The 69,242-nt window shown below is 54.9% G+C and overlaps 2 protein-coding genes across 2 annotated transcripts; one reads left to right on the top strand and one right to left on the bottom strand.

The window, feature by feature from the left end:
• Positions 1-29,828: 29,828 nt before the first annotated feature.
• Positions 29,829-43,010, bottom strand: ADAMTS15 (ADAM metallopeptidase with thrombospondin type 1 motif 15). The gene is made up of 8 exons (XM_084301483.1): positions 42,004-43,010; positions 37,178-37,310; positions 36,236-36,403; positions 35,558-35,841; positions 35,039-35,216; positions 34,229-34,410; positions 33,078-33,253; positions 29,829-32,655 (listed from the first exon to the last, which is right to left on the bottom strand). Exons 1-8 carry the CDS (start codon positions 42,898-42,900, stop codon positions 31,875-31,877), a joined length of 2,799 nt encoding a protein of 932 aa, XP_084157609.1. The 5' UTR covers positions 42,901-43,010; the 3' UTR covers positions 29,829-31,874.
• An 8,837-nt stretch (positions 43,011-51,847) lies between these two features.
• ADAMTS8 (ADAM metallopeptidase with thrombospondin type 1 motif 8) lies at positions 51,848-68,969 on the top strand. The gene is made up of 9 exons (XM_084301527.1): positions 51,848-52,527; positions 60,025-60,264; positions 60,449-60,581; positions 61,017-61,184; positions 61,363-61,661; positions 62,143-62,326; positions 62,528-62,700; positions 62,811-62,986; positions 64,928-68,969. Exons 1-9 carry the CDS (start codon positions 51,880-51,882, stop codon positions 65,658-65,660), a joined length of 2,754 nt encoding a protein of 917 aa, XP_084157653.1. The 5' UTR covers positions 51,848-51,879; the 3' UTR covers positions 65,661-68,969.
• Positions 68,970-69,242: the final 273 nt, after the last annotated feature.

The raw sequence follows: 69,242 nt of genomic DNA, 5'->3' as shown, positions 1-69,242 counted from the left end.
GCTGCCTTCACTGGTATGAAGTGGGATGTGGAGGAACCCTCCAAAAACAACATCTCTTCAGTCCCAGCATCTCCCAGAAAAGCCTTTTGGTGCCCCCGTGCCGGGCGGTGATGGCAGAGCTCTTATCTGGCTCCTGCTCCCTTGCAATGAGGGTGGGCGAGGGAGGGAACCAGCTCGGGGCTCGCTCCCCCCATGGTGGAAGCATCTTGCTTGGTGCCCCTCTGCTCCTCCACAGGGATTTTGTCCCGTCGGAAAATGTTTGCTGCCTGCCCAGCTGGGGCCTGGAGACCAGCCAGGGTCCCTCTGTGCCTCTGTGGGAAGGCCAGACATGGAGACGTGGTGAAGATGCACTCGTGCTCTCTTCATGGGAATGCGTCTCACTTTCCTTTTCCATTTTCTTTTGTCATTTGTGGGATATTTTGAACCAAAAGGGTGTTGGCTTTGCTTGTCTACAGTTCAGAAAGGACTGTGGCTGTGAGCCGACGGCATTTTTTTTATTGCAAAAGCCACCGGTGCCAGGGGCATGAACACCCTCCCTTTGTTGGCTTTTGCAGGGTAGGATCACTTTGTCTGGCAAACACCAGGACCCCTCAGAGGTGGGCTGTGCACCTCTGAAATAAATCACGTTGGCAGAGGTGCTGGCAGCATCCTCAGTGTCTGAGGGGGATTTGCAGGGCTGAGGGGCTGGTCAGTGGGCCCTATCCTGCCTTGCTACAGCCTTCACTTCATGCTTGAACTCCCAGGGTGAATCCCTCAAAGAGGGGAGAGCTTCATCATGTATCTGCTGATGGATAGATGGGTATTTACCTTGGCTTTCCCCACCTCGTGCCTGCGGATAGCTATCTGAGTGATGAATTCATCCACGCAGAAACCCTTGAATTGTGGGGGCAAAGGGGACGCATCTATTACAGCAGCTTGGCGCAGGGGAGAATGAATAACAGAGAGGAGCCGGGTGGTGGTTGCACATCAAAGCCCACTTCCTAGCCTATCTCCTAGATTTCATCTGGCCATGGCAAAACTGCAGGCGCAAGCCAGCGGTCTTGCGCATTCATGGTTTGTGTCTGTCTGTGGGGGGAGAAAGGAATTTCTTAATTCCCCTTCTTCTGGATGTGCTGCTTTCCTCGTTGCCTACCCTGCCAGGGATGCATTTTTCCAGGGTGGAGAGCCCCGCTGCAATCCCTGAACGTGCTCCAACCACACTGCTGCCGGGAAAGGCATTGGGACACGTGGGCATCACCGCCAGGGCTGCCGCAGGGCTTGGATTGCCTGCAGCACCCAGGAGGGAGCAGCCCTGGTGCCAGGGGATGATTTACATCTTCCCCCATTTGTGGGGTGAACCAGGCTTCGTTCTCTGCATGGCAAGGGAACTTGGACCCTCCTCTCTGAAGGTGTGACCTGTGCACCCCTGGTAGGAACAGGGACCCCGAGAGAGGTGGGAAAGGTGGCAGGGGTGAGCCACAGCGCCGTGTTTGCACTGAAAGGGAAAGGTTTCCTTGCAATGCACACCAGGTTAACAAAGCCCAGGCTGTTCTCACACCAAACCTGCCTGGCAATTAGCACAATTTGCACTAATGAACCCTCTGGCAGAACCCAAGTCAGGTTCTGAGGCTCCCCCTGCTCCAGAGCACAAGGTTCAGCTTGGTGTGAAAGCAGGGCCAGTGCTGCTGGCAGGGGATGGGGACAGCTGGCACAGCCCGAGCCGTCCATCCGGCTGCACAGCACCAGTCAGCAAATCCAGCTCGACCTGCTGGAGGCCGTCTAGGTAGGAAAACAGCTGGAAAAGGGGTCGCATTCCTTCTTCCCCACATCCTCAAAGCTTTCAACGTGTTCTCCATGAAAGGGGGACCTTTTGCCAGCATTGTGCAACGCTGGCTCATGTTTTCCTTGAACTTTAGTCATCCTTTAATCTATGCCATGGTAGCCTCCAGGGAAAAGTGTTGCTGGTTCCCGCAAGCCGCTATCAAAACCTTTCAGCCCCATCCCAGGCCATTGTTCTGCATCCTGTCACCCACCTTGTCCCCAGGGCGACGGCACCAGGCGGTGGCCCTGCGTCTGGGGCATCGCTCATGTCCTCTCCCTGTGGGCTCCCGGCTGCCAGCAAAGCTATCTGGCAGATGGGCTGTGAAATGAGCATTGTCCCGATCACTTATAGCCACATAAAAAAAAAAAAAAAAAAAAAAAAAAAAAAAAAAAAAGCCATGCTGAGCTTTCACATATTTGTTTGTTTGCTTATTTTGGCAAGAGGAAAAAGGGCAAATTCACATTTGGGTAAATGTATCCTGCGTCCTTCATCTCTCATTGTGGCTACAATTGGAAAAGTTGCTCCCCACTTCCTTCCCTTATCAGCTAACGAGGTGGGTAATGTGGAAAAGGCAGCTGGACGGCAAAAGGCACAGTCCGCATGTTCAGCATTACTGCTGTTATTAATAGCCTAGCTCTTGGGTAATGTTTCTGGGCAACGCTGGGTCCAGGAACTGCGTTTTTTGGGATTACATATTTGCTTGTCGGGCTCATGCCAGCCCCATGGAGCTTGGGGCAGGGGCACAGGGTCTGCTCCCGGGGGGCTCTCGGTGCCAGCAGCTCGCTGCCTGTCTGGTGCTTTGTAGGTGGTGCCCAGCTCAGGCAGAATAAGATAGGAACAAGGGAGAGGTGGTTTTCCAAGAGGATGGGGGTGTCATGGGGACCAGGGCTCAATTCAGCACCCAGGCATCAGGAGCTGAACCGTGGCTGCAGGCGGGGTGGGAGCTTTGGGGAACTAGGAGCGGGGTGGGAGCTTTGGGGAGTTGGGAGTTGGCTGGGGATTTTGCACCTCTCTGGAGGGCTGGGAGCAGGAGGAGAAAGCAGAGGGGGTTCACACGGGCAAGGGGAGTGAGCATGTATCCAATGGCAGCCTGCCTGACACCCCTCTTTCCAGGAAAGCCATCTCTCACCCCAGCCTTCCCAGGGCCCTTTTCGCTGGAAATGACTGCGCGTGATGCTCTCAGCTGGCTGTTTCCTGGAAGAGCCTTCGCCGTCCCACCCTGTGCTGCCCGTCCCCACCCCACAGCTCCTTCCAGCAGCTCCCCAGCCCTGCCAGCTCGTCCAAGACCTCAGGAAAATCTGTTCCACGCGAGGCCATTGCTTGGAGCCCAGCATCCATCCCAGCTGGAGCGGGACGGGGTTTTAGCAGCAGAGGATGTGAGAGCAGGCACTGGGGCTGGTTGGTTTTTTGTTTGTTTTTTGTCCTGTAGTTCTCTTCACTTAGATCCAGATTTAATAACCCCATAGCATCAAGCTGTCTACACACACCCATGGGTGGCAATTGCTTGGAAGGAGACAAGGAGGTGCCACATTAGGGACCTTCATTTAGCCTCTGGGTGCAGTTCTGGGTTCAGATACAGGATCCCTGAGCTGAGAGCAGCCTCAGGGGAGTAAGGCATTTTCTGTTGTGTCTCCAAAGCTTGGTCTGGTAACAGCTGGCACACAAAAGCCTTAAAATGCTTTAAGGGCTCTGCAGATGAGGCAAGACTGTCTAAATTAGGTGAAACCATCTAAATTAGACAAAGCTGTCTAAATCAGACAGGCACCCTTCCCAAACTTGCTCTTGTTTGGAGTAACCCTGATTCATATCACTGGTCTTGAATCCTATAGGAACTCTTGAAGAAACTGGAAGAGACATGTCATCCAGTAAGTCTGTGAGTACTCGGTTTTGGTGGATTTACTTACCCAAATTCTTCATGTACGTGTTACACATTAAACCAGGATGCCCTCAGACTTGACTAGAGAAGTGGGAAATTCCCTGCCAGCCTGGAGGAACCAAACACAAATGAGTGGGAACCACCAGACCCCTACGAACCCCCTCGGGTGTGAATTAACATGTGCATCCCCTCCCTCCCTGTCCCAGGAGCAACCACACTGCCTCCCTTGTCTGCAGCTCCCAGCTGAGGCTGGGGGCACGGCCACCCTCACCGATCGGTCCTGGTGCCACCACCTCGCCCGAGGCCGGGTGCTCGTTGTGGTCGGGACAATGAGCACGGGCATGAATGGAAAATGATCTGCTTTGTGGGGCTGACAGCAGAGCTCTGTTCCCCAGCAAGTTGTCCTTGGGCTCCTGGGCAAGGGGAGTGCTCCCAGCCCGGGCAGTCCTCGCTTTGATCCTCCTGCTGGCTGCACTGTGTTTTCTTACTGCTCCTCAGTAATGCAGTGCATTAAAAAAAAAAAAAAATAGTAGAGGAGAGGGAAAATAGTCCTTTGCAGCCTTATTTACTGGTTGAAGCTCTCTTATAAAAGCCCAACAAGGAAACAGGGGAAAGCTCTCTGGTATCACCAGGCTGCTGGCTGAGGCTCGCACAAGTCCTGTTCACCTGAAACTATCTCAGCCACTTCTTATGGAGGAGAGAGCACAAATTCACCATGAATCTTTAGGACACGGTGGGTTTCATCATTTTCACACGCTACCTTTTGCATGTTGTTGAGAAGAAGGAGATTATTTGGGGAATACAAACATATGTGGGAGTCCAAGAAGGGATTTTTCCTGGCTGATGTGATCCCAAGCTGACTGCACACCCTCTGCTCCTTGCCCAGCCTGCAGACCCCTTATCCCAGCCTGCCTCTGCACATCGCATCCCGCAGGGCACAGAGCGGGGAATAACCGTGGGAGAGGAGCTGTAAAGAAAATAATCTGGCCTGTTTCTCTGCAGAAGTGCCAGGAGGAAGGGGCTGGGATGGAGATCTCAGCCTCTCCCACCCGGCCCCTCCACATCCATGTAGCTCGCTGGCCGCGAGTGCCGATCCCCTTTATGGGGTGCTCTGAAATCTGCTAAAAGCAGCAGTGTGAGCCAGGTGCTTTCATTAGCTCCTGTCCTCTTCTTCCTCAGCAGTCCAGCTGGGCAGAGCAAGGGGCAGGGAGCTTTGGGGAAAGTGGAGGAAAAATAGGATTTTTGTATGACAAAACATGTGAATCACCGGGGCCCTTTTCTCAGCTTTTCTACTTCTTTTTTTCTTTTTTTTTTCTTTTTTTTTTTTTTGAATGCAGTTTTGAGGAATGTCCAAACATAGAAAACTTTAGCCCAAAAGGAATTTTATCCAAAAAATTTATGAGCAACTTAAAAAGAGAAGGCAGTGAGAAGAAACTGAAAGCCAGATGTAACTATAACTTTAGATGGCTTTTAGTTCAGTTTCAGATTTTGTAGGGGCTCTAACCGGGAACCTTTCTGCAATATCTGTAATAGGGCATTGAGGCAACCGTGAACTTTTGATCACTTGGTTCCTGGTCTTCTGCCCATCTCCAGAAGGGAGTATCTGACCACTTTGTTAAACTTTTGCCATTAGATGCTGGTATGAGGAAGAGGGCCGCAGGAACTGGCAGCAATGCTGCGAAATCCTGGGTGCAGGGGCAGTGAAATACCCAAAACCATGCAGACAGCAGCTCCTCCCGAGGGCATGTCCCAATGTCTGGCTCCAGCAGAGCCAGTTCAGGGTGAACATACCCGCACATGGCATACCCACACATGGCATGAGCCCATCAGGAAGCACAAGCAAACCTTCACCTTGCTAAGAGGGGAACAACAAGACAGCTGCAGCTCAGGGAGGAATGGTGCAGTGCTCGCAGCGGGGACAAGGAGCTTTTGAGAAAAGCACCCAGAGGTGACTGGAGTGGGCTCTGTCAGCACAAGCAAGCTGTCAGCTGCTCCTCTGGGGAGGACATCCTTGGCTAAATGTCTCTGGTTATTACCATGAGGGATTTGCCCACTCTCTGTATATTAAAAATGGGATTCCCAGCATCGTGTGCCATTTCCCCAGAAACCAGCTGCTCTGGTGCACCAGAAGGGGTAAGCAGTCTGCAGCAAAACCTTTCCTGAGATGTGAGCTCAGTGCTCACTGTCCTGCTGGGCTGGCAGTGGAGCTGCAACCAGGACAGGGGTGAGGAATTAGCCTGAGAGGTGCTCAAGGTGTGAGATCTCCCACTTGCAAATAAGGGCTCAGATCTTAAATCAGTGCCATTTCTGTCCCTGCGGCTGCTGGAAAAACAAGTAACAGCACATGTAAGTAACAGCACATATATACTCCTCTATAAGGAGTCCTGTACAACTTCCCTGGGAAATGATAAGTGATAATTAGGACAGAATAAGACATTAACACCTATTTGATTTAACATCTTCTGCTTTACTTTCCAAAGGACACCCAGGGACACCCTGGCAGTGTCACTGTCCAAAGCTGGGGGTGTCCCCACACGGGCTGGGGGAGAGCAGCCTCCTTCTCTCCCCCCTGCCCTGTACCCCAAGCAGCATCGGGGCCTGGTGCTCTCCAGTGTGTTTAGCTTCGCTCTGTGTTTTGCCAGAGACTGTTATTAAGAAATAAGGCTCTGCCTTTTTATCATTCCTCTGAGCGTCTGTCTGATGTCATTCTGTCTGGCAACCAAGCGATCAAAAGAAGCTCCCCTGGGAGAAATTTCTCAAACAAACAGCCAGCAAGAAAAAAAATAATACCCCATTAAATATAATAAAATGCAAGAAACCACGGCGTCTCCCTGATAAATGAAAAGGCGGTGTAACCCGGACTCCAAACACACCAACTCCCCTTGTCGAGAGCCAGGTCCCTCAGAGCAGGGATGCAGCGTGCCCTGCGCCCATTACCTGGGTGATTATTCCTAATTAAAGCTTTGTCACAGTCTGAGATCACAAGGCTCAGGTCCAGGCTCACCCAGCACATCCATTTGGGCCAGCAGATCCCGGTGCCATCGCTCCCACCTGCACAGAGCCCTCATGTTTCACACCAGCAGTGCAGATCAAGCAGTTTCAGATCTTCGTGTTTTTCAGCAGATTGGTGGGGTTTTGCCCTTGTTTGAGGAATCTGTGTGCCTGCAAAGCAAATCCTGGCTCTGCTCCTATATATTCATTATGTCCTGGAGGTTGCAGGGGTGACAAACACCCTGTTGCCAACACCTCCGAGCCCCTGGGATGTGTGTAGGCTTCTAGTTTTGGCAGCTCTGCTTTCTCTTCCTCCCTTCTCCCTCTCCACATTGATTTTTGCAGTGCTGGCAGAGCCCTGGGAGACACTCACAGAAATGGGCAAGGCTGAAGGAAGGCAATGCAATCTGCAAAGCTTCTTTCCCCGCTCCCAGGTGGGGGAAGGAGCGCCCTAAATGCCAAAATATTTCACAGCCACGTTTTCAAAGTGAAAAGGACAAAACAGCGACTTGAATCGGGATGTGGAAAACAAAGATAGGAGGAAATTATTATTTTTTTTAATGTCAGAACAGAGTGTCTGAAGAGGAGCTGTCGTGGAACAGAGCGTGTGCACCGATGAAAAGCCGCCCATTTGAGCTGGATCCCAGCTGAATTGTCTTGGACCCGTCGCTCACACATCTGTAGCTGCGATCCTCCTTTCCAAGCTGCTTCTCCTCGGAGCACTTTGCAGAGGTCATTCCTCTTTGCAAGCTTCGTTCCCTCTTGCCTTGCAAATTTCCCTGCCATTTTCTTCTCTCCTGCTGGGAGGTTTTTGGGGCCGGTGCTCACACTCAATACCTTCAGCAGAGTCTCTTCTCCTTTTCCCTGTGCTCTTTGCTCGGCTTTGCTGGGAAACATCCCCCAGACAGCTCTGCCCAGCAGCAGCCATACAAGCAAGGCCCATTTTTCCCCAGCTGTTTTCCTTGCAGGGACCGAAGCAGCAGCGGGGCTGCCTCTTGCTGACAGCCCAAGCCCACAGCAAGCATCCCACAGCTCCAAAATGAGGCGTTGGTGGTTTCTCCACCACTTCGCAGGGTCACCGCTGCATGGCTCAAATGAAATCCAAAGAACCTTTGTCCCAGCAGGCATTCACCAAATACAGCCAGATTGTACCCAAACCAACCCCTGCGGGATCACAACCCCAGTCCAGGGCTGTCACTCTGGGGCTGGGGTCTCTACCTCTCGCAGGGTCTTGCGGCACAAGGGGTTGCAGCAGTCACAGTGTGTGCACACATGCACCATTTCCATTTCTTTCCCAGGGTGGGAAAATTTTGGGAAACTCCTGGGAGATTTCTCTTCCTGCTGCCTGAGGCCAGCTTCCTTCCTCGCAGATTGTGGGGTCCCAGGCACCAAAACCAGCAGTTTCCCAGCCAGAACAGCCTGCCCTCCTCATCCTTCTGCCATTTCACAGGGGCTGAGCTGCCCCTCGCTGCATCACACCAAGGCAGCACCGCGTGTCCCTGCCACCAGCTCTTCCCTTTGCAGTGCGGGGCACGCTTCTGTTGCACTCTGACCACTTGTATCTGCCTCAGTTTCCCCCTGAATAGGGATTTTTTTCTGTCTTATTCTGTGAGATCCTACACAAATCTCCATGTCCAGCCCTCGCAGATGTGCCGCTCACCCCAAGTCCCACAGTCTAACCCTTGTGGGTCTACAGACGTTGTAGGGTCGCAGGTCCCTGCCTCTTCCTCTCCCCACTCTGGATGTGGGATTTTCGGCTCCTGTCTTGAAGGGCTGGTATGGTATCTCTCACGCTTGGCTCAGGGAGCTGAAAGGTTTTTCAATCATCTGCTAATGATAGGAAAGCAAACTTTCATTCCCTCTCTCCCCCAGTCTTGGCAGGGAAGGTGGAATGCGGAGCGTGAGAGGAGCAGCCACCTTTCAGGCCAGCAGCTGCTTTGGAGGATGGGGCAGATAAATGTGCAGGATTTCCAATCAGCCCTACACATCCCGGCCAGAAGACTTCACCGGAGCACAGTGTGGGGGAATAGCTGACTGATAACGCTGCCTTCATCTCTGGAGATCCCTGAGAGCTCACCTGGAGACACCCAGCTCTGCCCGCACCGATGGAGGGGACGGCGGCGGACCCCAAACCAAGCACAAGGACACCGCTGGGCAGCATGCGATGGAGAAGTTAGAGAGAAAACCAGGTCAGCTTGCTTTGGAAAGAGCTGGAAGGCAGAGGGATCTCCCCGTGGCAGGAACCAGCCCTGCTTTGAAGCACTTGCAGGCCAGGCAGCACCGAGGTGTGTTTTTCCCCCTCTTTGCGAAGGGGGTGTGGGGATGCAGTAGGGCTGTGGCCCCAGCTCACACAGGGAGGATACGGCAGGCTCAGGAATTAAATTTTCCAGGCACAGGGCAGAAGCTCAGCCTTGCTGCCCTCCTATCAACCCATCACTGCTACCTGCCTGTCCCTGCTGGGCTGGCTGCCCCCTCCCAGAGGTGGCAAATGGACGTGGGGGCAGCTGAGGGGACACCCCAGGGTCTGCGGGGTGGTGAGGCGTGAGACGAGGAGGAAAATGCATCGGTGGAAAGGAGATGCCGGATGAGGATTCACAGCTGTCAGCTCGCTGTGGGCAGACTGGAGAGGAGCCACGTCCCTGGACAGGCTGTGATCCCCATGGGGCCACCTCCGGAGGACTCCCAGCCACCAGCCGTGCCACCGGGGGACCTGCCGCAGCGAGGTGTGACAGCCTGGGGGGCAGACACCCCCACACAGAGAGGAGGTCATGTGGGATATTTGGATTCTTTCTTCTCCTCTTCCCTCTAGCTACCACCTCCCCAATTCCCACCCTTCCACCCCATCTTCATGTGTAGTGAGAAAGGAAAGAGCCCCGGGGGGGACACGCCGGGCCCAATTCCCATCTGGGCACCCTGCAGCACAGCCCCAGGCTGGCCAGGCACGTTCTGATCCCTCAGGCTCCAAAATCAAAGCTGTCTCCCTTCCTCCCAGTTGCCAAGGGATAGAAATCCCATCAGGACCCAAAGTGGATCATTCCACCGGGAGATTTACACCAGGAGAAGGAGCAGAATCAGTTATTTGATGATTGTTGTGCTTTTTTTTTTTTTTTTTTTTAATAAGTCCTCAATATCTCCCTTCCCTCCTTCACTGCACAGCACAAATCCTCTTTCCAACACATGCATGAGAGCAGAGCTGAACCGTCCGCGCAGAAAACAGGTGATAAATCACGGGGAGATTGATTCAAACCATTCCAGGGAATGGGAAACACATGGACGGGCTTTCTAATTAACTGTTTGATATGGCTGCAGTGAGTTTGGGTGTAGTTTCCAATGTTTTGCGTTTGGCTTGTCTCAGACCTCTCCATGGTAACTGCAGGTTACCGGAAAGTGAGAAAATTCTGCGTTCAAGAGAGCTGAAGTGACTTGGTACAGTTCAACTCCACCACAATAAAAAAAAAGAAAAAAAAAAAAAAAGTAAATACAGTGTTTCCTCCGAAGGAACATTTCTCTTTCTCTTTCCAGCTGGGAAAACAAAACAAAATCAAAGGTCCTTCTGTGTTGCCTGTGAGCCTTCCTCACCAACCAGCATGCTCATCCTCCCCTCACACCCCTCAACCAGCTTGCCCACCCATACACAAGCACCCACCAAGGTACCCAAACATCCTCTTTTTTCTTGTCAGTCAACTTACCCACCAAAAAAATACTACAGAGTATTAGCCTGGGGATGTGCTGAGACCTCTTTCCACACAAACTGCACAACACTTCGGGCTGTGTGTGTGTCTCAAGCAGAACACACCTGCAGGTTTCTTATTCATGGGGTGGCATCATGCCCCAAGGTGTCACCATCTGTGACATTGTGATGTTACCCCAGCAGGGCAGCAGGCTGCAGGGCGTGCATTTCATTGAGCCCAGATTCATGCTGCTGAGTTAATCAAGCCTTTTAATTCATCATTAAATCACAGCAAGCCTGGGAATCAGGAGTGATGCAAGGCCCTGTGAAGGAACCCAAATGCTCCAGATTGCTTCCAAGAGGAGCAAGTGCAGCCTTCCAGCCTGCACAGAAGCACCAAAGCTGCCTGCTTGTGCTGTGGTGGGCAGGTGTCGGCCACCGAGGTCCCTGCAGGGGAGCAGAGCACCAGGGCTGGGTGCTGTGACAGCTGGCAGAAGTGGTCTGCAAGCAGCTGGAGAGCAGGGAAGGGTGGGCAGGGGAGGACAGAGATCTTAGGGTCCTGGTTAGCAGGATGCCCTGGGGACGCTCACCCCAAATCTGTCTGAGCCCTGCTGGCATCTCGTGTTTCCATCAGCCGAGAGTAGCCAGCATACTGAAATCTAATTTAAAAAGGAATAAAGGTCGGATCCATCTGTGCTTGAAAGCAGCCTTTTCCCATATCCTGCTTTTGGCACGTCCCCCCAGCTGGGGCATTGCACCTCGCGCCGTAACACGGGCACAGCTGCTGCAGCCGGGGAGGGGAGCAAGGCACAGCCCCACCACAGGGATCCTGCACAGCCACCAGGCTCTGAGCTCCAAATGAAGCCGGGACGCTAATATTTTATTTTTTATTGGCTTTTTTTTTCTCTTTTCCCCCCTGTTTTACCCTTTCTGCACCACGGCTCCCTGGGGCCCCGGTGGAACATCTGGCCAAGCCACTTCTGGTTCCATTTATTAGCAGATAATTTATTTGTGGATCAGGAGGGAAAGGTGACCCCACCATTTACTGGAGGTATATTGTTTGACCCCTTGGTGATGCCTCTTGAACACAGGTCCGTTAGGTGTTTGGGGCCTGATCCAGACCCGAGGAAGTCAGACGCAGATCTCCCCTTTAAGATCCAGGGCTGTCAGATCTTGCTCCAAAAACACTGGGGGAAATTAGTCAAATAAGTGCTCTGTGAATATTATTACATATTATTCATTCTCTGGGAATATTCTGAAGTATTATTCACTCCTTGTGCATATTATTAGAGCAGCTCCCACTCAGGGAAGGAAATTAAATTGTATAAACCACCGTTTCTCTGTTTTCGGTCCTTTCATCTTTTATGCTCTTTTTGCCCACCATCCCTTTCTTCCAGCCTTTATTTTCAGCAGTCTGCGAGCTTGGGAAAACAGCAGAAGCACCCCAGATCCCAAGGCATGAAGACTTTAAATCAGGGACCATCTTCTGGAGCCGTGTTTCGCAGCACCCATCGCTGTCCAAGCCTGCCCGTCATCCTCCCCGTTGCTTGTTTGTATTGCAGCAGTGAGCTCAGCTCATTGCATGTGAAAGGTGTCAACAGGCTAATGCTCTCTTGTCAGCAGGCTCTTTGAAGCTCTCTTAAGCCTGTCCAATGGCCGTGGATCCTATTCAATTTCTGTTCCCCATGTTTGGCTAAAATTATCCAGCTTTCAAAAATAAAAATGATTTTTTTTTTCCTTGCACAATCAAAAACGTGAGTTTATTTTTCCTCAAATCAAAATCCAGAGGCATTTTCCAAGGAGGCATTTTGGAAGAAAAAAAAAAAAAAAAAAGAAGAAGAAATGAAAATTTCACAAATTTTGCAGCCAAAGGCAATCGACCCCTCTCCCCGGGGAGGAGTTTCGTTCACTTCTGGCATTGCCACGCATACCGGTGGTCAGCCCCATCGTACACGTGGCTGATCACAGTGCGTAAAATGAAACGGGATTCTTTGCATTGACTTTTGGGAACAACAGCCTGAGCCCGTGATGTGTAGGGAACACTTCTCTGCCAGGCACGGCAGCTCTGGAACAGCCTTCGTACGTGTGCAGCACGAGGCAGTACAGCATCAGATGGCTGAGAGGTTTCCCAGTACTTCCAAAACAACCTGAAAAAAGCCATTTTCCCCATTTCTGGGGGACTGGTCTTTTTATTTTTATGCCTCAGCCTATGTGCCAGCCTCCTGGGCAGGTTTGTAGCAGCTTTGCCAAATCCACAGAGTCACAGAATCATTTAGGTTGGGGGAGACCTCCAAGATCACCTAGTCCAACCTCTAAATTGTTCATTGTCCAACCTGCCAAATTGTTTGCAGCCTTCCCGGTGCTCGGTCAGCGTGTCCTCTCCTTTGGGAGCAGGGAGCTTTGCTGGCTTGGCAGTGGAAATGTTTTTTCCCCCCTGTGCCCTGTGCAGATGGGACCATGGTGTTGAGACACCGTGCTCCTCCCAGGGGCTGACATTCAAGGCACAAAGCCAAGTGTGAAGGTTTCCCCCCTCCTTCACTAACAGCCAAGCTGTATGAGGTCTGTTAAGGCCCTGCAGGAAGGCACAGCTGGATTTTAACCTGCCTACCACCACGGACCTGCACCCAGGGGATGCTCAGGGACCCGAGGAGCTGCCCACCTTTTCGGGCTCTCCGCGGAGGTTCCCTTCCCACCCGCACCGCCCGAGCGTGACATCAGATCTCACGGCTCGGCCTCTCGCGGGGCCCTTTCAGCTGTAATGAGATCAGCTTTTCCTGCTTGTGACCAAATCCAAACAATTAGAGAAAGAAAGCCAAGCCAGGAACTAAGTCACCAAATGCTCTCATAGCTTGGTAGGGTTTTGGGATGGGATTCAGTCCTGCCTTCTGCTTTTGACAGCAGAGAAATCAGAGGGACAGTGCAATAAATGGTCAGTTTACAGAAAACAATTTATTTATCGGGCATCTACTCTTATTGATGGATTTTTGTTTGGAAAAGAGTTAGTCCTAAATGATGGTTGATGCTGACTTCTGCAGTCCCATTGTGCTGATGAGCTTACTGGCCCCGTTAAGGACTTATTTATAGTGAAATGGTTGGGATATCTGGGTGACCCCATGGGCACTGGCAGCTCCTTCCCAGTGACCTTTCTGTGCTGTCTTCCCTGCAAAGAAAAGCAGATGTGTGGCACAGGTTTATATGAGAAACTGACTGGCTTTCAGGTCGGGGTGTTAGGACATTTCCTACCCATGGAGCCACCCACGGCTGAGGTCAGGGCAGGCTGCTGCTGGCTTCTGCCTCCCGCTGCAGCCCTGGCTTTGTGGGTGACCTCATTCGTGTCATTTTGGCTCCCCTCAGTCCGTAAAGGACATCCTGTGATGCTCGGCAGGATGCTGAGCCTTGCAGCATGACAGCCTGCAGAAAGCCACAGTCAGTTTTGTTACAGACAGTAGCTGCAATGGTGTTTTCTTCACAGGCTCCTTCTGCCTTTTCAAGTCCTTAACCCTTTTTATTTCTTGGGAAAGCATCTGGGTTTCAGCTTTGGGTCTCTCCAGTCTGTCATTTTACACAAACACCCAAACATCCTTTCTTGGGTGATGGATTGGGGCTGCGCTTTGGCTGGGATCACACAGCCCAGACTGGCAGAGAGGCTTTGAAGTCATGAAAATTTCACATTCCTGGCCTGCCAGCAGAACAGCGCATGGGAGAGAAGTACACGCTGGGAAACACAGCCCCTGGCTCATTTACCCTGCTCCAACGTCATCCCATATAACTCTACACACCCCGTTAATGCACCTAAAGGGCATCGTTACCCTCAGCTTCCTCTGCAGTAAGAGGGAGCGGTTCGGATCCCACGTGGATTTACACACCCAGGCCATGCTCCTGGGCTTTCAGGGAGAGCCACAGCCCTGATGCTTAAATCCCTGCTTTAATATAACTCCATGGCTTCCTGCAAATCCACCCCGCACTTCCAGAGCAGTGCAACGCCAGCTTAACGCTCGCACAAATTGCCTCCACAGCAGAAAACACTCTTGATTTTTTTTCCCTAACCTCTCCATCCCGTGAACCCTGGGGATTTGTTTTGGACCCAGTGCCCAGGCTGCGAGCAGCCTCGCAAAAGGAGCATGAGGGCTGTGGTGTTGGTCCCAGGACCTTTTGCCTTGCATGTGAGAAGGCTCCGCTTGGAAAAATATTAGCAAGCACTGCGATGATTTTATGCTGATTTACTAGCTGAAGCCGTAAATCAGCACTTGTCAGAGGCTTGAGTTACTTGCCTGTGCCAGAGATTGATGGAGCCAGCTGCCAGGACAAATTACCAAGCGGCAAACCTGAGCCTGAAATCATTGTTTTAGGCCTCAGAGCGAGCTGAAAGCATCCAGGTGATTTATACAGGAGGAAACGGCTTTATGTCCTCTTCAACTGGAGCCCTGAGTGCTGCCAATAAAGACCCGCGAAATCTCCTGGTTTTAATCTTGCGCTCAGGAAGGACAGCACCAATTTAATGAATTTAGGCTCTGAACTCACCATTAGGATCAGGTTTATGGGTGAAGTCCTGCCCTCAGTGGAGCGAGTGGCATTTTGCCTTTGTCTTCCACAGAGCAGCACCCAGCATGGTCTGCCCATGGCTTTTGTCATCCCTCCCAGCTTTTTTTACCTGGGGTTGTGGCACCACCCTTGTACAACATCCACAAAAAGCCTCTGTGATGCCTCAGTGATGGGTGCTGCACCAGCGAGCAGTCCTGCATGGGCAGAGGTTATCCAGCAGCTCAACAAAGCAGAGCTGGCTCAGTTAGCAAACAGTCCCGTGCCACATCTACAGCCACATAAAAAATAAATAGCGAGTTAATAAATAAGGTGCCAGCAGATGGTGCTCAATAATTTGCAGCATCCTCGCTGGGCTTTAGGAGCACAACAAAAAGTGGTCAAAGCAAAAACTTTCTCCTGCGTGGTGTGCTTCCCCTCTCCGGACCAAGAGAAGGATGACGTGCACGCTCACAGGCTATTTATTACAGCACACAAACAGGATTAGCACTTCTTTGGGCTGCTCTGTTGTCAAAACATGAGAAAACTGAAGAGCAGCTTCCTGGGCAGAAAGCTGGTAGTGCTGTGCTGTGGTGGCTGCTTCATGATGTTTGGAAAGAGGCTGTAGAAGCATTTCTTGTGCCAAAAGCGGCTCTGCAGATGCAGCAAGCCGAGGCAGGGCTTACTGCCCCGTGCAAGCTGTGTGTCAAACTCCTCCCGGTGTCAGCAAGGAAAGTGCCTTGGTGCACCTCAGCCCCTGCTCCTGCTGCTTGTTTGCACCATTTTTGTTTGTTCAGAAAGCACAGGGGAGGGAAAGCAACAGGAAAAAAAAGTCATTGCAGTTCAATTTCGAAAGGGTCTCTTGCACATCAGCAGCTGGACGTCCTGCTGCCTGGGGCACCTGCACGCCACTCCCTGCCTCCCCTCACCTCTGCTACTTGCCCACCGCCCCCCAGATCCTAAGATCTATGCCCTAAGATCCTACGGGAGCTGCCTGTGGCACTGAATTTCTTCACTGCTCTGGCCTCAGGTGAGCATTTCACAACCATCAGGCACTGCAGCAATAACAAATCCTCTTCCTTTAAACCCAGACCCCTGCACAGGGGAGCAGGGACCGGGTACAGGGCATGGGGGCACCCAGCCCTTAAAAGATGTAAAAGATGTTAATGTAATTTGTTTGCATTAACACAAAAAGAGGGCAGCATGGGGCCCCTGGGCATCCTGTGGTATCCTATCCTGGGGTACCACATCCCTGGGGTACCACATCCCCAGCCATTAGAACGGCACGGGCAGCAGGTGCAGGGATGGAGGCAGGAAACTGTTTATAGGGCTTAGGAAAAGCTGAGGTTTCTGGCAGGTTCCTGAGACATTGGGTTTGGCCCAGGGCTCTGCTGTATAAATTGTGGGATTAGAGTCAAACATGAAACCGGAGCAAGAGGCCAAAGGCAGCGCTGGCAGCTGGCTGGAGGTATTTTTTTCTCTGCGCAAGCGTGTCCAAGGCAGGCTTTTGGAGAAGAGAAAGGTGAGGAAGGGGGAAATGAAAGAAAGGGAGCCCAGCAAAACAGGGGTGAAAGTAACCCCAAAAGTAAGAGGGATGGGGCAACAAGGGAGTGGAGAAGGCAATACAGAGACTGCATAGTGGGAAGCATCCCCAAAACAGGCTGTGGAGGGGACGGGAGAAGCCACCAATTCCTTGGGGACCCTGTCCCAGGTGGGTGCCCCCAAACCTGGTGCCCGTCCTCGCTGATTCCTGTCCCTTCCCCACTCACTGCCTGCTCCTGGCCCCTCTGCTGTGTGGGCAGGAGGGCTTTTGGCCACCGAGGGCCGTGATTATCGTCACCGGAGTTGCTGGAGAGGCAGTGCTGCTTTTCAAGATCCCGGCCGTGCACTGGGCTGACCTCCGCCTCTCAGTGCCGTTTGGTTTGGATTAGCTGACTCATTGTTTGTGGCGGGGTTTCACGGTTCTTTGGTGGGGCCAAGATAAAAAAATAACAGCCATCCGTGCTGGGCACGGGGGGAGATTTTGTCAACAAAGCACCGAGAGCAGGGTCTTCCTGGGCTCTTAACTAAACCTGTGATTTTTTGTAGGGAATTGCCCCTTTGCTGCAGGTATCACTCAGGACCAAGGGGATACACAGCACATTTCCAGCATCACAAATCTTATCTCCATCCTCCCAACTTTTGTTTTCTCTAAGCAGCCGTGCAGACGTGCTGGGGATAGAAGTCAGATGTGGTCTGAATCGACATGAGGAATTCAGGCTGGGAAAGCCATACCACGTGCCTGGAGCAGGAATTTGAGCGCGGAGCCGCTCAGTGCTGGTATTGCCTCCCGATTCTCACAGGCACCCACTGAAGACCCCATTCTTTCATCAAACCCCCCCAGATGGTCCCTCCGCCCACCAGGAGATGCATGACCCTCCAGGACGGGTGTCAGAGCCTGGTTTGCTCCATGGCCCCATCACGCAGGGCGCAGCCAGCTCTTGTCACCTTGGGTTGTGTCACCAGGCTCCCGGACAGGGAGGGCTTTGCTGACTGAGCCATGCAGGCAGCCCCATTCCATGAGGATATTTTAGGTGCATTCTTCTTTAACTCAGCCACGAACCAGGAGGCCAGCTCCTGGCCCAGATGTCCATGGAGCCTGTGGGCATTCAGCTGGCAGATTCCTCCTGGCCCCAATTCTGGCCCTGTTAAAACTCTCAGGAGGTCCCCATTGACCTCACCAGGTCTGCAGAATGCTGAAGGAACCAACAAGCACAGCTGCTGTCACCAGATGCCCCAAACCTGGTGGGACGAGGCTCTAACCAAGTGGCCCTGTGCTGTTCCCTCCCTGCCCTTTATCTTTGGTCATGCACAAACCCGATGACATTTGGCAAGTGCAGCCCCCAGAGCCCACGGGTCTGCCCCTGACACCAGACCCATGCTCAGGGAGGGGGCACAGCATGGTCCTCTGCTATTTTCCCCAGGTCTGGTTTGGATGAGACTTCAGCAGCGATTTCTCCTGCTTCTGTCTATTCAAAGAGCATCCCTGTGTGGTCATTGCACTAGATGAAAACCTGTTCTCTTTACAAGCTATTTCTGTAAAGTCCCAAGCCAGGATCTGGCTCTGGCTCCTTCATCCCCAGCACTGACCATTCCTCAAGGGACTGGGAGGCTCGGATGTGCCCCAGGTCGCTAAACTTCCTTCTTCTTGGGACTCTCAGTCCCAGGTTTGGGTTTGTCTCATGTCAGAAACAAGGGCAAAGTAGCAAAATCCAGATCAGACCCAAATGTAGGCTCTGGATTGTAATGCAGTTGTTCCCAGTAACGTTCCTTCTTGCAAACCAGAGTCCTCGTCCACAGCAGACGGGCTGGTAGCACTCCCAAATTCCTTGCGCACCACATTGTGCTGGCATTTAAACAAAACGTACAGATTTAAGGAGCACGAGGGAAAGGCACTCGGACCAGCTTTATGTCCTTGACCTCCGTGCCACCGCTCCAAGCTGCTGTATGCCACACGCCACTCTCTGGGGACAATGTCCCATTGATTGCCCGAGGAGCTAAGGGCACTGCAGAGGGCTGTGGGGACACTGCAGCACAGCCGGGCGCTGCCGTGCCCTTGGAAATGCCTCGCACAATGCTCACCCTGTGCGTGCTGGCACATCGCAGCACCGACACGATGTCACCGGGGGCCTGATGCTCAGCAGCACAAAAAGGGGCTTATGGCGCAGGGGCACAGCCGTGCCTCTCCCAGCATGACGAACGTCACTGATGTCTCCCCTTTTCTCACTGGAGACAGAATGCCATTTAAAAATAAACCAACAGGGCTGCCCTGGCCATGCCTTCAGTGTGAGCACCACCAGGCCCCCCACACTCCCCCTCACCCTGTTGCAGACCCAGAGCTCGGCACGGCGCAGCTGGAAAATCTGTGTGCTGCAGACCAGGAGCAAGGTCAGCCTTGGTGTACGTGGACTGCTGCGATGCTCTGCACCCAGAGATGGGGTCCTGGCCATGGGGGGTTGCAGCCTGGCAGAGCTGGCACATCTGAGATTTTTGGCTCCAAATTCCAACACTTTTTGGAAGCATGGGGAAGAAAAAGCCTTTTTTTAGCAGAGCAATAGCCCAGGTGGCAGGGGGTGATGGGCTCGACCCCATCCCGAGGAAACCCCACTCTGAGATCATCCATCACTCAGGACCGCTTCCCACAGACATCACCAAATTCTTGTTTTCCCGTCTGGTCTGGGGGGAAAAAAGGTTGAGTCAGGAAACTTCTGGCCAGCTGCAATTTTCATTGCAGGGTAGGGACGAGGCCTTGTGAAAGCTCTGTGAAATGCTAAGGAGGGCTCAAAACCAGCATCACCTGGCCGTGGGATGTGTAACAGCTCCGAGGGGCCAGCTCTGGATGGGGTCCCCATCCCCAGGGCTTGCAGAGGCTTTGCTCATTCCAGCTGCCCTGCTCCACATAGGGATGCCCTTTGGTTGCTTTTTATTTAACCTTTAATACCATGTTGTTTCTATATAAGCCTCTTTCCAAAACAAAGCCTATAAACTCTTCAAGCAATAACAGATTTCTGTCCCCCTGTCTCTCCCCAAGGAAGTATTTTTAGCTCTCATAAACACAAGCCATTAAGGACTCAAGGGTGAACACCAGCACTCTGCATCCCAGGGGAGGCACCGCTATAGGGGCAGCCCATCTTCCTTTCCATCCAGCCCAGCCTACAGCCCAACCCCAAATCACACCCCTGGTTTTGGGCTCAGGCCCCACTGCACAGCGCAGCTCTGCAAAGCAGGTGCTAAAGTGGGATTTTTTTCAAGGGAAACCCAAAGGAACACGCTGTCCAGAGCTCAACGAGTTGCAGCTGGCTTTCCCCAAATGTCACGTAGCTGTGAAAACTCTCGTCCCTGTTGCTCGTGCTCCTAAATGCTCAGGAAATGCTGCACAGGACATGCCCAGCAAGCACCAAAACGCATCTCTCCACCATCTGCTCCCAGTCTTGGTCACAGAATCACTGCAGTTCTCACAAATTTTTCTTAGAATTCATGAAAAATTCATTCTTTTTGTGTTTATTTTTTCTTCCTAGTCAAAATTTGGACACTTGGGACAGCGTGAGCAGCTGCAGTGTTTCTCTCCACTCAGCTGGACGCCAGCACACTGGTTTTGTACAAATGACACAAGGGACCACAGAGGGGGTGAAGAACTTGCCTGGGTTGCAAGTCTTCATGTTCACCACAGGTTGTGCAACAGAAGGGGCCAGGGATTAACTCAGTGGGCTGAGACCCTGCATCTGTGCTGCTGAGCACAAGATGTCCCCAGGAATGGGGACAAAAAAAAAAAAAAAAAAAAAAAAAAAAAAAAAAAGCTGGAGGAAGCCACCAGTGCCGGGAAAGGAAAGCGGGAAAGTCTTTGATGAGAGCACAAATGGTGCTTGCTTGGATGCAGCAGCCCCCTGAATTAGCAAAGGGCTGGGGACATGGTTTGGGGACAGAAAGTGGCTGCTCTGTGGGACTCTGGTGGCTCTGCGGGGCTGGGCTGCCCAAGGCAAGGTCTGGAGATACAGCATGGGGAAGGGGCTCAGTGGCACTCAGATGGAGCGAGATCAGAGCTGGGCTCATCTCCAAGGTTCACGGCAGGGCATGACTCTGAATTTCCCAAGCTACCCAAGCTCCTGGGGCTGCAGCTCCACAGCCCCCTGGGATCAGATTCCCATGATGGATTCCCAGCTGCAGAGATAGAAAACTTCCCGAAAGGGCCAAAGTACCATCTGCTGAGCAGCCCTGTTCTCAGGCTAGTTGGGGTATTTTTATTTCTGAACAAGGCAGAAAACCAGGAGGGATTTCTCCCTGTTTCAAGGCTTCTGTTTTCCTTCTCCCTTCCCCTGCAGTGATGCAAGCCCAAGGCCCCCAACAGCAGCAGCTCTTCCCACCATCCCCTGACCCCAAAACCCTCCTGTCGTGAGAGCATCCCATTGCCATCGGGTGCAACAGGGCTCAGGTCTTGTCTCTGCTTTCTCCCTCCACCAGGCATGCCAAGGGGTCACTGGGATGTGATTTGTACAGTTTAGGGGTAGGAACACAGCTGGCTGATTTTTTGAGCTGTTCTGCCTTGCTGAAAGCTCAGGGGCATCCCAATTTGTGGCTACCTGGCTAGAGGGTCTATCAAAAGATTTAGGGCAGGGTGTGCTAGCATTTCTTCCCCTGCAGCTTCTCACCTACACCTTCACCTTTAGAGGGGAATAAAGCCATCCAAGAGGATGGATGAGGACGGTCTTTGCTTTCCAAAGGGAAAGGGGTCTAAGTGGTGGGGGCACCAGCTGGGAATTGTGAGCCTCTACCCAGACTGGAGCTCTGGCCCTTCTCTATAAAATACAGACTGTCACCCGCCTGTGCATTGCTTTTCCTCTTGACACCAGCCTGCCCCAGGGAGGCGCGGTGGGAAGCCCTCCTTGCACGGCAGCGGGCTCTGGATCGCATTTTTCCATCCTTGAAAGGAGGCGAAGCCAGGCCCTGGGGAGACATCAGATCTGCCTGAGCCATAACAAAAACTGCACACATCCATTTTACTGTCAAACCAGCTTTAAACAAGCCCCGTGTGAGTAAACATGGGAGCACGGGCTGGAAAGGCTGCACACCCGCTGCCGGCTCTGTACACGCTCAGCAGATGTTGGCCTCGAGCAGGCGGGAATCTGAGGAGCTGCTCCAGCAAGAGGCTTCCCTGTGAGCAGGGAGAGGTGATGTGGCTGCCGAATCTGTCCCTTTGGGTGTGCAGGACCCTCGTGCACCCACACTGCAGCAGGTGCCGGGATGCAGATGGCAGCGGTGCAGCCCGGAGCATCTCCCACATCCTCTCACCTGTGCCAGTTAAATAGGAAACCTCCTGTTTGACCCCAATTCATCCTGGCACTTCATTTAAATCACCCCTAGGATGTGCCAGGATGGGTGTCCCTCTTCAGGGCACGGTCCAAGGGTGCAGCAGTTTTTGGTCAGGGCCCCAGGAGCCTTTCCGAGAGCTGCCCCCGAGCAGCGGCACGTGTAGCTGAGCAGCCACGATGCTGAACTAATGTTATCTTAGCAAATTGTTTTGTTATGGCTGTCGGATTCCTTGAGGAGCGGTTCTTAACCTGGAAAAGCAGCGGCCCTGGAGCAGTGGGAAGTTTTTCATTATCGGCTCCAAGGAGCTCGGAGATGGGAGATTAGGGGGAAAGGCGCACAAGTCCTCTTCCCACAGAGGGAAAACACGGAGGGGCCTCTTCAGTAGGGTGTGAAAACACCTGGGAAATGCTCGCTGCAGCCCCAGTAAGTGCCATGGGTGACCCTAACCAGGCTGCGAGCATCTCTCAGTGCTGCTTTAGCAAATAAAATACAGCACAAGGTGTGGAAAGGAGGAGAGAATCCCAACAACAGCACTGCCGCTCTCTTTTCTTCTTTTTGTAACCTTCCCTGCATTGTTTTTCACAATATTTTGAGCAAACCCCAAATATTTCTACTGATGGAGGCACAGCGCTGGCTCTGTATATGTAATTCAGGGCAATTTAGTGCTGGCACAGCCAGGGCCAGGGGCAGGGCTGAAGGTCTGGTGCAGCAAGGCTGAGGACGCTGTCACGGACGGGCATTTGGGCTGCTCCCAACAGCTTCATTTTCTTTTCCTTTTTGGGCCGTGTCATTTTTCCCTAATTTTGGTTAAAGTGGGTTCTGTTTTGTTGTTGTTGTTGTTGTGTTTTGTTAGAGGCATCCACAGAAACTGAAGCTGGTCCTGGGAAAAGACAAAGGCTGAGCCCAGAGGACGCTGAGTGCCTCACGTATCCTCTGCAGTCGGTCAGCCTCTGGCCCTGTGAAACAGTGCAATTTCTCACAAGTTCCCCTTTTCCTAGAGCCACAGATTTATCCCCAAAGAGCAGGCCCAATGTCCCGCATGAGGAGGATTTAGGGCCTTTTCCTAAATAACCGTACTTGCATCTCCCACCCCATTGACAGCCATCAGCGAAGCCCCATGGCCTCATCTGTCTGTCCATCCGTCCGTCCCACTGTGCTGATCAATTTATCAACATTCTCAGCTCCACACCACGAGGGGAATGTCGTCAGGTTTTTATCTCCTTTCCGCTCCAGGTTTATCAGTTATTTATTTATTTGGGCTTATGGTTTTCCTTGTTCGTCCTGATGTTTGGTTTCCTCAGTCCCCAAGGCTGCCGGAACGAGACACTGAAATTAAAAAAAAATAAAATAAAATAAAAAGACAAATAATTTAATGTTCTCTGGAACAAGCCAAGGAAAGCCTCTCCAGGGAAAGGGCGGGATTTGTCTCTGTTTGTTTTATTTATTTTTTATTTTTTTTCAGAGGCAATATTAACCAGACAAAATGAGAAAAAAATGAGTGGAGCATTTAACCCTTGCAGCTTTACACCGGCAGCTTCTCTGTGAAGTCCTGACCACGGGGAGAAAAGAGGGCATGATGATAAGGAGGCATCAAAAATGGGTTCTCTGGTGCTTTTTGGCTTTCTCACAGCACAAATAATGTTGTTGTTTTTTTTTAAAAAAAATACTCAAGGAAATCTTCTCAGTGAGGAGAGAGGAGTGGTGCAGTGGGATGTGCGGGGCACTGTTTTGGCTGCAAAGGGCAGCACTGTTAGCTTTTTCCCATGTAAAATCACCCCAAAAATAAGGACAACCCCCCCAGCAGTTTTAGGAATTCGTGAATAGTTTCCCAGCCGTGTTGGCTGCTCAGCACCACGCACATTCCCCTCAGCTGGTTCAGAGCAAACCCTTTGGATCCCCTTCCCCCTGAGACAACTCACTGGCTTTGCAACAGAGCTAATTCTGTGCTTTTTTTGTTGTTGGTGGTGGTGGTGTTTTTTTCATTTTTTATTTTCTTCCTAAAAGGAAACAAAAACATTGCCTCCCCCACAGACGCGCACGCACGCGACACGCTAATTAGAGCAGACGTTGCTTTTTTGGGTCCAAATAGGAAACGTCAGCGGCGGCAGCCCTCCTGCCGCGGTGCAACACAGCGGCTGCGTGCATCCAGCAGCTTTTTGGCTGCTGCCCTGTCCTGTGTTGTCCCCCAACAGGAGCTGTGCCCACCTCATTTGTTTCCAAAACCAAGGGGTTTCAGCATTTTTATCCATTTTTGCCCGCTCTGCTATTTGCACGCATCCCCTGCCAATCAAACATTTTTGCAAGCTTATTCCTGAAACCAAAAGGACAACAAAAATAGTGAATTTCCCATTGTTTTTCCAACCTGAGGTACCTGACTTGGATTGACGGGGTTTGTGATGTCCCAAAACCAGGATTTCCCCATGTGCTGTGGGATTAAGGATTACCCAGAGCCAAGGCTGTGCTGCCAGCTTGGGAGAGCCAGAGCAAGGCTGCCAACACCCCCCCAAACCACCACTCACTTCCAAAATGCCTTTGCCCTTTAGCTTTGAAAGCCTTGGCCTTAAACCACAAAGAAAAACCCAAAGCCCCCACCGGGACCAAATGACCAGCTCTGCTTTTCCGTTTAACACGTAATGCATGAAAATACAGAGCCAGCGAGGGTGAAAGGAGAGCTAGGCAATGGGTTGGTGATTCCTGCTGGGCAGCGGGGATGGCATGTGGGGTTTTGCCCAGGAAACCCCAAAAAGGGAGACTTAGCTCAGGGCTGGAGATGTTAAGAGCAGTCAGGGACAGGGTGAGGTGAAAACAAGCTCTGGAAAGAGTAGGTTTGGGTAGTTTTGTAGGTCCCAGGTCTGCTGCTTTTCCAAAATGGGGAAAAAGGGAGAAAAAATAATAAAACAAGGAACACAAAATAGACTCCATTAGCAAATCAAATCACTAAAGTCTTTATAATTGCATCTGCACGAGCAATGGGAGGAAGGAAGGAAGGATGCAGAATCATTAATCCTGGAAATTGTCCTTTTATATATATATTAAAAAAAGGCTTTGGCAGCACAAATTTTGTGCTTCACTTTTTCATCAAGGTGTCAGATCCTTGTTCCTGGAGACAATGATAGTCCTGAGAGCTGGAAGGAGAACATTGTCTCTTTTTGTTTCCCTTTCTCCTCCTCAAAAGCAGAAAAAAAATGTTGAAAAGGAAATGAACCAAAAATTTATTTGCAAAAAGACACATACTCCCAACAATTCCCCCCTTCCAAAAAAACACAAGAGAAAACCCTCCCTCTGACTAACATAAAAACATTTTTCTTTCTCCCCACCACCTCTGACAGCCATTCATTACCCACACCCCGGGCACAGGCTCATGAAGCATCCCTGGCTGCTCTGCAATGCTCCAGGGACATGGAAAACTCAAAACCTGGGATCCAGGTGCGATAACAGCTGCCTTGTGTTAGCAGAGCAGGGCAGCAGGGGCCAACAAGCGCATCTCCTTCTTGAGGTTTCCCTTGTTTCCTTTTCTCCTTGTTTCCTCTCTTTCTCCTTGTATCCTTTTCTCCCCATTCATTCCCTTTTCTCTTGCCTCTGGGATAAAAAAAAAATAATAATAATAAATAAATCCAGGTTCTCCCTGTCTTTCAGTGCCTGTTTTTCAGCATGTTTGTTTTTCCACGTAATACATCCTCACCTCAGAAGTGCTGAAGCCAGGGGTTAACGGGCACCTGGGGACAACCCAGATCAAGGCTATGCCCCGGTGCGACCCCAGGCAAGACCCTGAAACCTCTCCTTCAGATGCTGAAGGTATCTAAAGACAAATGAAGATGTGGCCTTTGGTCTCACTAATTTCACTTACCATAGAGCATGGGGATGTTGTTTTTTCCCAAATTCCCTGGGCTTTCCTAAAATACCCTGGTAGAGCCGAGCATAACAGTCTTCCCTCATCTCATCCCCTCTCTGCTCCTTTCCCTCCATCCCTGGCCCAGACATCCTGCCTGTGCTCATGCAGCATGTGGGGCTGCTTCTGGACAGTACATGGCATCAGGAGCATGGTGAGCCATAACAATCCCTGCCACTGGGTTGTGTCCCCGTAGTGACCAGGATTCTGCTAACACACGTTTCTGCTACACCGAGCCTGGGCACTGCACTTTGAAGGCATTGCAAGTGCTATGGGCTTGTATAAAAGGCCAGAGCAGCATATTAGCAAGAGAAAGAGCCTGTCCGGTGATGTGGGGAGGGATATATTTAGTATATTCTCTCATCTCCGTACACCACAAGGGCTTTGATTCAGCCTCTGTGTAAACGTGGAGTTCATGTGCGAAGCCGAAGGCTGCGCCGAGCAAGGAGGTGCTGGAGCGCCTGCTCAAAACAAACTCATGGACTCAGAAAAATGGGTGGTATTTTAGCATTAATAGCAATTAGGCACCGAGCCGTGTCCCGAAGTGCGTGGTGGCTAAGGGACAGCGTGTATCACCACCGGTGACCTCGGCCAGCTACCGCCGTGCCCAACATTCCCGGCCACCTGAAAGCATCTCAGCCACTGCCAAATCCCCGTGGTCTCGCAGCAATATCTATTATTGAATTTGGAGCAAAAAGCAGCTGTTACTGTCGCTGCAAATAATTACCCTAACGCCTGGATTACACGCGGTGTTGTTACTTACAGGACTCCCAAACATTTTTCCTTCAGGGCTTGTATTTCCAGAGTTGTCAATCCAACACCTCTCCCCAGCGCTAAATTCATTTACAAGGAGGAAAATAAAACACTTTAAAAAATAAATAATCAAGCCACATTAAATAACCATTTGGGAGACCATCAACCTCCCAGGCTTGCTTGGCTGAACTTGATATTAATTACACTAAGCCCGAAAGCGGCACCTTCCCCAGGAGTCTGCTGGAAAGCTCCCACCGCTCGCCCCACGGAGCAATTTCCAAGGGCTTTGCCTAGTTAAGGATTATAATTTCTAACAGCTGCCGGATCGACTCAGCTCATGCCCTCACCTCCATCCGAGATGCTGACACGGTCCTTGGCCAACAAACGCCTCCTCTCTCTTTCCACTGTCGCTTCTTTGAGGATTATGTATTTGTAGGAGTCTCCATTGACAGCGCGTAGACTTCCAAAAAGCCTTTTCTTGACAAATTCTCGCTCCTGCCACCCTTCAGCAAGGAGGTGAGGGTCTGTTTGCCATAAATGCTCGAGCTCTGCCTGCCAGATTAGAGTTGGCTGGACACATTTGGCACCGACTGGGTTATATAATTAGAAAAAATACAGAAAAAATAAATGCTTGTGGGAACGTGTCAGCTTGCTGGCTGGGGAGGATGATGTGGGGAAGTTTAGTCTGCTGCAAGTGACTGGCGGTCTGTGGTGACAAAGGGGGAAATCAGTTATCCTAGTATAAAAAAAAATATGCTTTTTTTTTGTCCCACCCCTGCTCCACACCAGCATTTTGTTGCACGCCCCTGGCCTCTGTGCTTGCTGTGTGCAGGCGCGTTGGCTACGTGTTACCCATTAGGTCCATGTGTTCAGCCCACGCCTGGCTTTGCTTTTGTCTCCTGGCAAGAAGCAGCCAAAACAACAACAATAATAATAACAATAATAGGCAGGCAGCATCCCAGCCCCGGGGAGCCGATCCACAGCCACGTGTCCAGCTGAACAAAGCACTCTTGTCCAGAAAAATGCCCTTGCCCTCCAAGGTTTCTCTCCCCGAGCTCACACTTCAGGTAACCCCCTTTTTTTCCCCTCCTTTTTCTCCAAGCTTCTCAGGTTTCAGCTTGGGGCAAATTAAAGCAAGCAGATTTCCAGGTGGTCCTAGACACAGGGATGGATTTTGACCTCCAATAGGCATTTAGTCTGCACTGCCCAGCCTTCCCCAGTGCTTGGGCTCAGCAAGAGACAGGTTTGGAGCAAAACACTTGGTGGTTTGGCTGGAGTGCCATGGGACTCTCCTGCTCAGCAAATACCCTGGAGTATTAAATCGTTTCATTTAGCTCTTGTGATACGTGCTGCCGTAAGAGCTTGAGAGGCTGAAGCTCTTAATGCCCCATCGTGAATACCAGCCATGCCTTGGGGGTAGATTCAATTTTCATGCTATTTTTATTCTTTAAAGATGTAAGGAAAAGGTAGGCTGGGTGAGAGCAGAAGGCTGCTTAATCCAACATTTTTCTCCAAACATGGGATGCCCAGGGAAGCGCACAGGAACAGGGCAAAAGAAGTGCATGGGGGGAACTGCACTTACTCCATCGAACTTTGGAAGGTCTTTATTTATTGAAAGTTTTTTGTTTCCTTTGCACAAAACCCCTTCATGAGACAAAGGCAGGGAATAGAAAACCCACCACCCGCAGAGGGGTTGTTCCTAAATACTTGCCAGGGGCAAGCAACACCTGGGAACCTGTGGCTTTGCCCTTCTGTGGACAGGACATTCCCCTAGCACTTGAAAGGGACCCCTGAGCCTGGCTTTTGGAAAGCAAACAGGAAAACCAGACCTCAAGCTCAGAAGATCACCAATGACATGAAATACTCATTTTTCAGCCTCTTCTCCTAAGGCATGAGTCCTGTGCTCACCAGTCTCTCAGCCCATACGCCACTCCCCACTCCAGGTAACCTTTGAATCCCTGCTTTTAACCACACCATGGGCTGAGGTTTCAAAGACAGGGGTCTCCTTTATATTTAGTGGAGCTGGAGGAAGCAGGTGAAGATGCATTGGTGTCCCCTGTGTCACCGCTCCTTCTCCTGCAGCCTGCTCCAGCAGCTCCTGGCCCCTTCTGCCTGTCACCTGCGTCCCCCACCCCATTCCAGGTGTCCCCATGGTCCCAGAGCCGTTAGGTAATTGCAGGTTTTCCGGTGGCAAAGGGCCCTGAGCAAACAGACCACGACTTGGCCAAACACGAACTTTCCCTTTGAAGCAATGGTGCTGGCAGCAGCACCCGTTTTCTTCCTTCCCTATCAGGTAAATGTTTCCCTTGTGCCAATTTTTATCTCTCTGGGGGATTTTTAAGGGTGGCTGGTTACAAGCATGGCTATCACCTGGCCCTGGAGGAGTGAGCCTCTGTTCCAGTAAAGCTGCGTGCAGCTGGAGCCTTTGCAGCGTGGGATTTGCTGGGGCTGAGGCCATCCATCACCGGGCTGGCGAGGGGGACGGTGCTCACTTGGGTCTGTCCTGTTTGTTTCTTTATGGAAATGCAAAACGTGCTCTGTCTTGTGCAAAACAGTAAAGCACACTGAATTTGTCAAATCGTTACAGCACAGCTGCATACAAAACTGCATTTTAGGAGGGAAAATGAAAGAGCAAGCACTGTGTCCCCACGGAGCACCGGAGGCGGTGGCATCAGGCGTCCCCCAGCAGACGTGTCCCATTATCAGGAAGGGCCTTATCTCACCTTATCTCACCCTTGGCCATGGCCAAGGGGCAAAAAGGAGGGCTGTGACTCACGGAGGCCATGCTAGGAACCGCTCAGGGCATTTTACAAGCATCCTTGAGCTTCTGCTCCTGAACCAGGCAGAGGTGGTGCGAGGAGCTGCTGGCTCATCCCATGAGTGGAGGAGCAAATGAAGAATGGGGAGCCCCAATAATGGGGACAGCTGTTCCAGGAAGTGAGAGCACAGCTCCAGTTTGCATTAATCCATTTAACTCTATGTTGCTCTTGTTCTTACAAAAGAGCATCCCAATTTCAGGCTAAAGCAAAGCAGCTTTGTGCCGCAGCTTTGCTGCAATTGCTTCCAGGTGTGGGCGAGCCTGGACACTTGCATGGACTCACCCAACAAGCTGTTTTGTTTTGTTTTCCAATAAAAATCCTGCAACAGAAGCACAAAAAATTGTCATAATATTCAGAACAAAACTGCCAGGCCTCCAAAATTCTTCCTTCAGTTAATGAGCTGGGACTGCCATAAGACAAGAAATGCCCTGCAAACACTGCCCAAATGGCATGGGCACAAGCACGTCCCCCGAGGAACCAGGTGGATCTTTAAATACGTTTTTATTTCAGGTTTGCTATTGATGCACAAACAGCAGAGATCGATGTTTAGTATACATGGTATACACAAAGCAGCCAGTACAATAGGCATCTCCGTCCTTTTGCTGCACACTTGGCAAAAGAACCACACACAAGAAACCCCTCCCGCCCCGTCCTTCCCTCTTTGGACAAGGACGACGACTTCTTGGTGGCTTGGAAGCCATCTGTTTGATGGCAAGACACAAAAGGGCAGCTCCTCGGAGCTCTGTCCCCAGACAAAAGCGCTGCAGGCTCGGCTATGCAGGAAAATTGTCCGAAAATGGATGATACGTTCATGGGAATGTAGACCTGGAAGGGATTTCCTAGAACATTAAATCCCGTCCCTGCTGTGCAAAGCAACCACAACATCTGCTCCTGGCTCTATCAAGCACTGTGGAGACCAGAAATACTATTGTGTTCAAAAAGGCATTACATAAATCCAGGGAGGGTGGGTCCACAAACATTATCACGAGAAATGTGCTAAGCTGATGGGAAAGGTCTCAGCAAGAAAATGTTTGCGCTGCCACGGTCCCGTCTCTTGTGACCTTCCTCACCCTACCCACAGCTGCTGGATGCCTTTTGGAGCACGAGGAGCTTCCACATTATATCTGCAAGGGACAGAGCACAAGGTAGGCTTGAAGAAGATGCAAGGTAAGCATCTTCTACCTTCCCCAAATCTGTGGCTCGTCCCTGTGCTCCCCTCCTGCTGATCCCAAAAACAGCAGAGCTCCGCCGAGAGGCTCCGGGTTGCTGTCAGCCAGAGCTAACTCCCTACAAGTTTTTTCCTTCGTCAGTGGAAAAGCAAAACATAAAAATGATCCCTGATGGTTTGCTCTGAGCAGGAAGCTGGGGGGGGGGAGATGTGCCACAGGGTTGTTGTGAAGAGGGCGGTGTGTGAGGTAAGGCAGCCTCCGAGCACTACGTAACCCTCAGAGGCACAGAACAAACCCTCGCACAAAACCCTGGGGGGGTGAAGCTGGTCACAGATGCTCTGCAAGAGGTTCAGGAAAACCCAGGACCCAAATTCATCTTCCTCTCCTGCAGCTCAGAATATCTCTGGGGGTTAATGCAGAGCAGAATAACCCAGCCGAGGCTCGGAGGGAAGGGGCAGGATGCCTGGGCACGGTGTGCCAGTCCTGCCCGGCAGCGAGCACCATCTCCAGAGCGGAGTCGAGCACCAGCGATGTGCAGAGATGCTTCCAGCCCCATGGCACTGCGCCCTGACACTACAGTACAGTTGCTTTCTGGAGTTACAGCTCAAATCTCACTTCCACAGTGATCCCTTTTAGCCCTGAAGAGCTCCAGGTGGGCACTTTACTCCTTGCCCTGTACCGGGGGGTAAATGAGCACCCGGCCGTGCTCTGGGCACCCGGTTAGCCGAGAGCCGGTCTCAGCCTCCCCAAAGCACCGTAGGAAAACCTCAGCCTCAGGAGAGGGATTGCTGGAAGCAACGCCACCCCCTCTGCACAAGGTTTACAACCAGAGGGAGGAGGAGGTTAAAAAACAACACGGAGTTAAGCACCATAAAATCTACACTGGTCAGGTCATAAACACGAGGAGAAAATGAAAATGAAGCCACCGCCTCCCAGCCTGGCGTGGGGATGCTCCTGGAGCTCCCCAGACCACAGCAGTGGTATGCCCATGTTGCAAAGTCATTGCCAGCGTGCCCCAAAGTTGACAGCCCCTCGGAGACCAGCACCCCATCACGCCGGTGGTTGGACAGAACAATTTGCCATCACTGTGTCAGTAAATCCATTTGGTCCCACGTAGCACGAGTGCTGGGGGAGACAGGGAAGGGGGGAGGTAGGCTTGGCCCTGGGAAGACGGGGCAGGTGTCGGATGTGCAATGAGGGGATGGTCCCACGCGTCCTCGGGTCCTTCCTGGGCAGTGGCATCTGTCTGTCCTCCGGCTCCCAGCCTCCGCCGTGGGTCCCTGTGTGGTGCGGAGGCGTCGAGGTAGATGTTGGTTCCTGCTCCGGCTCCAAGCGACCTGCTCGGTGAAAGCCCTCTGGCCTGGGTGCACGCCCTTCCCTGCACCCAGGTCCTGTTGTTTGTTCATTTGGTTTTTTTTTTTTTCCCCTTTTTTCTTTTTCCCCCGTTTGATATGTGCTATGGACATCTCCCCCTCTCCCAGCTTCTGGCTGCTGCTCGCCCGCCAGCCCGAGAGACACCATGCCCGTCCTCGCCGGCACCGCTCAGCATGGCCTCAAGGTGCAGAAGTCCAGCTCCTGCGGCTTCCTCCGAAAACTGCAGCTCTCCCGGGGCAGGAGGCGCCCGGCCGGGGTTGTGCACTTCAGCATCCTCCTCTTGAAGCCTCGACCACAGCTCTTGGAGCAGGGAGCCCAAGGTCCCGCTTCCCACACCGGGCAGGGCTCCCCACAGGACCGAACCTCGGCCGGCCTCTGTGCGGCCTCGCACTCGGAGGCCGGGTGGCCGTAGGAGTCGCGGCAAGCCACCGCTCGCTTCTGCAGCCCACTGCCACAGGTGACGGAGCAAGCCTCCCAGCCGCCCGCCGCCCACTTGTAGGAGGGCCGCTTGTAGGTCGGCCTGCCCCCGTCCAAGCGGTTGGACAGGCTGAGGACGCTGTTGTTGAGGTCCGGTGGGGTCTTGCCCTCCTTCTTGTAGGAGGACTTGTCCTCCTTGCTCTCCTTGGGGAGGTAGAAGGAGTAGCGCACCCGGGGAGGGGTCATCTTCCCCACGGAGAGCACCTCCAAAGTCAGGGGCTCCTGGATGGGTTTGAAGGCCTGGAGGCTCTCGACGGCGGTGCCGGTGCCGCTGTAGCGCAGCACGCTGCCCTTCACCATCAGGTCCCTCTCCACGGCTGAGACGATGAAGTGGCCGTTCAGCAGGTACTTGCCCTGCCCATTCTTCAGCGCCAGGTAGTTGTCGTCGCTGATCAGCCCCTTGTAGCCCCGCTGCCTGATGTCGATGTTGGAGGCGCCCGCGGGGATCACCACCACGAAATTGTAGCCGTGCCTGGAAAGGAGGAGAGGGCAGGGGGGCGTCAGGCTGAGGGCTGGAGGGGTGTCTCCTGCTGGGTGTCCTTTATTCCCAACCCCTGCCACTTGGCCTCAGCCCCAAGATCTTCCCACCCCTGAGATTATCTCCTCCACCCCATAGAGATCTCTTTCCCCATGCCGAGTTTTATCTAGGCTGAGGTCACCCAGATATGGAAAGAGGTTTCAGCTCCTCCAGCTCAACAGCACGAAGGAACCAGAGGTGGCTCCGCCAGCAGAAGCCATTAGCACATTAAATGTGTCCTCACAGCTCAGCTCTCCACACAGGGACATTCACTGGCACCTGGGGTTTGCTGCTCTCCATCCCCATAGCCTTCCCGTGTCCACCCCAAAAAGTAGAGCTGGGAGAGAGGGAGGCACGTGCAGCCACCCAGCACTTACATGGGTTTGGTGAACAAGCCCGAGACCTTCTTGCAGCTCTTGTTGTCTCCCCCACACACGCTGCATTTGTCGAATTTCTTCTTAGAGCCCAGCTTCCCGTCGCAGCCTGCTTTGATGCATTTGCCCTGGACGCAGACCGAGGTGGAATCCGGAGAGCAAGGGGTGCCGTCCACGACCTGTGGAGGTGAGACAAGCTGCTGCGGCCCCACATCACCCCGCACCACCCCACTGCATCCAGCCCCCGTCCAGCCAGACCCGAGGAGGTGCTGGCAGGCACTGTGTTGCTCTTTGTTCATGCTCTGCTTTGCAACGGGGCTCTACTGGGTCTGATCAGAGCCATACAGCATCAATTCCCCTTTCTGCCACATCTACAACATTTTCTTTGCATTGGTGTGAATGTAAGGGGCTGTGTTGGGAAGACAGCCAGCACTGGCCTGCCCAGCCCAGCAGGTGAATCCCTTCCCAATGCAATAATTATTGAATGGTTCAGGTTGGAAGAGACCTTAAAAAACCATCTAACTCCAGCCCCCTGCCATAGGCAGGGACACCACCCACCAGATCCGGCTGCCCAAGGCCCCATCCAGCCTGGCCTCAAACACCTCCAGGCATGGGGCATCCACACCTTCTTTTGGTAACCTGGTCCAATGCCTCACCACCCTTACAGTGAATAATTTCCTCTTAATATCTAGTCTAAATCTATCCTCTTTTAGTTTAAGACCATCCCCGCTTGTCCTATCATTATCTACCAGAGTAAAGAGCCCTTCTCCATCCTTTTTAGAAGACCCTTTTAAGTACTGAAAGGCCACAGTGAGGTCTCCCCAGAGCCTTCTCTTCTCCAGGTTGAACATCCCCAGCTCTCTCAGCCTGTCTTCATAGGAAAGGTGTTCCAGGCTTCTGAGCATCTTTGTAACCCTTTGTATCCCTCCTCTGGACTCATCCACTGCTCCAGCCTCATCAGAACTATGAGCCTACCCTATAGACAGCCTTATAACCCCAGAGGAAGACCCTCTGTGGACCAAATGAAATAAATAAGCTGATGCATAGACGCAGATTCATCCCAGCCTGCTGGATCCCCTCCTTTATAATCTCACACAAGCCCAGCTGCCCACCAGACACGGAAAATTCGCTCATGCCCCCCAGCCCTCACCAACCTTGGGTGCCAGCACGTAGAAGTAGCCCGTGCCGTTCGCCCGGCAGATGAGCTTGCACTTGTCCCGGGGCGAGACGCCAGAGTACTTGGGGACCCAGGAGACGGAGGCGGTCAGGCGGTTGGTGCTGTGGCTGTAGCCATTGAAAGCCTCACACTGCTCCTCGCGGAAACTCTTCCCTGGCACTGGAAGAAATGGGGAGTGCATCGGGCGGGGGCACAGACCAGTCCCTCGGTGTGGGTTTTACTGGTGGTGCGTGCCGTGGGGGCCACGCAAACCCCGTGGTGCCCAGGGTTGGCACCGGCAGCATCAGCACAGTGAGCCCAGGACATTCAGTTCCCCACACAGCACAGTGACCCAGGGACACTGGGGGAGTGCAAATATCAAGGTCACCTCTGACATTTTCAGGGGGCGTATCTGGGGATATGTTCCCACCATGTTTCTAAGCGCTTTGAAACAGACAAAGAATTTGACATTTGGAGACTGGCTCTCCTCCCACCCCACCCAGAGAGCTGCGGCGAGTTTGGGGTTTTGGCACGCTCAAGGCTCAGCGTTGCTGAAATTCGGCTGCTCCGGAGATGTGAGCAACACCTCTGCACCCAGGAGGGGTTGAGCAGAGGATTCACAGAAGGAGTCGAGCAGAGGATTCACAGCTGTGATGAGCTTGCCCAGCTCATTTCAGGGGCACCAACACATGCAAGAAGCTGGGTTTCCCTCTCCGCTCACTGCAGGAACATGCATTAATGACGACAGTCACGAGCAAGCCGAGCTCAGGCCACGTATTTCAGAGGGATTTTCCTCTCATTCCCTTACCTGCAGAGGAGCAGGGGTCCAGGTTGCAGGAGCGGTACTTGACGCGGACGCCCTCGCAGTAGGAGCCCCCGTTGGCAGGCACTGGGTTGGTGCACTCGCGCTTGGCCAGCTGCACGCCACCACCACACGTCCGTGAGCACTGCCCGTAGGGCGCCCACTTGGCCCAGCCGCCATCCACCTGGTGGGACACGGCACGGTGAGACCCGCCGTCCCCTTCCCTGCTGGCTCCATCCCAAGCAGGAGCTCTCGGGGCTCAAAGCCATCCCATCGCTAGCTGCATCTACAAGGGAGACCTGCAGCTTTGCAGGTCCCTAAACTTCCATAGGGCTGGAGAGACGAGCACAGCCACAATCCAGCCTTGAAAAAGAGCTGGTGACAACTTGCACCATGCATCCCTGCTCTCCCTCTGCTTCTTTACGCATCACTGTCCCCGTGTAGGGTCCCCAATGGGGACCGCCCAGCCAGCACCCATGCCAAAGCATCCAAGGATGATCCTGCGGGGCGCTTTCAGGCACTCACCCTGTACTTGCTGATGTTGTGCCTCTCAACACAGGCGCCCTTGAGGCAGAAGCGTCCCTCACCGCAGCCAGTGCCGTCGGCCCAGGGGAAGTGGCGGGTCTGGCAGACGATCTGCCCGCGCGCCTTGCCCGTGCACCAGAGCTTGGAGCAGTACTGCATGTACGGGCAGGGCTTGGAGCCCACGCCGAAGGCCAGCTCGCACTGCTGGTTCAGGCTGTAGCTTGTCCCCGGCAGATCCTCGGGCAGCGGGATGGGTTTGGAGGGCTGGTCCAGCAAGCAGTCTCCTGCAGGAGCATGGAGGGGAAGATCGATCGGGTCCTCATGAGGAGCCTCGTGGGCTCAGCCACGTCTCAGCCCGCTCATTGAGGATACGAAATCCAGCAACAACAAAGGCAGAAGGAAAAAAAAAGTGACTCCATCTCTTGGTGACGCTGGGTAGAGCCTTGCTGGCAGAGCAGATGTCACTGCTGGGGACACCCGGCTGATGAGGAAACGCTGCCAAACTCCCCGCTTCCTTCTCGCTTTGTTTGGAGAACAGCCGCTGCCCAGCCCAGGAGCCTGTCCCCATCACAGCCACCCTGCACCACCAGCCCTGGGACAGATCCTGCTCCCCACAGCAGGGACCAGGACAGGATGGGGACGAGGGCAGGAGGGCGAGGGCGCAGCAGGAGGGCTCACCGTGGCCGCTGTCAAGGAAGTCGGTGATGATGGCAGCACTGCAGGCTGACCAGGGGTTGGCGCGGTCGATCTGGATGAGGGTGGGGGACATCATGTGGTTGGTCTTCAGCCGGCCGAAGACCTCCTCGCAGGCCTTGACGTTGTCATGGGGCATGTTGAAGACGTGGCCTGGGAGATGGAAAGGGGGCAACGTGAGGAACCCCGCTCGGCACACAGCAGAGGGAACTCTCTGCTGTTTGCAATGGGGGAAACTGAGGCACAGAGCAGGAAGAACCCTTGTGAGGATGGCAAAAGGCTATGGACAGCCCAAGAGGAGAAGGAGATATCTGGGGATGGGTGGGGATTGCATACAGCCTGGCTAAGGCTGCATGTGGATGCGGGGACAGGCACACATCATCCTGACAGCAGCATCCCCGAGCCAGCACACTTCCCCTCTCCTTCCCGTACGGCCATCAGTTGCAAGAAGGACAAAGGCAATTTCAGAGAAAAGGAGGCAGCAGAGCTCGTGTCTCCGGATGTAGGTGTGCCCTCAGCACCCCCCAGACTGTTATTTCAGGATTCCCAGATCCTGGAAACCAAGCAACCACAACAGCAAAGCCTTTCACTTTCTCAGCCACTCTTTCCCACTCAGCCCGAGGTGGAGTTTCCCTGCTCCGGATGCCTGTCATTGTCTGGCCTTCCGGAGGCTGGACCGGAGCTATTCTGAACCTTGCCGCTGTCCCTCCACCCCTCCTGACTTCAGAGCTGGGCTGGAGGATGGGATTTGGTGATGCAGAATCCATGAGGCCAGGGAGCACCTCTCATGTGAGCACAGCACCAAGACCACACGTGGTTTTTTCCTCCAGAAATGCAGGGCTTGCCATGCGCTGCACCACGATGGTGTGGTGCCTGTGCCTCAGTTTCCCCCTCCATGATTTGAGAGCTCCCAAAACCGTGCCTTACCCAGCTCGTGGGCGGTGGTGAAAGCCGAGGGCAGCCCGTCGTCCTCGATGACGGAGCAGCTGCGCTTGGGGTCGCACATGGTGCCCACGTCGGCCATGCCCAGCGTGTCGCAGGTGGTGGCACCACACAGGTCCTGTGGGGCACGGAGGAAAGGGGTTAGCCAGGGGCTGGCACACGGCCCTGTCCCCACCAATTCCCCTGCACTCCAGCAGGATCTGACCCCTGGCTGCTGGGAAGATGTCAGCCCCAGGGGATGGGACGATGCAGCCCTGGGGGATGCTTTTTTTATACCTAGCATCCTCCCATGCCTTCAGTGACAGCAATTCCCACACCAGCGGCCCTTCCAGCCAAGGTGGAGCCAGTTTTGGCACAGAGCAGCCAGCCCGGCTCCGTCCTTCAGCAAGCTCAAGGCCCCGACCCAGGTCGGTCAGTGGAAAGACTTGGTCTTGACTCAGAGCTGGCACATTTCTCTGCTCCTTCCTACGAACAAGAAGCTCCTGGAGCAGGCCCAGAGGTCACCGCAGCAAAGGAAAATGCTGTGTCCCCAAGACATTTTGCAGCTGTCTCTCCAGGAGGAACCAAGTCCAGCTGAAGCCAGCCCAAATTCGGGGACCCCAGGTAGATGCCACCAGGACAGGGGACAGGAAGGTGCTTGGACAGGGCAGCAGGGTGGCTGCAGAGCTGCTGGAGTCAGCTCTCCTCTCCAGAGCCTGGCACCTGCTCGTGGAGAAACTTGTCACAGCAGGGGGATCCCGACCTTCCTGACACACATACCAGCACACCTGCCCATCTCCAGCACCCAAAGGTGCCAGCACAAATCCAAAGCTGCCATTTGGAGAGGCCCAGCAGCTTGTCCTCGGATGCCCCCACCCCTCCGCTCCTCTCCAAGGGACATCACGCCAGCACCACTGGCAGCACTGCCCATCCTGGGCTCGGCCAAATCCTGCTCTCAGCCACACCGTGCTTCTCCTGGCTGGGCATTTTCTTCCCAATTTGCAATCCCCACCTTTGAGCATCACAACCCGCGGGAGTGTGGCCGGGTGACAAGCTCCCTGCAGCTTCCCCAAAGGGTTTTATTGCAGGGCTGGAGCATCATCCCCATCCCACAGAGCCCAGAGCTGCAAGGGCAGCCATGCACGGGGCAGGGAGCTGCAGCAGCTTTCCACAAGAAAAGGAAACGTAAGGGACTCGCCGGGCGCTCCCATGCTATAAATAAGAGTGATTCATGCTCTGCTCCTGGCCAGCCGAAGTGCCTGGGTTGCTACAAATCTCGCACGAGTGGCCCTGCCAACATTTCCAGCGAGGTTTCCAAACCAAAGGCATTCCCTTGCAGGCAGGTTGAGCTACCGGTAAATAACAGACCCGACAGCTTCAGAGAGCCCCAGCCAGGGCCGAGGTGGCTTTAGCAGGAGGTGCAGGGCTACCAGGCACAGACAGGACCCTGCCCTCAGGAGAGGTGTGGGGTGCACGCGGTGTGATGCCCTTGCTCCTGCAGCACCACAGGTCGGTTTGGGGGCCAGTGCCTCACCAGGCTGAGCTCCAGGGGGATGCAAAGCACGAAAACCCCATCTTATAACCAGTTTCAACTCCAGTTTGCAGCAGGTTTAATCAGCAGCTGGGATCCCATTGCATCCCAGGCCCTGTCCTGTACACAACATCCCATGGCAGGAGCTAGCATGGGGCATCCCCACACCCCCAGCAAGAACAAGGTGACCAAATGAGGCCAGCAAGCCCGGCTGCCCCAAAACACCACAAAAACGAGCCATCACCACACTGAGCTACACCTGGAGGTTAGAGGGAGGCAGTGGTGCAAGGTTTGGGGGGCAGTGGTGGGTTTGGGGGTGTCCTGGGGATGCAGGGAACAGGCAGCCACCCTCTCTGCTCGTTGTTCTTTTAAGAGTTCCCATTTCCTTGCTGGCGCGGAGAGCTTTTGGCTCCTGGCCCAGCACCTGCACTGACACACTGACCCACTTCTTGCTCCCAACCTCGCCTGCTGGCTGCGGGGCTGCACTAACGAGCAGCTCTTAATGGGGTTTTCCATCACCCCTGTGGCCTGGGCTCAGACCCCAGCCCCAGCCCCCATGGGCAGCAGCTCCAGGCTCTAATGAGGGGGTCCTGAGCCCCCAAAAACACCTCCTGCAGCCTTGCCGGGGTGCAGCCTGTTGAGGAAGGGCAGCACATGAGGTAATGTAACTGGCAGTGCCAAGAGGAGCTGGAGGAACAGGAGGAGAGGCTGGGAAGGAGTTCATAGGGTGATGCCCAGCACAGGGAGAGAGACTGAAACTATGGAGGGAAGGGGAGGGAAATGAAAGGGGATTAAGGTGGGAAAGCAGCATGCAAAGGGCCAGTGCTCTCTTTACACGGTACGCTCACCACCATCGCTCTCCACAAAGCCCGTGATGGTGTTGTGCTGTCATTCTGTCATGCATGGACATCAGACATTTGGGCTCTCTCCGTTTCGGAGACAGCCTGGAGAGCCTCAAGCTGCGACTGAGCGAGGAACCTGGCTAACAGGCACCAACACCTCACCCATCCTCAGAGCACAGCCAGCCAGAAATTAAACCAGAAGCAGGCACGGACACACAACTCACAGGGCAACAGCCACGATCGTCCCATCCCCGCCAGCTGGGTGCTCCCTGTGCTGCCCTCGCCCTAGCACCGTGCCAAGGGGCTGCAGGCAGAGTGAGCTGCACCGCCAGGGCTCCCTTGACAGCCTTAGCTCCATCTGTGGACACTTTCCAAAGGCTTTTCTTCATTGCCTTGCAAATTTCTGCAGGTCAGCTGAGTGGGATCCTTGTGGCTTTTATATTAATTCGCATACTCAGAGGCTAGGTCAGCCCACAAGCATTCTCCTGGCTGTTGAGGTTTACCCCGCACGTGTCCAAAGCAATCCCAAAAATCTGAGCTCCCCGGCCTTGAGCTTCAGAGCATGGATTTCCAAACTCCCTCGTGATGCTGTGCTACAGCGAGATGTCCTCTGGAGCAACATCCCTTCGGTTTGATGGGAGGCCAAAGGTGTTCAGCAAACCTTTGCTGTTACGGCCGGCAGACGTCAAGGTTCAGAACGGGTGAAAATTTTAGTTGAGCCTTTCCTCACAATGCATGATGCTGTTCCCAAGAGGCAGGAGGGCAGCTGGAGGATGGATGATGCTCTGTGGGCCCCTCCGGCGATCACCGGCTCGAGAAGGAAGGTGAAGACCCCGTGGCCATGCTTGCTGGCACATCCACACCATCCAGCTGGGCAGGAGCGAGCTCCCCAAAGGCGAATCCTCCGTCCAGCACGACCGGCATCAGGGAGCAAAGCCGGGCAGGAGAGGCCAGCCCCATCCATCAGCAACTTGTTGACACAACTGGAAACTGCCGATCAACTGGGCTCAAAGTGAAATTTAAGTTGGGGGCTTATGTAACAGCTTTTTGGCAGGGAGATAAGCTCTGAGGTGTCAGGGGACCACAGATGGATGCATTCAAGGAAGGCAGATGTCTCCTTGATCGTGTGCCTTTGCACTGAGCTTGCCTTGGGATTTCAGGAATGGACGGTTTAGCAATGTGTAAAAAATGCAGCCCAGCCATGCTGTGAGCTGCAGGACGGCGTGGCTTGCAGATCCACGGGCCCAACTTTGTCCCACGTGCAGCTCTGGCGACCTCACCGGGTTTCCACCAGAGATGGAGCTGGCTCCTGCCCGCAGGGGTGTCAGCAGGTTTCCTCCTCCCCTTTGCAGCCACCCAGCACAGACAGGAGCTGCTCCAGCAGGATTTAACCCTGCCAGAGGACACAGACCCTGCCAGGGCGGGGGGACAGGGAGATGGGGGCATTGAGGTCCCTCACATCCACACAGCATCACTTCTGCCTGCACTGAGCGCATGCGAGTGGCGGCCAAGCTGAGCTGGCAGCAGCATCCTTCCCACCCTCGAGTGCTTGACCTGGAAAGCAGTTTGGGGACGGCCTCACTGCTGCTGAGGGGAGTTCCCAACACGTCCCTCATCCAGACAGCTGGGCAGGGAGAAGGGAAGGAGAAAACGCAAGTTGTCTTTGCTGCCACAACCTGCCCTGGGGAAAAAAGGGACCATCCCCTTTGACCTGGGCGCATCCTTCTTCCCTCCCACTAGCAGCCTGGGGGCTGATCCAGCACAGTGACACCTCTAGCAAGAAGCAGGGATGCAGCCAGACCCTCAGCTCCCCGGGGCTGCAGGCACTGCCTGTTTCTCCAGTGCTTTCCTTAGCCCTGAGCTGGGTCCACACGGAGCAGCCAGAGCACGGAGGAGAGCTGCGGGTCCTCAAGAGGACCTCGCGCATGACTCAGAGGAAGCAGGGAGAGGTTTTTTCTTGGCAGGTGCCACCGCAAGCTGCAACGCGCGAGCGCTTCTCAGCCAGGGGGAACTGGGGCTGGCTGCCCTCCTCCTCCTCTTCTGGGCTCAGACCCTGCATTTCGGGGTGGTGGCTGCTTTGTGCCAAGGCTGGGGGGGGGGGTCCCCTCCTCGGGGAGGGACCAGCAGGTTTCTGTGCATGGGGACAACCTGCCGTTGCACACCTCCTGGCCTCACTTGCCCCTCGGCGGGGATTTCTGCAGGATGACAGCCAAAACCAGGCTGGCTCAAGCAGGCTCCACACCTCTGCTTCCCTCCCCGCCGCCCCCCTTTGCCATCCAAGCTGGGCAGCGAGGGTGGAGGGCTCTTTGGGAAAGGGCTGTGGGGCTGGGGGTGGACACGCACGGTGCAGGGGATGCAGAGGAGGTGGGAGGTGAGGGGCAGCAGGGTGCAGGGCTCCCGGGGGAGAGGGGGGGCAGCCCTGCCGGGTCGTCCCCCCCTCCCTGGGGACCCGCACCCACCTGCTTGGTGAAGAGGATGGCGGTGTCCCAGTACTCGGGGTGCTTGTCGCTGACTTTGTTCCACTTCTTCTGCCAGGCGCAGAAGTTGCGGAGGGTGAGGGCGGCGTTGCCGGTGACTTTGGGCCCCTTGTCGTCCTGCCCGATGAGGAGGAACTTGACGACGGAGATCTGGATGGGGTTGCGGATGCTGGGGTGCTTGTAGAGGCGGGCGGCCGTGGCCATGAGGGTCAGCAGGTAGTGCTGGAGGTCGTCCCCGTGGAACTTCACCATGGACTCGTCGGCCACCACCAAGGTCTCCACGTAACGGGGCACGGAAGCGAACCGCTTGGCTCTCCCCCCCGGCGCCCCCCCGGCCCTCCCCCGGTACTTGGCCAACGCCTGCAGCACCCCAGGGGTGAGGCCGGAGCCCACGGCACACCGCGAGGCGGAGGCCCCGAGGGGGAGGCCGGCACCGCGGCGCTGCAGGCGGTGGGCTCCGCCGGCCGCCCCCCCGGGCAGGGGGCTGATGGTGTACTCGGCTCCCCGGTAGCCGAAAGCCCCCCGGAGCCCCCCGCAGAGGCTGAGGGCGGCGAAGGACTCGCGGTCTCCGTTGACATCTCCCGAGTAGAAGCAGTGGCGGAGGCCGGGGCGGGGGCGTGCGGCCCCGGGCGCGGTGCCCAGGTATTGCGCGGCGAAGGCGGGGGCGATGAAGCGGGCGTCGGGGGCGAGGTGCAGGTAGAAATCCTCCCCGAAAGCCGACAGCTGGAAGACCACGGCCTCGGCGGAGCCGCCTCGCCCGAAGTGGGGCCTCCCGTTGATGTCGGGGTCGAGGCGCAGCGGGGTGACCACCGCCGTGTCCCCCTGGGGCGCGCCCAGCGCACGGGCACCCAGCAGCAGCGGCAGCAGCAGCGGCAGCATCGTCCCGGCTCACATGGGGGGGGCGAGAAAGCAGGAGCCCCCCTCTTCTTCTGTCTTCTTTCTTCCTCCCTCCTTCTCCTCCTCCTCCTCTTCCCAAAATTCGGCGGAGGCCGGAGGGAGCGGAGTGCGAGCCGCCTGCCCCGCCGCTACCTGCCTTGTGGGGCGCAGGGCTTTTATACACGGCTTTGCTCCCGGGGGGAGCGGGGCGCGGCTTGGCCCCGCCGCAGCCACTCCGGGGCCGGGAGAAGCGGAGCGGGGCCGGGAGAGCAGAGAAGGGGAGGGGAGAAAAAAATAAATAAAAAATTAAAAAGCGAAGCCGGCGCTGCCAGCCCCGCTCCTGTCCCTGCAGCCCGCGGGATGCTGCCGCAGGTTCGGCTCCGAGGAGGAGGGGGAGGATGAGACCACCCCCCCCCCCCCAAATTCCCCCGGGGAAGGGCAAACAAAGTTGGGGAGTGGAGAGGAGGAGGGCTGGGGGGAGAATTGGGGGATGCTCTGCTCGGGACAGGCTGTGTTTGGCAGGACGGAGGCTGTGCTGGTCACTGTAGGGGGTTTGGCTCCATTAATCTGATTTTCAGACCGAGCCCCGCACTGTGCCCGGGGCTGTGTCCCTCCATGCGCCCTCCAGCCCGGCACAATCCCACGGTTTGTTTCTGCAGACCAGGGAGCTCCAGGGGAGCAGCTTTGGGCATGGCCCATCCCTCACTGCCCTGCCCCAGCCCCTTCCCAGGGCTTCAACCAGGGGGCAAAGGGGCAATTCCCACTTGTCAGGATGAGCTCTGCCTCCCCACACCCCCAGGGCCCCCAAAGGAAGAGCTCACCCACTCGGTGAGAGTTGGGAACAAAGTTGTCTGCTCCCCTGAGACCCCAAGGTGCACTGTAAGGACAGTAAGAGAAGAGAGGGGTTTCCTCATGCCCACCAAACACACCATGACTTGGGGGTGGGAAGGATGCTGGGGCTGCTGATGCTAGAAAGATCTCATCACGTTTGGGATTTTTAGAGCAGGAGAGCTAAAAGGAGAGAGCTGAAGAGGCCTCAGTGATTGTGGCCAAGGACCAGATTTCCTGATGGCAATGGGCACGCTTACATTGGGATGAGTTGCACGGGGAGGTGCCCAGGAGAGTCTCCCTCTCTCGTTCCCATTAAAGCTGGTTTTGTGCCCAGAGAAGCACAGACATCTCAGTAGCTCTCCAGAGCTGCCATTGGGCACCCAAGTCACACACATCCTCGCAGCCCACACGATGTTCCAGCAGCCTGGTTTAATGCTGAATTAAGGCCCTTTTGCAAATGCTCTGGTTTTGATGTGATTTCAAGCTCCAGCAAAGGCTGTAAGCACAGCCTGAAAATGTGTGTATATCTGGAACATAAACCAAGGCTGCTGCTTGAGACGCAGAGCCCACAGCCTCATCTCGGTGTCAGCCCTTCCCCATGCAGTGGTTTGTCACCGGGCTGTGCTTCGTTGTGTAGCTGAACTTGTGACCCAAAAATCCGCAGGCTGTGCTTGGTGAATCAGGGATTTTGTCTGCTGGCCAACATGCAACGTGTCCGGGGATGTTGAGAGGGCCACGGAGATAAAACTGGCAGCACAGTGGGTGGAGGTGGAAGGGGAAAAGGCCTGGACATGATCTGGGGCATCTCCAGGTGCCAGGAGGGAGCCTTCCTTCCTGAAGCACTGCTCCATCCGATGGGATGAGTTTATCCCTGCAGGGCAGGGGACAGGAGCAGCATCCCTGGTAGCACGTGGTCCTGGCAGTGCCCCTCACAGCACCATCCTGCTCTGGGCTGAGCCCACTGCTCCCGGGGACATCTCAGGAGCAAAGCTGATTTCTGAAGCCGTGCCTGGATCCTGCGTGGGACGGGGATGCTGGCGTGTTTCCTCTTGTCTCCGCCTCTGCTCTGTTTGCTCTTTGTGGCCTCGTGTTTAAGGACAGTAAATTCTCCTTCCCTTCACACGCGACGGGAGGGCAGCAGAGGGTTCGCCATCTCCAGCAGGGGCTGGTGCCCAGCGCTGGGGAAAAAACCCAGCACAGACCTGGCACGTGGAGCCAGGAGCTCAGGGGTATCTGCCCCATAGGGATACCAGTGAGGAGCAGATGGAAAGGGGAGCAAAAATATCCCCATGTGCACCATGAGAGCACCTTGGCTCCAGGTACCGCAGCTCCATGGCCATCAAGCCAGGGTTAATCACTGCTGCATCGGGCAGATCTTCTCCAGCAAGAGAGGATGAGTCAAACCAAACTGGCAGGGCTTTATCTCCTGCCTGGATAACATCTGACTGCTCCTGATGGGGAAAGCAGGCAGAAAATGTGAGTGTTTTGGATCTGCCTGAGCCGGGACCCACTCCATCCCCTGAGACTCTGGCTTTCAGCTCTGCCCATGACGTTAGCACTGTACCAGAGTTTTTGGGGTCGAAGTTAAGTGATGCAGCTCAGCCTGCTGCTGTCTCACAGCCTGCCCTGCCCTTGCTCATCCTCTGATCACCAGGAAATCACCTACCCACAGTCAGAGCTTTGTCTGCAAGCCAAGGTGCAGCCAAAATGAAGCTGCCTTCATTTTTCTGCCTTCAATGAGCTGGAAAGCTGTTGACTGTATGGAGTACACACTGCCTATAGCTCTTAGGGCTCATCTTTTAGAGGCGGCTGGCACATCTCAGTGCGCTCCAGACAAGAGGGGAGGCATTATTTTTTTTTTCCCTTATCTCAAGGACATGGCATGATTTCCCCAGTCCCTGTGACTAGAGAAGACATGGACAAAACCCCTGAGCAGTTGTGGTGTCTGCTCGGGGTGCTGCTATCTGTAAGACACATCCCTTTAACCAGGGTGGTCGGGGGGAACATCTCTGTTGTGTCTCCTGCCAACACGGAGGGGCAGATTACAGAAACCAGCCAGGACAAGGAGCATTGGGCTGGGAGGAGCAGGCAGGGCACTCCTTGATGTCCTTAGGAGCAGGACAGTGTGGGCATCCCAGCAGCAGTACGGATGCTGGGGCTCTTTGGGGTTCTGCAGAGCTGCCTGCCTGAGATAACAACTTGGGCTCACACTGAATCAGATGTTTCAGGCTGCATCTGGCTGCTTTTCACCCTTTGATGTTTGCCTGGATTTAAAGGAAATGGACTGGATAGAGATGTCCTAAAGGGAGCGCCTGGTAATGAAGGAATGGAGATGGAAGATGCCTTTCGACCTCACAGAACAGCTACTGGCAGTGAGATGCAAATACCTGAAATTCAGCTCCTACCTTGGTTTTTGCCTAGAGGCCACTTTAAGGTAAATCCCACCTCCCCCAGACCTAACCCACAGCCCACCCTGTTCTGGTGTGAGCTGGTCAGCAGTCTGAGTGCTCCTTCCCACCTTCCTCTCTTCTTCTTGAGCACCAGCAAGCACCAACAAGTTATTTTCTTTCATTACTTTTTCATCATCGTTGCAATGCCAAGTGTGAGAAGCTAGAAAGAAAAGGCGAGCAGAAAACCTCACGTATCCCCTGGATGTTCCAGTTCATAAAAGAAATAGTTTAAAATAGATGGGCCGAGAGCTCCACGCCAAAGATAGAGTGGAAAGGTTGTAGCCAGGGAAAGCTGGCGTTGTGAGCAGTTCACTTGTCTTCGGCTGAAAGGTTGGCAGATCGGCGGCCTGGGCTCTCACCCAAAAGTTCAGACTGTGCTCTCCCAACTCCCCACCACATGGGCAGGAAGGAGGATCCTCTCCAGGGACTGAAGATGAGTCAAAGCGTGTTGTTAGGCGGCTTTCCAGGAAAGAAAGGCTTGGACAAAATCTAGCTTTGTCTAGATAGGGTCATTGAGGGAGAGAGACGCAAGAAACTTGAGCACATGGAGGTCTTTGACACCTAGAACCAGTCCCATCCTTGGTCCAGGAAGACAATGAATTTAACTGGATTCAGCCTGGCGTGGGTAACAGTGACTGGGACAGGTAGGATGCTCTGCTTGGGTTTCCCATGCTGCAAAATGGGGATGAGAACAGCTCTTTTTCTGCCTCACGAGCAGAGAGGATCTGTGCTTGGGACATCCTCAAGCAGAGCAGCATTGCACGCAGAGAGCTTTGCTTCCACCCTGCAGGGCCATGCCATCCTGCCTGGCACATCTCAGCCACCCCGAGGCACCCCAGGTGCTGCACCTCTTCTTGCAGAGCCACCTGGGGTTTTCCCAGCTCACTTCTCCTCCTGCATCCTCATTCTCCTTTTTCCTTCCCTATGTCTGTAATGCTTTGGATGTCCCTTACAAGGTGTAGGTGCAGGATGACAAAAATAAAACCAACCTGCTCCCACCTCTGCCCACCTGCTGCCCCCTGCTCCTGGAGTGGGACACTCATCTCTGCTGTCCTGCATGATCCAGACACACGATGTCACCTCTGGCATCCAGCAGGGCTTCCTGAAATAATAGGGGAAATAGGGGGAATACCGATGTATGTAGAAAAAAATCAAAAAGCTTGATTTTGCCTGATTTCACAGGTCTCTACTCGGTGATAGCTCCTATCTCTAGCAAGCATCCAAACCTCCCCTCTGTGCTCACCCCCTCCTCTTTAAGGCTCTCTCCTCTTTAAAGAAAGACAGCCGTGAGAAAAGCAATTTTTTCCAGGAGGCTCTGAAACAGTCAATGGAAATTTGGAGCAGACAAAAGCTGGTCCCACATATCCCCCAAACCAGTGTGACACACTTGTTATCATCCGTGCACACACCTGATGGGCCCTACAGCCCAGCCTGAAGGTTTATGAGCCAGGACTGCACAGCTCGGTATTGTACACGCCTGCCCAAAATGGGGCCAGACCTTTATTAATTAATTTTATGCTACATTAGTGGTATAAATATATAAAGCAAATATGCCTAAACACACCAGGCTTGCAAAACTGTGGAGATCTGGGCAAGCCCCAAAGTTTGTCAGAATTATGCACATCTGGAATAAACGTGGGGCGACGGCGATGCACAATCCAGCTGCCGAGGATGCTCATCACTCAGGCAAACCATTATGAGGCTCATTCATTTTCGTCAGCCCATAAACCATGCGAGGGTGGGATAGGGAGAAGGAGGGGGTTCCTATGTGCTTTGAGGAGAGCATTTTTGGTACAACTTGCCATATTTTTTTAGCGCTAAGGCTGGGGATGGAGCGATCCTTGGAGGCTCCTCTCACCGATGCGCAGCTCTCAGGACACCTTGTAAGCCTCAAACCTCGGGTGAGAAGCCTGGCAAGAGGCTGCAGTGCTGGAGAGAGGGGTTACCCTTTTGGAAAGCCCTAATCCTGCTTCCCTGACAGCACATCCCGCCACACCTGCCGGCAAATGGGGCTCCAAAACCACCCCGTGGCAAGGCTGCCCTCTGCTGCCACTTTCTTACTCTGGCATTCGAGGCATTAAATGTAATTTAATGCAATGCATGGCATTAAAAATCAAAATGTAATTAAAAATAGGAAAGACAAATGTAAGCGCCTCATCAGTCTGAGCCTGCAGCCTTTGAAATTAGGTCCCCGGGCCACCACCACAAAGCCCTTTGCTCTCGGGGTCCCCAGGTGATGCTGGGTCTGCAGCACCGAGAGGTTTTGGAGGAGGCAGCCCGGCTGTCCCTGCCCTTTCCATCTGGACCTTTAGATCGGATTTTCCTACGTTTAAGGGACCCAGTAGGAATTATGGCTTTCCCCAGAGCAAATGCTGCACTGAGGGGAAGGTAAAAACAGCTTCTTTAGGTGGGAGTGAGGAGGCTGAGGCACCAAACGCAGACTAACCAGCACTTGTAAGCCACGGGAGCCCTCTCGCGGCTGTGTTCATTGCAGGGATTTATGCATTTCACCCGGCGTGATCGATTTTGCTCCTAATTCACATGCTTCTCACTCCCAACCTCCCCTTCTCATGCACAGCCAAGCCCGGCACCAGGCTGCAGCCCTTTCCCTCACCCTCAGCGTCCAACCCTTGCAGCTAGGACATCTCCACCGAAGGCAGCTGGGCAGGACCCAGGGCCCTGATTTAAAGCCCAGATGAATTTTTATGAGCGACATTTCTTCCAACCTGCTCATTTTGAGAACAAAACTAAAGAAATTGCTTGTTTTGACCAGAAAGAGAAATGCTCGTAAATGCTGGGAGAACTTTTGCTCCTGGCTTCTTGGATTTGTCTCACTGGCAGAGAAGGATTAAATACCTCTGCCCTGGGTTTGTGGCAGAGGAGATGAGCACACCAGGTGCTGCTGGCACCCAGGATGATGCCCAGCTCATCCCCCCAGCAGCAACAAATCCTCCTGGTTCGAGATATTGCCAAGGGATGGGGTGTAGGAAAACCCACGGCAGGTTTGGGGCTGGCTGTGGCCCCCTCACCCCTCCTTGCTGCCGCAGTCTGTCCCGGGGGGGACAGAAGCCTCAGCGCAGGGCAGCACTGACATCTAGCGGCAAGGTTTTGGAGAGGAGCTGCTTTGTTCCTACCGGGGTTTTTCTCCCAAATGTTCGCCCTAAAGGCAACGCGGGCCTCGTCCCGGCAGGCGAAATTCCCCCGGAGATGGGTGCCCGGTAGCAGGAGCCCCGGGGAGGGGACACGGAGAGGGGGAGAGGTCTGCAAGCTGTCTGATCAAAAGGGGCTTTAAATCACGGTGACTACGTGCTTAATGGCTTTCGCATGCTCAGACAGCCCCACAAAAAGGAGAGCCGTGGCAGGAGAGGTTTGTCGGCAGCGTGGAGGGGTCCTGCGAGGGGTTAAGCTGCAGGAACCCAAAAAAAAAGCCTTGGGGGGTGCTCATCCTCTGCTTGGAGGAGCCGTGGCAGGGCAGCCAGGTGTGGGTTCACTGTCTCAGAGAGTGCCTTCGAGCTCGCTCGTAACGAGCCCGGCGAGGCTTGTATCGGCCACGAGAAATTCCAGCTACTGTTTGCAGCGAGAGCCGCTAATGAAAACCAGCGGTGCCTTAAAGCTAAGAGGCAGGCATGTCCTCCAAGATCAAAGATGCGGCAAGGGGAGCGGAAAGCCGGGAATAAATTGCATCCTGTTGGAGAGACGTGCCCTGCATCGCCTGCAGCCTTACCTGTCCTAGTTCAGCGCAGGGGCACCCCTCTGCCTCGGAGCCGCGTGCCTGCGCAGGCTCCTTCAGTGGGCTTTGGGGCTAGAGGAGACAGAGTCGAGGCTCACTTTTGGCTGCTAGCCCCGATTTGTGCTTTCCTGCCGATTTTCAAATGCAAATGTGAACTATGAAAAAGCCCCTCCAGCTGCAGCCGGGCGGCCGGGGGAGAGCAGCCAAGGCCGGGTGTCGAGGGAGCACATTTGATACGCAGCCCTGGAGAGATGTCCCAGACCGAACCACACCGTGCCTGGGGTTGCTTTTTTTTTTTTTTTTTTTGCTTTACTTCTTATTTCCTCCCCTCTCCTCCTACAGTCACAGAAAACCACACTTTAAAAAGACAAGAAGTAATCAGAGCCTTGGCCCCGGGGTAGCGCTGCTATTTAGAGCCACTGCTGTGTTTACTATATAGGTAGGGATGTGGCTTTTAAGTGGAGGTAAGAATAGAAAGGCAGATGTAAATACAGCCTCAGTAAAGGGTGCGCCTTCACCCTGCACCCCACTGCCCAGCTGTGGCTGGGACTCTGATTTCCCAGCTACAGGGAAGCGGGAATCCCAAGGTGCCAAATGCTGCTTCACCATTTCAAGTCTTTTTAGGATCAGGCTCAGGGGGGAAAAAGCCCACAATTTCAAAGAGCTGATCCTTGGGCTTGTATCCACTGCATGGGTAAGGCACAAGCCCAGCTCTGAGTGTGTGCTACCCCCCATAGAAGGTTTAGGAAATCAGGACAGGGAGCAGGATGGGACCTGCCACCATCCCAGGATACATGTATCTCCATGCTGTACCAAGTGTGCTCCAAAAGCCAGGAATCTCATGAACTAATGGGGAAGGAGGGCTAAAGAGGAAAGAAGGAGTAATCTATAAGGAGCAGTTTCCCTTGCTCCATTACAGCCGGGTTGTTCCTGGTGCTAAGCAGGTTCCCAGCCAGGGACAGTGTGCTTCTGCCCATCTCCCGACGTTTGCCACCTCTGTACTCGTGGCAGTGGCCACCGGGTTTTGTGGGCTGAGACCTGTAGGATTTCCACTGACAGCAGGGAAATATGGATGGGGAGACAAAACGGATCCGAAAGGGGGACATCCAGGTGTTTAACGAAGTCACACTTCCCCCTGACCCCAAAATACACAGTGGGAGCTGGCTGCATTATTTTATTCTTGTAGGTATTTCCCAGAAGTCTGATTTAGCCCCTGGAGCCCATTGCTTTATTCCAGCCTGAGCAAACCCCATGTGGCCCCAGCTGTTCAGGGCACGGAAAACCTCCTGCGTTTGTCACTGCCGCAGCTTTCCCTGGGGCCCAAAATCCTCTGTCCCTGGCAAAGTAAAAGATGCAGGAACCACGGAGCCAAACGCCCCGGGGCACCTCCTGCCTTGTAGGTGCTCCCCATAGCAAAGCCTTGGTGCTTTCCAGCCCTGTCCAGAGAAGCAATCGAAGGCACCCCCAGGAAAACCGGGGGGAGGACGTGGCCACCTCTGGCACCCCTCGGGGGTAATTTGCCCCATGGCGGGGGGAGAAGCGGCTGCAAGAGCCCAGCGGGGACAGGACCCTGCACCCCCTGCTGCCGGGGCGAGCAGGATCAGGCCCCGGCTGCGGGCGGGCAGCGGCTGGGCCGAAAGGGTTAACGCTGGGAGAGTAACAGGCTGGAGTTGACACTTGGAGGCAGGCGGGGCTCCCGGCGCCTGATTGGCCTCAAACCCCATCCAAAAGTGCTTTTTTTTTTTTTTTTTTCTGCTTCTTCTTCTTTTTTTTTTTTTTTTTTTTCTCTTTCACTTCTCCTCCTCCCCCAGCCTCTGGCTGGCAGGGGAGGGGAGCGGGGAACAGCGAGAGATCAAAAATAAACCTCTTATGTCAAAGCCGGGGGGAGAAAGTATAAATACAGCGGGCTCCGCAGCCGCCGCGGAGCAGCCGTCGCGGGGCCGGGCAGCGGGAGCCCGGCGGGGCCGGGCCATGGGGCGGCGGGCGCTGCTGGCCGGCCGGGCCCCGCTCCACCTGCTGCTGCTGTGCCACGCCTGGGCGCTGCCTCCGCCGCCCCGCGAGGCTCAGCCTCCGCCGGCCCGGGAGGCTCAGCCGGTGCTGCCCGCCCGCCTGCCCGCCCCGTCGGGGCAGCTGGCGCTGCGGCTGGCCGCCTTCGGGCGCGCCGTGGTGCTTCGCCTCCGGCCCGACGCCTCCTTCCTCGCCCCTCGCCTCCGCCTGCAGCGCCTGGGAGGAGGTCGGAGGCCGCCGGGCCGCGCCTCGCCCCGCCGGGGCTGCTTCTACGCGGGCACCGTCGAGGGGCGCCCCGATGCCCCCGCCGCGCTCAGCCGCTGCGGGCCGGCCGCCGGGCTCCGCGCCGCCTTCCTGCTCGACGGGGCGGCCTACGAGCTGCTGCCGCTCGGGACGCCCGCTCCCGGCCCTCCCTGGCGCCGCTTGCACCGCCTCCAGCGCCGCGCCGCCCCGACGGCCGCCCCGACGGCGGCCCGGCCCCGGCCCCCGGCAGCCGCCGGCCCCGCGGAGCCGCTCCGGAGGCCCCGGCGCTTCGTCTCCGAGGCGCGCTACGTGGAGACGCTGCTGGTGGCCGACGCCTCCATGGTGCGCTTCTACGGGGAGGACGTGGAGGTAAGGGCAGGAGCTGGCCCCCGGCCCCATCCCCCTGTGTCCCTTCCTTTCTCCATCCCCACCACCTCCCCTTCCCTCCTGTCCCCATCCCTCTGTCCCCCCCCAGCCCCTCATCGCTCCCCGGTGTCCCCACCCCTGCCATGTCCCGCTCCCACTCGCCCCCCTGTTGCTCCCAAGGCACGGAGGAGTGCCCAGCACGGCGGGGAACCCGTGTGCCCCCCACCCGATGCTGCACCCCGGGGTCCTCGGGGGGTCTGGAGCCAGCAAGGGGTGGCCCCTTCCCACCCCGGAGCCTGGTGGGGCAGGGACAGGCAGGGACTGCCGGCGGTGGGCTGGGGACCTGCGCTCTGTCCCCACCCTTGCTTGCTCTGTAGGAGCCAAAAGTCCCTGGGCAAAGGCTGCAGGGGGGTCAGCTGGTGTTGGGGACCCTTTCCAGAGCCGGCACCCACCCCATACATCTGCCCAGGCTGCACACTGCAGTGTCCCTCGTGCCCAGTGTCCCCACTTCTCTCTGTAGGGACAGAGCTGTGCTGCAACGGGCTGGGCAGCAAATGGCACAGTAACAGCCCCGCTCCCAAGCCACCTGTTAGCAGCCCAGCAGATGCACAGCGCTGCTTTTTCCCCACGCCACCGCTGCCAGAAGCGTTCCCTGCCTGGACACACTGCCCCCAGCCAGGAACCGCAGAGACCCCCGCAGCGGGACGGGGTGGGGATGTGGCCCCCTGGTGCCGGGGAGCTCGAGCCCAGGAAACACCAGTGCAACTGCAAATGTGATAAGGACAGGGCTAATCCCTCGGGTCTGGTGTGCACTTCCCATCGCAGAGGGGCTCTCGGCAGCACCGGTTGCTGATTTTTGGGGACCTCCTCCCAGTGCCTCAGTTTCCCCAGCTCTTGCATGGGGGAAATTTTCCCAAGCGTTGTCCTGTGCTGCACCCCGCTTGCCTGCACGTGCTGCCCTGCTCCTGGCAGGGAAGGTTTGTTTGGGTCCCCGGGTCCAAATCTGGGCTGGCACGGTCTGAAATCCCCGGGGCTTTGCAAGTGACAGGCGTGCACCGAAAGTGCTCGTCTTGTGCTGTGGCTGGCAGGGTGCAGGGCTGGTGGAGGAGAGCTTGGTGTGAGTGAGTGCCTGAAACCTGCGCTTTGGCAGCTTGGCTTTGCCACTTCTGCCCGCTTTGTCCTTTTTTCTGCTGGCTTCATCCAGCTTCTCCACTCCTAATAAAGCAGTGTTTTAATTCCAGCCCTGCTCAGGCAGTGCCTGACCTTGAGAAATGCTGAGCCCTGGTGCTCCAGCTGATTTCAGCTGTTGTTCCGGGTGTTCAGCATCACTCAGGCTTCGCTCTTTGCTTGCTTTTGCTCACATAGCCCCGAGCTGGGCCGGCAGGAACTCCAGAGGGCTCAGTCTGCAGATAGCAGGGGATTAAGGAGCAATGGATGCTGCACTTGGAGACAGCTCCCCCGAGCTTTCAGCAGGCAGAACAGTTTTGCAGTGGAGTAACCTGAACCTTTAAGCAACAGGCATATAAATGGTAGTGCAAATGACTCCCAGTAGTATGAAACTGGTCCCAGATCCCCCACAAGGACAGGAAAAATAACATTTTGCATCTTCCTTCTGTAGCTAGGTGGGCACAGGAAGATTTTAAAGCAGCACCCAGGGGTCTGCAACCTGCTACAGCTAGGCTGATAGATTTTTGGGTGGGAATCCTGATGATGCCCAGCTTGAGATGGGGAAAAAATAACAGCCCTGTGGGCCCATCACTGCCATGGTAGGTCTTGAAGGCAGAAGGCTGCTGAGCTGCAAGGGGCTGAGATGCTGGAACCAAGCCCTGTCTCTGCTGGGAGAGCCCTGGAGCATGAGCGATGCTGCAGGGCAGATGCATGGCAGCTCCCCCCTTAATTACTTTAATAATTAGTTTCTGGTCTGCTCGGCTCCTGTTTTACTGTCTCCTCTTTGTCCCGAAGAGGAATATCTTTGCAGCATCTCTCAGGGTGTTTCCTGATGGAAAGCAAGCTTTTAGAGATCTCACTTAGGATGAACAGGGCAATAACATTTAAGTACTTGGGAGAAAACTTCAGCCAGCTCTTGTGGCAGCTTCTGCACTTAGAGCATTTTCCCCTCCAAGTGTAGCAGTAAAAAGCAGCCAACAAACACCTGCTCTATTTCTGTCTCAGCAACACAAATACAGGGAGAAGTTCCCAACTCAGAGACCCAATAGCCTGCTTGCTTCTCCCTAAGGACCTAGGTTTTGGGAGCCAAAAAAGTGATGGCTCCCTTGTGCCAGTGAGCTCTCAAGGAGATGCCCAGGCAGCTGCGATGTTGAGTCAGAAGAAGCCATATTTACATAGTGACTTTTCTTCCCGTAACCACACTTTAATTACTAAATATTTATTAAAGGCCACAAGCATTGTTTGTATTCCCAGTTACTTTCTTGCATAAGCTGCAAGAGATCAAGCAGAAGATAGTCACCATGAGATGCATTCAAGCATTGCAAATTATAATCAATGTCATGCTGTTATTAGGGAAATGCTATTAGTGATTTATTTTTAATCAATCTGTGCCATGGATTGAGCCATTATAATTCAGCTGTTAACCCAATTTAGATAACAAGAGCTTAATTCTGCTTCCATCAATGCTCATGTAAACCGGGAGGAAATTATGAAGTGAGAGCAAAACCAGGCCTGGGATTTCGGGATTTAATCCTCCTTCTGGGTTGATGACTGCAGGGGATAGGGGGTCTGGGGGGCATCAGCAGCAGGGCAGTGCTGGGCTCTACCACCTGTGAGCACCCAGCGGGTCGTGGAGGACTTTGTGGGATGTGAGTTGTGGTGGACAGAAAGTGCTCCCCTATATAGAGACGGGTACAAGGCCCCAGGATGGATGCAGAAATTATTCTTTGGGTTTTTATGTAGAGAACCCAAGATAATTTCTGAAGGGGGGAAGACTGTGTATCCCTAGCAGAATTAAGTGGAGTTCTTGGTTATGGAAATGGAGATGGTGCAGGGCTTAATTCCTCTGTCGTGCTGAAGTCTGAGCACCAAGCAGGCTGCACTTGGAGCAGTGCTCAGCAATGCCCAGCGTCTGTCTGCAACCCCAAAAGCAGCAGGCAGCCACAGAAACTGGCTGCAACATCCCCAGCCAGTTGGCAGCAGAATGAGATCACTGCAGTGAGATTTCTGCCCCCAAGAGACCAGGGATGAGACGCATTTCCAAGCCTTCCTCAGCAGACAGGATGGCTGCTCTCTGCTTTTCTTTCCCTCTTCATTGATGCAAGGAGCCCGTATCCATTGCCTCCAAGAGCTGGCACGTGAAGGCAGCGACCGAGGACCACAGCAAAATGAGGTTGGGCTGATTAAGCTGGGATTCCTCTCCTGACTTTTGTGGTTTTTCCAGGCAGATTTATGAGGTATTAGGAGTGCTGTTGCAATTCCTCCCCTGTAAGACCAGCTGGGTGCTGGAGTGTGTGGCCCCATGCATGACATGGGGCACCTCTGACCTGCACCCAGGCACTGCCAGGGTCCTGCTGCCACCCCTGATGCTCAGGCCAGCTGTCAGAGTGACCCAGAGGTAAAGCTAAAGCCACCCCAAGCCTCAGTTTCCCTTGTGTCCAGCTCTTAAGCTTGCTTATGATACTTTGCAGCTTGAGCCTTGGAGCTCGCTTAATCCCTTGACAAAAGGAGCCGACCCCTCCTGAGCCGATCCCAAGGGATGGGATTAACAGGGATTTCTGCAAAGCAAAAGGCAACCTGCACCAATCCTGCCATCCACCAGCACCGCCTGCATTTCCCCAGACCCAGGTGCAAGGGGCTGGAGGATCCCTGGCACGCGGCTGCACGGGGCAGGAGGAGCGCGCCCCCCGAGCATCCCCTTGGCAGATGTGCTGCTCTTCTCCGCCTGCCTCCTCCTCGTAATGTTAAACAGCTGCCGAGCCTCAGCCCTGCTGCTGAGTGCCGATTATAAAGGGCTTTGGTATGAAAAGCACGGTGCAAAGGGAGCCCTGTTCGCAGGCTGCCCCCCGCAGCCCCTCGGGGACACAGTTTGCTCTTTGCTGGCCCATGCAGCGGTGCTGCCGTGCCTCCGTGTCCCCAGCCTGACAAGGGACAGCTGCTTCTCTCATGGGACAGCCCCAAATATCCAGTAAGGAGGGGAAAACGGGTGGGAGAGGAGGAAAAACAAGGGAGAAGTGGGACAGGGATGGGGCAACCAGGCATGGCTGGGGTGTGGGTGTCCGCCTCGTCCCCAGCTCACCCCCCATTTCACTTGGCTGCCACCACTGATTTTACAGGGCACCCAGGCAGATGTTTTGGGAGGCAGGCTATGTGTTTTCACCAGTTGTTTTCGAAAGCTGGGCAGCCCTCACATCTGACCCTGTGTTTTCTTCCTTCCATCTGTCCGCTCTCCAGAAATCTCAGCGTTTTTCTTCTCTCCCCCTGCAGAAACGCTGGCTTCTAGGGAGAAGGGAGGGGAGGAGGAAAGAAAAAAAAAAGGCAACCTTATGAACAAACAAACAAACCTACAGCCCCAGAGCAGGTCAAGCACAGTTAGTCTCCACGGGTGTTTTTCTCCAGCACGAGCTGGGGAGCGTGTTGGGGGAGGCGAGCCATGCCGGGGGCTGCACCCTGCCATCCTCCTGCACTGGGTGGGACCACGACATTAGATCATCATGCACATACCACAGCAATAGTGTCGGTCTAAGCCTGGTTTCTCCTCCCCCAAGTCGTACCCCCCCCCAAAAAAAAAAAAAAAAAGAAAAAGATAATTTTTAAAAACAGTCTGGGGATCTCTGCAGACTTCAGCTTCCAAGTGCTTCCTTTGAAGATGAACATAAGTAGAGATTTTGCAAGAGCCTGTATCAGAAAGCGCAATCCTTCGGCATTGGCACGTTGCAAGCAATCACTCCAGTTCTCTGTGCTCCAACTTATTTATTTTTTTCATTGCTGAGCCTCTTCGCCGCACGTACTGCTTGCGGCTGGCAGTCCCGTGACCTGTAACCACGTCAGGCAGCTGCCTGGGTAAGGGCTGTGTTGTCCCCCCCAGGATCGAGTCCCCCGTGGGTCTAGAGAAATAGTTTTTCTCCTTGCAAAGTGGCCGCTGTGCAGTTTGCCTGAGCAGGGTTCCTTCTCCCTGGGCACAGCAGCAGTGCCGGTGGTGCACGCGTGCGGCTTGCTCGGGGCTTGGGTAGCAAATGGCAATGTCAGGGCTGGGGTAGGAAATGGCCGTGCTGCAGCAGGAGGAGTATCAGAGCTGTGGCATGGGCACTTTGGGGGGAAAATGGTTGGATTTGGTCTTCTTGGAAGCAAAATGAGCCAGGCTGTAGAGACCCTTGTGCTGCCTCTGCAGTGCAAGTGGGGCAGAGGAGGGATGCTCCTGCAATCCACGGGGGCTGGCACCTCGAGGGACTGTTTCTCCAGCTGTATTTACCAGCTGGACAGAAATCCTGCCATGATCTCCGAGGGCGCTGGCTGGAAATTGCAGCAGCACCTTGCAAGGAGACAGAAATCAGCCCACGAGCTGTGTTCCCTCCTAGGTGGCTCATCCAGCCTCCTTGCAAAGGCACAGGGAGGATGCGAGGAACGGGATTCAACTCATCTGCGGTCAATTGTTGGCCGAAAGAGCAAAGTCAGCCTCTCCTGAGCTCTGGGGACTCCATACCTCATTTTTAGCCCCAGCTCCAAGCCCTTCGCCAAAGCAAGGAGGGATGCAGGTGGGCTGCTGCTCTCCCCAGAGCAGCTGGGGTCCTGCATTGGGCCACCCGAAACCCAGCGAGCTCCTGCACGGTCCAAGGACGGGTATAAATAGACACCAGATGGTGGAACAAGTGAATTTGACCTTTTAATCTGTGCTAAATAGCCGTTTGTTTGGTTCACTTTCCATTTTTCCATCTCTTTCTGCCGCTTTGCAGATGGAGGGCAGGCAGAAGGATGTTTTCCAAGCCCCCACATTCCCACTGCTGGAATAGTTTCTTGGCTGGGCATAGCCCCACAGTCATATCCTAGGGCTCTGAGAGCTCCCAGGTTAAAAAATACAGACTGGTGAGAAACCTGGAAGGGGATGGACAGGGATGGGACAGGATTTGCTTCAAGGTGCTGGATGATCCCTTGATTTTTCACACCTCTTAGAGTGCTTGAGCAGGAACGATGGCATTAAGGTTAGCTTCTGTGTCCCAGGCATGTTTTGTGGTGCACGTATCGACCTTAAGACCACCACAGAGAGAAAACCTCCCCGCAGTGCTGTTGGGAAAAAGTTGCCCCTTTTTCTCGTATCGTCCTCTCAGTGGGTGGCGATGCCGCCTGGTTGTGCAGGAGCACTCCGGATGCAAAGGAAACGGGAGGCTGTCCACCTACAGAGCATCCTCCTAGGTCCTCCCAGGGGTAATTTTAGGAAGGCTTTGTGCTATTTTTAGGTAGGTTCCCAATGGACTTCCCCATGGGACAAACAATCCCCCCGTCCCCTGGAGCAAGTGGCTGCACTCACAGGGACCTCGTCTGCGTTTCTGGCCTCGGTGTTGACTTCTCCATGACATTCACTGCGTGTTTTGGCCCAGGACATGAGTCAGACATGAGGGGCTCCCGCCGGCTCCGTGGGCTGGCGGTGCCATGGCAGGGCGACCCGTCTGGGGCCGGGAGAAGCCACTTTCTCTTTCCCAACACTCGCGTGTTGTGTAATAGCTGCATTTTTTTCCCCTGACTCCGGGTCTGTGAACGGGTGCCAAGCAGAAGAGGAATGTCGATGCTCCGATAAGATGTTTACATCAGCCTAAACGTTGCTGGCGCACTTGACATATGAAGTAACCACCGGCTGTCCCGGCCGCCGAGCCGGGGATGCTGCTGGGAGAAGCCCCGGGGTGGGAGTGAGCCCCATTCACGAGCAGGGACCGCGGTGGGAAGGAGCCGCACGTGGCTCGGACGCGTGGGCCACAGCCAGAGAACATGTTCAAGGAGTAATAGTGCCGAGTGTCATGGGCAGAAAGCGTGGTTTGTGGCTGGGGACATCGGGTTCGGGCCCTGCTGACCAGCGCAGGCAGGAATTTTGCAGCAGCGGGAGGGAAATTTGCAGCAGCAGCGGCTGTGCACGCACGGCAGCCCCTGCCCCAGGGAGACGAGGGCAGGGTTAATGCCGTGGGAATATGCAGGAGCACTGGTCAGGACACGTGAGGCTTTCCCAAAGCGTCCCTGGGTGCAAAGGGTTCGTGGCATGTGACAGACGGCAGCTGGAGATGGGGACAAGGCAATGACCACGGGGTGGGATCGTCCTGCCCGTAACCTGCCGTGTCCTTCCCGCTGGCACAGGGTGCACAGCGCCGTGTACCGGGAAGGCAGCGCCTCGTCCACCAGCCCAGGTGGTTGCATGACTCCACAGGGACATGGTAGGCTTCATAAACGGGGCTGATTTCTCATTTCCTAGCAAAACCAAGAGTCGCCCCGCGCAGATGTGAGCTACACCACACACCCCTGCGGGTGAGGTTTCACCAGGGCTTTTCCCATCCCTCTCCATCCCTGCAGAACCACGTCCTGACCCTGATGTCCATGGCAGCCCGCATCTACAAGCACCCCAGCCTGAAGAACGCCATCAACCTGGTGGTGGTGAAGGTGCTGGTGGTGGACGACGAGGCGGCGGGGCCGGAGGTGTCCGACAACGGCGGCCTCACCCTGCGCAACTTCTGCAGCTGGCAGCAGCAGTTCAATCCCCTGAGCGACCGGCACCCCGAGCACTACGACACCGCCATCCTGCTCACCAGACAGGTCTGCAGGGACCCCTGGCACGGGCTGGGGGGAGAGGAGGCATCGAGGTGGCCCTGGAGGGAGAGGAGAGCATGGGATGGAGCTCCCAGTGGGGATGAGCTGAGAAGATTTTGGGGTTGGTGCTCTCTGGGTGCTGAGTTTTGGGTTTCCCTGTCCTCACTCTCTTGGTGCTGCCTTCTGACAGGATTTCTGCGGGCACCAGAGCTGTGACACGCTGGGGGTGGCGGATATTGGCACCATGTGTGACCGCAACAAAAGCTGCTCGGTGATCGAGGACGAGGGTCTGCAAGCAGCCTACACCCTGGCTCATGAACTGGGTAATGTACAGCCTCTGGTGTTTTTTCTGTTTTGTTTTTTGTGTGTGTGTGTTTTTTATTGCTTTCTGCCCAGCACTGGCATCTCCACTCTGGGTACCAGCTGCAAAGCCTGCAGTGGTACTGGGGGGGCTTCAGGCACCAGCAGGGGCCGGTTTATGTGAGCAAACATATTTACAAGTGCCAGAGCTGGTAGAAATGGGTGCGTTTGTCTGGTGTAACTAAGCTGTGATTAGCTACAGCATAGGACCAGGAGCTTCTCACCCTTGTGTTGCTCCTAGAGATCTGCTAATTTGGGTTGTTTTCCCCAACATTTCATACATCATTGCGTTACAGCGAGCAAGCATTTTGTTTATTGCTCCTGATTTATGGAAGCAAATAGCATTCTCAGCCCTAGGAAATGGCAGGTAACTCACAGAGGCACTCCCTGCTCCCCAGGCCACGTGCTCAGCATGCCCCACGACGACTCCAAGACCTGCGAGCGGCTCTTTGGGCCCCTCGGCAAGCACCACATGATGGCCCCACTTTTTGTCCACCTGAACAAGAGCCAGCCGTGGTCACCCTGCAGTGCCATGTACCTCACTGAGTTCCTGGACGGCGGGCACGGTAAGGCTCAGCAGCGTTTCCCTTGATTGCTCGGGCTCTTTGCAAGCCCTGGAGGGGTTCGTGGGGTGAAGGTAACTCAACCAGACAACAGGCTGAAGCTCTGGTTGCCTTCTCGGTGCCACCTGTGGTGTTAAGATGCATCTCCAGCCTAATTCTTGCACCTCCTTGCTGCTTCCAGGCGACTGCCTGCTCGACGCCCCGGCCAAAGCCCTCTCCCTGCCTGCCGAGCTGCCCGGCCAAGGAGCCCTCTACAGCCTGGACCAGCAGTGCCAGCAGATCTTTGGCAAGGACTTCCAGCACTGCCCCAACACCACGGAGGAGGACATCTGCGCCCAGCTGTGGTGCAGGATGGGCACCGGGGAGCCGCTGTGCCACACCAAGAACGGCAGCCTGCCCTGGGCCGATGGCACCCCCTGCAAGGGCAGCGGGCTGTGCTGGGATGGTGCCTGCCTGCCCCAGGACGCACTCCAGCCCCAGGTACTGGCACAGCTCAGGGGGATATGGGGCTGATGGGCTGGGATGTGGATTTCTGGGGTTCCCAAAGCCCCATCCTGCAGTCTCCAGGAGCATATTGGGGTTTGCTGGGTTTATATTTTGGATATCTCCTCCGACAGCACTGTGCTTTTTGCCGGTTTGTGTTAGATGCACACTGCTGCGCGTTCACCAGGCTGGTCCTAACCAGAGCGAGCAGCCAGCAGCTCTGCAATTAACTCTGATTAAACTGATTTATTTATTTTTTTTCCGGGGGGTATTAGCAGCGATTTCTGAGCCAGCCAACAAAGCGCCAACTTCCAGCACGCGAACTCGTGGAAGCCGGCAGCAACTTCACGCAAAGCATGTGCTTAAGTGCTTTGCTGGACCAGGGCCCCGCTTAGCGGCATGGGGAGAGGAGCTGGGGGCGGACAGGGGGAATTTTTGTGCCTCCTCCACCCTCTCAGCCCCTTGTGGCCTCTTGCAGCCGGCGGTGGACGGCGACTGGGGCCCGTGGAGCCCCTGGGGCCCCTGCTCGAGGACGTGTGGTGGCGGCGTGCAGTTCTCCCACCGCCACTGCGACCACCCCCGGCCCCAGCACGGCGGCAGGTACTGCGAGGGGCAGCGCACCCGCTACCAGTCGTGTCACACCGACGAGTGCCCGCAGGACGGTAAGCCACCTGGCAGCTCATCCACTCCCCTCTCCTTTTCTCTGCAGTTCATCAGAGGCAGTTTTGGGCAAAAGCTGTCTGCTGCAGCTGTGCTCCCACCATCCTCGGGTCTGTCCTGCATCTCCGCGATGGCAGAGGAGGATGGTGGTTCCTGCCTCCCAGCCTGGGGCTTTGGGGTCACATTTTTGCCTTTCCTTCCAGGCAAGAGCTTTCGGGAGCAGCAGTGTGAGAAGTACAACAGCTACAACTTCACCGACCTGGATGGGAACCGGCTGGAGTGGGTCCCCAAGTACGCCGGGGTGTCCCCTCGGGACCGCTGCAAGCTCTTTTGCCGAGCCAGGGGGAGAAGCGAATTTAAAGTCTTTGAGGCCAAAGTAAGGTGTCTCGTGATGGCAAATCCCAACGCCCATCCCCACCCTGAGTCAGAGCAAATCCCTGCAGGCAGCTGTGCCCTGACTGCCCCTCCTTGCCCTCTCTTCCCCAGGTGATCGACGGGACGCTGTGTGGTCCGGAGACCCTCTCCATCTGCGTGCACGGGCAGTGCATCAAGGCCGGCTGCGATCACATCGTCGGGTCCTCCAAAAAGCTGGACAAATGCGGGGTGTGCGGCGGCAATGGCTCGACTTGCAGGAAAATATCCGGCTCGCTCAACAGATCCAAGTAAGGCTCAGGAGAGAGCGGGTCCGCAGAGAGGGGCTGGGGGAGAATAGCAGTGCCAGGCCGTCGGAAGGGAGCAGAGACGCGTTTGTTCGTCTCGAGGCTGCAATCGGAAAAGCTGCTCTCGCTCCGCAGAGCTCCTGACCCGGCAACATCTGGCCGGGGAGCTTTGCTCGCTCCATCCCTCGCAGCCAGCCCCGGAGCACTGGGCAGATGTTCACAAAAGCCCAGCGTCTGCGTAAGCGCTTCCTACGCTCGCCACAGAGGAAACGAGACCAGGCCCGGGCTTATCAAAGAGCCAAGGCAGCGTTTCCACGGCCGGGCTCCTGCCTGGATCCCCTGCCCCTGGTCCCCACCCCTGGTTCTGGGGGTGTCTCTGCATGGAGCAAGGGGTGCTGCATGGGACCTGGCTTACGGTGCTGGCTCTGGAAGCTGCCGTGATGCAGAAGGGTAAATTGGATATTTTGGTCTTTGAGTGTTTTGCTCTCAAGCAGCAAAACCAGAGTGGGCCTGTTTCTGCCTCTCACTGCTGGGAAACAGCATGAGGTTTAGGAAATCTTTCTTCCATTCTGTTGCTGGACCGGGAATATTTGGAATCCTCCAAAGCTATGTAAAGACGTTTTGCTTTCTTCACCCGAAGCGTTGCACCCAGCTGCAGGCTGCATCTGCAGACTTAAGGAGCCACCGGGGTTTGCAGCCCTGCAGATACGGGCTGAGCTCATCCCCAGACTCCAGGGCTTCGCTGACTTTCCTTTGGGGCTGCATTCTGCAGGGGGAGCTTGTTTCCCAAAACCAGAGCTGGTGCTGACACCCCATCTGGGAAAAAAGTCATTGTCCTGAGGAGTTTACAATAGGAATCACTCCGCAGTGCAGGGAGCCTGTTCGGGACACATTTTGAGGGCTGATTCAGGATATAAATAGCTCAACAATTTCTCCCTGGCTTGGGGTGAGGTTTGGTCCCAGGACGTGGGCTTTAAGGCAGCTGCTTCCCTCGCCCAAGATGCTTTGTCAGGAGCTGGAGTTAATGTGTCCCACGGAGGCTTTGCTGAACAGATAGCAACAAAAGCCCAGCACATCCCATTCCATGTGGCGAGGTGACTCACTCAGTCAAATTAGATTTCCTAAATGGTTTCCTTCCAGGGAGCCAGATGAATGGAGCTTCCATTCTCCTATGAATTGTTTGTGGTTGACTAAGGAGAGATTAGCGTGGTAGCACGGCCAAGAAGAGATCCCATTAAGATCAGGGTTGTGGAGGCCAGGGCAACTGAGAGCAGGGTTTGACCCGAAGGCTTTGCTCCAAAATACTCCGACTGTAATTACCAACCACAGCACCAACCTGGGGAGTGCACGCAAGACCCCTGCTGGCCCCGTGGCATGGGGTGGCACTTTTGGCACAGCTGCCAGGCGGTGTTAGAGCACAGCTGGCACTGGCACGGGTATTTTTTGCTGCCCTGGTTCTTGCTGCCTTCTAGAAAAGTCTTTCCAGTTCACACCAAGCCATCTGCAGCCTGAGATGGCTGTGCTTTTAACCGCTTGGCTCCTGTTTTCAGCAGCAATGTCTGGCCCCCAGACCCACCCTGCAATGTGCCCACCTCTCCCCTGCCCTGCTGCGCCCTCAGCAGTGACAAAGTCACCGGGCACATCTGGCCTTTTTGTGCCAAATGCTGCGGCTGTTTCAAATGAAAGGGAGTGAGGGTAGCGTGAAAGTAACCGGAATTTCCTCCCAAGGTTGATCACTGTGATAATTCGTTTGATTGCGTTGCTCATTTTTGCATGTAATTTAGGGATTTCTTCCAGCCTGGCGCACATCTGGCACAGCCACAGAGCTCTGGGATACTGAGAGACGGCTTCAGAGCCCTGATCCCTCTCGGAAAATGTTATCCCCTGCATGGGCCTCCTCTCGACAGGCCCAGGAAAATAACCGTGTCCCTTTGCCCCACGCAGGTATGGCTACAACGACATCGTCACCATCCCTGCTGGGGCCACCAACATCGACATCAAGCAGCGCAGCCACCGCGGGGTCCGTCACGACGGGAACTACCTGGCCCTGAGGACCTTGGAGGGCAAGTACCTGCTGAACGGCGACTTTGCCATCTCGGCCATGGAGCAGGACATCCTCGTCAAGGGGACCATCCTGAAGTACAGCGGCTCCATGACGACCTTGGAGAGGCTGCAGAGCTTCCGGCAGCTCCCCGAGCCGCTGACCGTCCAGCTGCTGACCATCGCCAGCGAGGTCTTCCCACCCAAGGTCAAGTACACCTTCTTCATCCCCAAGGACGTCCCCTTCAGCAAGCAGAAGGGCAAAGAGAAGAAGTCAGCCAACGTCATCCGCCCAATGCTCACCTCCCAGTGGGTCCTGGGCGACTGGTCCGAGTGCTCCAAGACCTGCGGCTCGGGCTGGCAGAGGCGGACGGTGGACTGCCGGGACGTTGAGGGCCAACCTTCCTCCACCTGCGACCGAGCCCTCAAGCCCGAGGACATCAAGCCCTGCGGCGACGTCCCCTGCCCGCTCTGGCGCCTGGGCCCTTGGTCCCCCTGCTCCCAGACATGTGGCGAGGGTGTGCGGACGCGCAACGCCTCCTGCATCCACTACACCGGCACCATCATCGCCCCGGAGAAATGCAGCTCCCCGGGGCCACCACCGGCCACTGCCACCTGCCTGCTGCGACAGTGCTGAGTGGGGATGGGATGGGATGGGGAGATGCTCCTGACCCCCAGGGACGGGGACACAGCTGCCCTCAAGGACAATAGCCGCTGGTACCCCCGCGGTTCATCCCCCTCCATCAGCATCTACCTCAGAGGGGGGAATAATGGCGGCAAAAAGAGGAGGAATTGCTTCTTTTTTCCTTTCTGGCTGGCTGGGGCTGCGGGTCAAGGAGGGCTGGGGTGGGTGGTGCTGGTCTAGGATGTGATAAATTTGGGGTTTCTTTCCAAAAGCACCGCTGCACGGGTCGGGCCAGGTCACTGTCCCCGCCATGCAGCAGCGTGGGTGTCTGAGCACAAGGAGCGTTTTATCAGCTGTGGTTTCAGCTGGAGATAACTCCCTCATTTGGCTGGAAGAGGGAATGAGCTGAGGGCTGGGCTAATCAGCTGTGGCAGCTTCTGCTGGATTTATAACCCAGGCGGTGACAAACTTCTGCCTCCAAACATCCCCAGCACCCGCGGTTGTTCCTTGAGCCGCAGCCCCACCAGGAATTCTCGTCTCCACACCTCCATTTCCCCGGCTCCAAAACCAAGGCTTAATTACACCCGATCCCACTTGCAGGGTTGCCACAAGGATTAATTAAAGCTTCTGCAGTGCTCTGGCTGTGAAATGCCTATTGCTGTACCCCATTCCCCTCTGGAAGGGCCACTTGGCTGTGCCACCACCCCTCTCTTGTCTTCCTCGGCTCTGTGCGCTGCTTGCTCGCTTTATCAGCTGTGCTTTTAGTTGCAGAGATAATTTGCTCATCTGGCTTGCAGCAGGACCGAGCTGAGGCCATGCGTTAGGTGGGAGGCCAGGCTATGGGATCGTCACGCTTCCTGCTGGATTTATCACCTCCAACACTGCAGCCCCCCCTTTCCCAAGCATCCCCAGGACCCGCAGGTGCCAAGTGAGACCCAGCCTCTCCCACCCCACCGCAGCGACCGGTGCCACCGCTCAACCCTGATTTCCCAAGCCCAGGGTGCATGAGGATGCTCAGATCCAGCGTTTGGCTCCAGCCCTGCTTAATTTGGGACTGGAAGGTCTAAAACGGAGCCTCACAGGGCTGGAGCTCCTCCTGCCCAGCAGGGACCGGCTGGGCCCCCTCTCCCAGCCCGGATGCCGTCTGGCCGCGGCGCAGATGCTGCTCACTCGCTGAACTTTCCCCTTTTGAAGCAGTCGCCTCTCGCTGGACATGTGTTGGCAGCAGCCGCTGCCTTGGGAGCTGGGCTGGAATCTGCAAATGTTTTGTCATGGACATCGTGCCGTGAGTGGATGTCTCAGCGTCCAGAGGCTCCTCTCTCTGTGCCCCTTGCTGCTTCCCTGCGGACGGCCAGGCATGCGTCTCCCCCTTGAATTCCTGGGGGAATGGCCTCTCCTGTCTGCCTTTTTCCCATGGCAGAGGGGAGAGGGAGAAAAGGGCTGGAAACCCCAACCTGGATTGAGGAGAGCGGCACGTCCCCGCAGCAAAAACACCCGGCTTTGCTCCTGCTGGCTGGCAGCAGCAGGAGGACTTGGATTCACTACATCTGTCTTTCCCCATCTGCAAAACGAAGCGGCCTCGTGGAGCTGCTTTTTGTCCAGGAGCTGCTCTGAGCACGGGGAATAAATACTGCTGCAAAACGAGAGGGCGCTTCTGCAAGAGGCGCTGGGGGGATGGTAAGATATTTTCACCAGGTTGGAGGTGACCGAATGGCAGGTCCACCTTGCAAACCGTGCCTTTGGGAGAAATTCTTTTTGCCCCCTTTCCTAGCATACGGCCTGCTTGTCTGCGGGGAGGCTCTGGTGTTATTCATGGTGCGGAGATGTGACGCTGTGCTGAAGCTCTGCGGTAGCAAGAAGAGGGCTGAGGATTTTTTAGTCGACATTGACCTCTGGGTTTGGAGCAGGGAGTTCATCTAAGCTGGTGTGAAACCTTCCCTGGTGCTGTGCCCACCGTGAAGGATGGGACCAGGGCTGAGCCGCTGGCCAGAAGCCCGTCCCCTAACCTAGGTTCTGAAAGCAGGGACGTTCACCCCTTCGGTGGCTGACCCCTCTCAAAGCCAAGGGGCGTATAACCAGGGAGCAGAGGGCTGAGGGTTTGGGCTTGGCTCTTTTTTAGAAAAGAAAAAACAAAGGCCAGCTGCGGAGTTTGGATGCAGAGCTGCTTGGGCTGCAGTTCAGACCTACCTTCGGGCAATGTTCTCTGTCTGCTAATTAATCTCCAGGAATTTAAGGCCTCTCGCTCTAACAAATAGCTGGATGCTAAAGTCATGTAGCCTTGCTGGGTTATTTTCTTTTCCCCTTTGCATCTGAGAGGGTTTCAGCTCAAAGGCGAGCATGTGTTTCCTCTCCAGCGTTGTAACCAGCATCCATTTAGGATGGGTCAGAAATTTCAGCCTGAGACGGTGCCAAGGAAAACGTCCGTATTTATCAGCCCTGCACAGGAGTCTTGCACGCCAAGGGCCTCTTCCAGCTTCTCATATTAGCTGTGCAGCCTCTTAGCCAGAGCTTCCCCTATGCAAAAACCCCTCCGTGCTGCAGGCAAATCCCACACCGTGCCCTTTTATATCTGGCACCTCCCCAGGATGTCAAAGGAGCAACCGCAGGAGCGTGGCTGAAGGTGCACATCTGTGCAAGGGCAGGAGGCTCCTTGCAGAAAATGCACCCAGATTTGATCAAAATGCACCCATTTTTGATCTTTCCCTTGCTTTTCCAGCCAGGACGCTGATGGGGCCCTGCCTGGGGCTGGGGTGCAGGGTCTGGGTGAGGTGTGGGGTCTGGCACGTGCTGTTCCCGTCCTGCCTTCCCGTAGAAACACGTAGCCTTTACGCTGATTAAGTCAAAGAGGTTATATATTAGGATATATATGTGTATATATATGTTTCCCTTCAGTGAAGGATTGTAGCAACGTACTGAGCCTCTCGTGTTAGGTATTTATTATAAATTTTTGTTTTGTACAGTAGCTGTCTGGAAAGGAGAAGAAAAAAAAAGAAAAAAAAAAAAAAAAAGACTGTCTGTGTTTTATCATGCTGCTCCCACGTCCCCGCTCCGAAACCCGCAGGAGAGGGGAGGTCTCGCTCCGCGTGCGGCCGCTGCGCCCCACGGCTGGGGGCTCACTCCCCCGGCGTGCACAAATCAGGGCGAGCTTTGCAAGCAGAACAAATCCCACAGAAGTGAGCTCGGGACTTCGGCTGCAAGGGGAAAAAAAAAATAAAAATATCGTTTTCTGATTTTATCTTTTTTTCTGTGTTTTTGACTTTGAGAACAAGTCTGTTTGTGACTCTGCCTTTACCTCTTCAATAAAGGATTTCCTGCCAATCACCTTTTTGCTTTTTTTTTTAACGCTTTTCACAGGATGTTTTCTGTCTCCGTCCCAAAAGCAATATTTAAATCTCCCTTTCCAGTAGCTTACTCCGCTTTAAATAAACAGTTAATTCAGCTCTAAGATGCTGAACCAAAACAACATGTGACGGAGCTGACAAAACCCAGGGAGCAAGAACGCTTCCCCAGAAGTTTCAGTCGTCCTCTGTTTTGCAGCCTGCTATGAGCAGCCACCTCCTCTCTGCGCTTATGTACACGCAGCCAATTCTGCTG

The sequence above is a fragment of the Netta rufina genome, assembly GCF_964035555.1.
Source record: "Netta rufina genome assembly, chromosome: 25".
Classification (NCBI taxonomy): Eukaryota; Metazoa; Chordata; class Aves; order Anseriformes; family Anatidae; genus Netta; species Netta rufina.
Note: the sequence above shows the minus strand (reverse complement) of the source record. Positions and strands in the feature narration are given on the sequence as shown.

Coding starts and splice junctions, on each gene's coding strand:
- ADAMTS15 (XM_084301483.1), bottom strand. CDS start 42,900: ATGCTGCCGCTGCTGCTGCCGCTGCTGCTGGGTGCCCGTGCGCTGGGC. Junction 36,404..37,177: donor CACCACCGCCCACGAGCTGG/GTAAGGCACGGT, acceptor TCCATCTCCCAG/GCCACGTCTTCAACATGCCC. Junction 34,411..35,038: donor GGACCCCTGCTCCTCTGCAG/GTAAGGGAATGA, acceptor CATTTCTTCCAG/TGCCAGGGAAGAGTTTCCGC.
- ADAMTS8 (XM_084301527.1), top strand. CDS start 51,880: ATGGGGCGGCGGGCGCTGCTGGCCGGCCGGGCCCCGCTCCACCTGCTG. Junction 60,265..60,448: donor CCATCCTGCTCACCAGACAG/GTCTGCAGGGAC, acceptor GCCTTCTGACAG/GATTTCTGCGGGCACCAGAG. Junction 61,662..62,142: donor AGGACGCACTCCAGCCCCAG/GTACTGGCACAG, acceptor GGCCTCTTGCAG/CCGGCGGTGGACGGCGACTG.